This window comes from Oncorhynchus nerka, unplaced genomic scaffold (assembly GCF_034236695.1).
Source record: "Oncorhynchus nerka isolate Pitt River unplaced genomic scaffold, Oner_Uvic_2.0 unplaced_scaffold_83___fragment_2___debris, whole genome shotgun sequence".
Taxonomy (NCBI): Eukaryota; Metazoa; Chordata; class Actinopteri; order Salmoniformes; family Salmonidae; genus Oncorhynchus; species Oncorhynchus nerka.
Window position 1 is genome coordinate 46,061 of NW_027040339.1, and position 72,089 is coordinate 118,149.

The window sequence follows — 72,089 nt, forward strand, 5'->3', positions numbered from 1 at the left end:
TTGAATATAGGAAGAACAAAGCTCTTAGGCTTTAGTAAGCTCCCTGACTTTCCTCTCCTAGGAAGCTGTCTTCAGGGATGATAATGTTATGGCTGGGTGTCTCGTAGAAGTGTTAAAGCCACGGGAACAGGACCAGTAGAGGAATACATGAGGTGAAAAACACCATGGTGTTTTTAATAGTACCACACCTGCTCCATGTTACAGGGCTAATAACGGGCGCTGGGCCGACTTCATCATAGTCCGGGAGGGCACAGAATAAATGAAACAGAGGATTGAACTTAAACAATGGGCACATTGACATAGAAACCCTCTGAACTTGCATGACTTTTGCTTTTAAAATGGTTGTGCCAATCTACCATGTCTTGCTGAAACAATATACAATAGGCTACTAGTAGCAATAAATAACGTTAATAAACTACATGACATCCAGCAACAACATTAAGTCTCTACATGTTTGGTTACGAATGTAACAGTAAAGATGTAACAGCAGTATTATTCTCCCTGACGGTCTTTGCTCCATCTATTACCTTGAGCTCTAAGTCTCGAATAGAATCCGAACTCTGACATTCGAGAGAGTTCTAGAATCCAGTGGGAATTCCAGAGCTCCAAAGAGTGCCGTGACCTTTGCCTTCTCCATAATCTGTCTCATAATATTTAGACTTGTTAAATTGTTTCTTGGCATCCAGACCAGTCAGTGGCCTTCAGTTCCTGAGCAGGGCTCCTAGTCAGTGGTCTCTCTGCCCCCTGTAGCTCCAACAGCTTGGTAGTGTCTGCTCCAGAGTGTAAAACACTTTTGGAATGTTTCATTCATCGTTCCGGATCATTTGCCGGGAGACCTGCCAACTGGGAGCTAGCTATTGCATGCATATATCTGTCTCCCCCTCTCTCCCTTACAACACTCCTATACACGGCCCTTCCCAGGCACTCAACCAAGAAACTGGAACTCACAGTAGGGGTTCCTATGTTCTAAATTCTTTACAAAGAACAATTCTTCTTTTTCCCCCCTCCAGAGAGAATACAGAAACACACTTCAAAGAGTTTTTAAAACTTAACATTAAAGTCAATGTTAGTGAGTGGTGAGTTGAAGGTATCGGTCTTGGATTCAATTATTATTGATAATCACATGGATGAGATTAACTTTGAAAAATGTCCCAATTCAGTTTTCAGTTCCTGTACAGTGAGGTGTTGACGTTGTTCTACAGATGGACCTGTGTCGGTGGTTTTCAGCAGGAGTTTGTCTATTTCAAACGAAAGAAAGACATTGTTCTCAGACATTTTTGCCCATCTACCATTCCAGTGTTTAATTGCCATATTGTAATTACTTCGCCACCATGGCCTATTTATTGCCTTAACTCCCTTATTTGCACTCACTGTATATAGACTTTGTTTCTTTTTTTCTACTGTATTATTGACTGTATGTTTTGTTCATTCCATGTGTAACTCTGTGTTGTATATACATTTACATTTAAGTCATTTAGCAGACGCTCTTATCCAGAGCGACTTACAAATTGTATATGTCGAACTGCTATGCTTAATCTTGGCCAGGTAGCAGTTGTAAATGAGAACTTGTTCTCAACTAGCCTACCTGGTAAAAAAATACAAAATGATTGAGTATGGTACGTCCCAAAGGCACCCTATGTCCTATACAGTACACTACAGTTTGACCAGAGCCCCTATGGACCATGGTCAAAAGTAGGACTTTAAACAGGGAATAGGATGCCATTTTTGATGCAGATAATATAGACAAGTGCCGTGCCAATATCTTGAAACACTTAGGTGTCGTCATGGATAGAACTTGAATAAATCCCAACAAACTACAAAATGAACATTTAATTTTTTGGGATGTGCAGACATTGCTCTTTGGTTTCCACACATAAATATATTGCTACAGTGTGTTACAAATGGAAAGCATGTGACATAACTATGCTCTTTGGTTTCCACACATAAATATATTGCTACAGTGTGTTACAAATGGAAAGCATGAGACATAACTATGGGTGCATTATTGTTTTTAACAGGTTTAATGGAAGAAAAAAATAATATCAAATAGAAGCAGAACTTATTTGCCCGAATAGCTTTTCCGTTCCAGCCTAAATATGAAAACATACTACATCTGTCATATCAAAACAAAATACAGTATATATTTCTCAAGAAAATCCGCTCTGCGTTTACATTTAAAATCAGAAGTCACGTGTGAACATTCAAAACACTTTTCATGAAACTACAGTATATGTAGTCATAGCTAGTTGCTGTGCTTTGGTCGTCCATTTTTCACATCAAAGAAAATACACAAGTAATTCAATTCTTTGGTCTTTGGTATATGAAAGCAATTATGGAAGATATTCCACTAAAATATACCCCAACTCTGTCTTCATCTAGAGATTGGTTAATATTTACCATCTTTGACAAAATGTGATCCATTACACTTTCTTTTTTTCCCCCAGATAAGAATATATTCCATAAACAAACAGGAACAATCCACTGATTTGTGTTGATGTTGATGTTTCTCTCTTCATTTACTGGATGCGACTCATCGTTCTGCTGGAGAGACTTTTCCTGACCTTCTGGAAGAGGTCATCTGAAACAAAAGAAAGATCAAAACAACATTTAACACCAGTTCAACAGTAGTTGGTTTTGTGGAATGCACCACACGAGACTGTGAGAGATCCAAGAATATTTACCATTTTTGACTCCGATTCTTGAGTCCGTCTGTGATTAAAGGAATACAACAATATTTACAGTTGAAGTTGGAAGTTTACATACACCTTAGCCAAATACATTTAAACTCAGTTTTTCACAATTCCTGACGTTTAATCCTAGTAAATATTCCCTGTCTTAGGTCAGTTAGGATCACCACTTTATTTTAAAAATGTGAAATGTCAAAATAATAGTAGAGAAAATGATTTCTTTCATCACATTCCCAATGGGTCAGAAGTTTACATACAGTCAATTAGTATTTGGTAGCATTGCCTTTAAATGGTTTAACTTGGGGCCTCCCGGGTGGCGCAGTGGTTAAGGGCGCTGTACTGCAGCGCCAGCTGTGCCACCAGAGACTCTGGGTTCCGACACATTGGTGCGGCTGGCTTCCGGGTTGGATGGCACTGTGTTAAGAAGCAGTGCGGCTTGGTTGGGTTGTGTATTGGAGGACGCATGACTTTCAACCTTGGTCTCTCCCGAGCCAGTACGGGAGTTGTAGCGATGAGACAAAATAGTAGCTACTAAACAATTGGATACCACAAAATTGGGGAGAAAAAAGGAGTAAAATTCACACACACACAAAACATTTTTTTTTAACTTGGGTCAAAGATTTCAGGTAACCTTCCACAATAAGCTGGGTGAATTTTGGCCCATTCCTCCTGACAGAGCTGGTGCAACTGAGTCAGGTTTGTAGGCCTCCTTGCCCGCACACCCTTTTTCAGTTTTGCCCACATATTTTCTATAGGATTGAGGTCAGGGCTTTGTGATGGCCACTCCAATACCTTGACTTTGTTGTCCTTAAGCCATTTTACCACAACTTTGAAGTATGCTTGGGGTCATTGTCCATTTGGAAGACCCATTTCGACCAAGCTTTAATTTTCTGACTGATGTCTTGAGATGTTGTTTCAATATATCCAGGTAATTTTTCTTCCTCAAATATGCCATCTATTTTGTGAAGTGCTCCAGTCCCTGCTGCAGCAAAGCACCCCACAACATGATGCTGCCATCCCTGTGCTTCCTGGTTGGGGTGGTGTTCTTCGGCTTGCAAGCCTCCCCCTTGTTCCTCCATACATAACGATGGTCATTTTGGCCAAACAGTTCTATTTTTGTTTCATCAGACCAGAGGACATTTCTCCAAGGAAGCGGCCTTTCAGGTTACGATATGCAAACCATAGTCTGGCAAATTTTTTCCAGTGGAACGGCATCTTTGCAGGAGTGGATTACTTTATCCTTCTTCCTTGCTGATTGCGCGTCGTGAGGGAGTTTGTTCCACCTTTCAGGTTAGGGAGGCGAGCAGGCCAGAGGTGGATGAACAGTGCCCTTGTCGATATAGGACTTGTTTTACTGTGGATATAGATACCTTTGTACCTGTTTCCTCCAGCATCTTCACAAGGTCCTTTGCTGTTGTTCTGGGATTGATTTGCACTTTTTGAACCAAAGTACGTTCATCTCTAGGAGACAGAGTGTGTCTCCTTCCTGAGCGGTATGACGGCTGCATGGTTCCATGGTGTTTATACTTGCGTACTATTGTTTGTACAGATGAACGTGGTACCTTCAGGCGTTTGGAAATTGCTCTCAAGGATGAACCAGACTTGTGGAGGTCTACAATTTTTTTTCCGAAGTCTTGGCTGATTTCTTTAGATTTTCCTATAATGCCAAGCAAAGAGGCACTGAGTTTGAAAGTAGGCCTTGAAATACATCCACAAGTACACCTCCAATTGACTCAAATTATGTCTGAATCTTCTAAAGCCCTGACACAATTTTCGGGAATGTTCCAAGCTGTTAAAAGGCACAGTCAACTTATTGTATGTAAACGTCTGACCCACTGGAATTGTGATACAGTGAACTATAAGTGAAATAATCTGTCTGTAAACAATTGTTAGAAAAATTACTTGTGTCATGCACAAAGTAGATGTCCTAACCGACTTGCCAAAACTATAGTTTGTTAACAAGAAATGTGTGGAGTGGTTGAAAAACGAGTTTTAATGACTCCAACCTACGAGTCTATAAATGCCTTACTATCATGGAAGAGGCAGTCCTGATGGGGTCATCAGCCTGTTCCCTGTCAACCTTAGGAGCTGGAGGAGAGAAAACAAGACAGGGTTAGAATGACAATTGGAGGATAATACAGTATGCCATATACAGTAATGTGAGATGGTTTATTCAGTATTTATGGACAGTGAAGCGATTGCTCTTACACAGTGGCTTTATGATGGCTCCCACAGCATGGACAACTCCATTGGTGGCCATCAAGTCGGCTTCAACCACTGGGACCTTGTTGATGTACACGGTCTGGTTCCTCTGAAGAAGAAAAACATACAGGGTATATATAAGGTGATACTTAATATTTTCATAACAGGGGTTCACAAGAATCAAGTTATGTTGAAAGAATGTACAGTACCAGTCAAAAGTTTAGACAAACCTACTCATTCCAGGGGTTTTCTTTATTTTTTAAACTATTTTCTACATAGTAAAGAAAATTGGGTTTTTCTTTATTTTCTACATTGGCATACACTACAATGTGAGATGGTTTGGGATGACTCGGACCGCAGAGTGAAGGAAAATCAGCCAACAAGTGCTCAGCATATGTGGGAACTTTTCCAAGACTGTTGGAAAAGCATTCCAGGTGAAGCTGGTTGAGAGAACGCCAAGAGTGTGCAAAGCTGTCATCAAGACAAAGGGCGGCTACTTTTAAGAATCTCAAATATTAAATAGATTTTGATTTGTTTAACACTTTTATGTTTACTACTATATGTGTTATTTCATAGTTTGATGTCTTCACTATTATTCTACAATGTAGAAAATAGTAAAAAATAAAGAAAAACCCTGGAATGAGTAGGTGTGTCCAAACTTCTGACTGGTACTGTATATCAATACATTGTGCACAATGTAAATTATGTAAGTCATAGAAGTACATTAGCAGTAGCATTTTCTCCACTGAAAACAAAATCATAAATAGTAGACTGGTTTCATAAACTGGTAGTAAATTTTAATACTGGTAGTTCATATTAATACTGGTAGTTCATGTTAGTACTGGTAGTTCATGTTAATACTGGTAGTTAATGTTAATACATGTTAATACTGGTAGTTCATGTTAATACATGTTAGTACATGTTAATACATGTTAATACTGTTAGTACATGTTAGTACTGTTAGTACATGTTAATACTGGTAGTACATGTTAATACATGTTAGTACTGGTAGTACATGTTAATACTGGTAGTACATGTTAGTACTGGTAGTACATGTTATACTGGTAGTTCATGTTAATACTGGTAGTACATCTTAATACATTTTAGTACTGGTAGTACATGTTAATACTGGTAGTACATGTTAATACTGGTAGTACATGTTAATACATGTTAGTACTAGTAGTACATGTTAATACTGGTAGTACATGTTAATACTGGTAGTACATGTCAATACATGTTAGTACTGGTAGTACATGTTAATACTGGTAGTACTGGTAGTACATGTTAATACTGGTAGTACTGGTAGTACATGTTAATACTGGTAGTACATGTTAATACTGGTAGTATATGTTAATACTGGTAGTATATGTTAATACATGTTAATACTGGTAGTACATGTTAATACATGTTAATACTGGTAGTACTGTTAGTACTTGTTAATACATGTTAGTACTGTTAGTACATGTTAATACTGTTAGTACTGGTAGTACATGTTAGTACTGGTAGTACATGTTAATACTGTTAGTACTGGTAGTACATGTTCGTACTGGTGGTAAACATGTTAGTACTGGTAGTACATGTTAGTACTCTTATTACATGTTAGTACATGTTAATAGATGTTATAGCAGTACTAACATGTACTACCAGTATATGTTAGTAGCCTTTCAGTGCAGATCATGTTAGTACATGTTCATATTGTTATTACATGTTAGTACTGGTAGAACTGGTGGTACACATGTTAGTAGTATCAATATCAAACATTATGTGTTGCAGGATCAAATTGTTCCAGGATAGTGTGTTCTAGAATCGTGTGTTCCAGGATCGTGTGTTCCATGATTGTGTGTTCTAGGATTGTGTGTTCTATGATTGTGTGTTCCAGGATCGTGTGTTCTATGATTGTGTGTTCCAGGATTGTGTGTTCTAGGATCGTGTGTTCTAGGATTGTGTGTTCTATGATTGTGTGTTCCAGGATTGTGTGTTCTAGGATTGTGTGTTCCAGGATTGTGTGTTCTATGATTGTGTGTTCCAGGATCGTGTGTTCTATGATTGTGTGTTCCAGGATCGTGTGTTCTAGGATCGTGTGTTCCCGGGATCGTGTGTTCCAGGATCGTGTGTTCTAGGATCATGTGTTCCAGGATCGTGTGTTCCAGGATCAAACAGTCATGAGGGCCTACTGTACTGTACCATGTTCAGCTCCAGCTTGTCTCCCTGCAGAGGCTTCAGTCTGGTATGGGAGCCCACTCCTCCACTGACCAGAATCTCCTTAGCCATGTGGTACTTCAAAACACTGGCCAGCTCCTGGGGGTTGCCTAGACAACAAGCTGATATTAGAACACCTACCAGATCATGTTATATCTCTATGGTCTAGACGTTTACAAACAGAGGAAACTGAGGAACACTGCTGAGGAATGAATGCTTAAAAAGTGAAAAGGAATTGGTTGTGCAACATGGAACTGATGAGTTAAGGTACTTTGCATAACTTTAGCATTACAGCTACATTCTCAAGTCATTCAACATGAAGTCATTGAACATGAAGTCATTGAACATGAAGTCATTCAACATGAAGTCATTGAACATGAAGTCATTGAACATGAAGTCATTGAACATGAAGTCATTCAACAAGTCATTGAACATGAAGTCATTGAACATGAAGTCATTGAACATGAAGTCATTCAACATGAAGTCATTCAACATGATGCCATTCAACATGAAGTCATTCAACATGAAGTCATTGAACATGAAGTCATTTAACATGATGTCATTCAACATGAAGTCATTGAACATGAAGTCATTCAACATGAAGTCATTGAACATGAAGTCATTGAACATGATGTCATTCAACATGAAGTCATTAAACATGATGTCATTCAACATGAAGTCATTAAACATGATGTCATTCAACATGAAGTCATTGAACATGTCATTGAACATGATGTCATTGAACATGATGTCATTCACCATGATGTCATTCAACATGAAGTCATTGAACATGATGTCATTCAACATGAAGTCATTCAACATGATGCCATTCAACAAGTCATTGAACATGAAGTCATTCAACATGATGTCATTGAACATGATGTCATTCAACATGTCATTGAACATGAAGTCATTCAACGTGAAGTCATTGAACATGAAGTCATTGAACATGAAGTCATTGAACATGAAGTCATTCAACATGATGTCATTCAACATGAAGTCATTCAACATGAAGTCATTGAACATGAAGTCATTCAACATGATGCCATTCAACATGAAGTCATTCAACATGATGTCATTCAACATGAAGTCATTCAACATGAAGTCATTCAACATGAAGTCATTGAACATGAAGTCATTGAACATGATGTCATTGAACATGATGTCATTGAACATGATGTCATTCAACATGAAGTCATTCAACATGATGTCATTCAACATGAAGTCATTGAACATGATGTCATTCAACATGTCATTGAACATGATGTCATTGAACATGATGTCATTGAACATGATGTCATTGAACATGATGTCATTCACCATGATGTCATTCAACATGAAGTCATTGAACATGATGTCATTCAACATGAAGTCATTCAACATGATGCCATTCAACATGATGTCATTGAACATGAAGTCATTCAACATGATGTCATTCAACATGTCATTGAACATGAAGTCATTCAACATGATGTCATTGAACATGAAGTCATTGAACATGAAGTAATTCAACATGATGTCATTCAACATGAAGTCATTCAACATGATGTCATTGAACATGATGTCATTCAACATGAAGTCATTGAACATGATGTCATTCAACATGATTCTATTTGTCTAAACGTGTCCTGCTCATCTAAACAGTTGTTGTTGCAAAACAGTTGACAATCATTAACAAACAGCAGTGTTTATTCATTACACATTATTTTATATACCCAAAAACAGTAATTGTAGCTGGAGTATACTGTAGGTAGGTCATACTGTAACTGAACAACTGGCTCCTGTTAACCACAGCTGTTTGGCATTCATACGTGTGCTAGCATCCAAGATGCATTCTACCATGTCATCATTTCCTGCGTGTAGATAGGTTATTAGGTTCATGCAAACAGTTCTGTCTGTCTGCCGAACATATTTTCACTGTGGGACAAATCAGATTGTCCTTAGGTGCCATTGATTTTTCTTTGCTGGAAAAGTACAGTGTTTTGCAAAGCCAGTCATGTGAAACCTGTTCACAGTTTGGTTGTTTGTAAGGCAGGATGCCAGTCACCCAAATACACTACATAAATGATATACACTACACATGACATACACTACACACATGACATACACTACACACATGACATACACTACACACATGACATACACTACACACATGACATACACTACACACATGACATACACTACACACATGACATACACTACACACATGACATACACTACACATATGACATACACTACACATATGACATACACTACACACATGACATACACTACACACATGACATACACTACACATGACATACACTACACACATGACATACACTACACACATGACATACACTACACATGACATACACTACACACATGACATACACTACACATATGACATACACTACATAAATTATATACACTACACATGACATACACTACACACATGACATACACTACACATATGACATACACTACACATATGACATACACTAACATTGACATATACACATGACATAATTACATGACATACACTACACACATGACATACACTACACATATGACATACACTACACATATGACATACACTACACATATGACATACACTACACACATGACATACACTACACATATGACATACACTACACACATGACATACACTACACACATGACATACACTACACATATGACATACACTACACACATGACATACACTACACACATGACATACACTACACATATGACATACACTACACATATGACATACACTACACATATGACATACACTACACACATGACATACACTACACATATACACATATGACATACACTACACACATGACATACACTATATATGACATACATGAATTATATACATATGACATACACTAAATATGACATACACTACACATATGACATACACTACACATATGACATAGACTACATATATGACATAAATTATATACACTACATATATGACATAGACTACATATATGACATAAATTATATACACTACATATATGACATACACTACACATATGACATACACTACATACACAACATACATGTGATAGAGCACATATGGCGGAGAGGTATCTGTTATAATTATCCTAGTCTTACATTACCAGACCTCAACCCTCTATTCTCGTTTGAGACTGGCTTTGTTCTAGAAAAACTAGAATGTCTGGAGCCAGGGATGTCCTTACCCATGAGTTTGTTGAGGTCAGCCTTTGGCAAGGCGCTGAAGGCATCGTTGGTGAGAGCGAACACGGTATGGGGACCGGCCTGGTTCATCAGCTCTGTCAAGCCAGCCGTCTGGATGGCACCGACCAACAGACTGGAAAAAAGAAGGGAACACACACTTAGAAAGACCACCCTCAGAGCAACAAAGAAGACTTGACAACTGACTGATTTCCAACACACACAGTTTGCAAAAAAAAACCATCTTCAGAGGAAGAAAGAGGACTTCAGTTGACCATTGGGAAAGTTTTTACCACATCGAAGAGTTGTGGTTTCTGATGTGCCAAATATACCAAACATGTATCAGTTGAATCATGGCAGAACAGAACAGATCAATGGTAGTAAAAACACACAGAGTAAACGGAAAATAACCAGGACTTTGAACGTGGGTGGAAATGAAGCAGCATTTTGCCTTTTGAGCCTTTCAGTTCTGGAAAAACCATTAAGACGCTTGGAGGCCTATAGCTACAGAAGAAGAACACACGCTGTGCTACGTAGGCAGAAGCTACACTGTTAAAATGAAGTGTATTGTAACACCAAAACCAGTGGCAACTGAGCTGCCACCAACTTGAAGGAGACAAAAACCTTCACTTTGCTAGAATATTTGAAACACATCATCCTGAGATGTTCTGAAACATGACAAGGTGTGTCGTAACACAACTTCATCAAGTGTTGTGCAACACCTTGCCAGGGACTAGGAGGACTAACCGAAAAAAAGGTTGAAAACACTATGATGGTGTTTCGTGTCCTGTTCAGCACAGAATTAGATACCGTCTCTTTTGGTGTAGTTTCCTCTCTCTAAAGCTTCTAAACCCCATTATGATGTTTTGAATCCTGTCTAGTGCAGAATTAAATCCCTTTGTCTGGTGTCTTAATGGTAACATTGTTTTATGTATTTGATAATTTGCCATTTTATACCGGTTTGGCAGGCACTGTGTTTAAAACCACCGGCACAAACTGGACGTAGAACTGCAAGACATGAGGATTCTGTACTTGCCTCTTCCACTGACAATCGTGAATGTCGGAATGTATTTATTTTATATTTTACCTTTATTTTACTAGGCAAGTCAGTTAAGAACAAATTCTTATTTTCAATGACTGCCTAGGAACAGTGGGTTAACTGCCTGTTCAGGGGCAGAACGACAGATTTGTACCTTGTCAGCTCCGTGATTTGAACTTGCAACCTTCCGTTTACTAGTCCTACACTCTAACCACTAGGCTACCCTGCCGTCCCTACACTCTAACCACTAGGCTACCCTGCCGTCCCTACACTCTAACCACTAGGCTACCCTGCCGCCTCTACACTCTAACCACTAGGCTACCCTGCCGCCTCTACACTCTAACCACTAGGCTACCCTGCCGCCTCTACACTCTAACCACTAGGCTACCCTGCCGCCTCTACACTCTAACCACTAGGCTACCCTGCCGCCTCTACACTCTAACCACTAGGCTACCCTGCCGTCCCTACACTCTAACCACTAGGCTACCCTGCCGTCCCTACACTCTAACCACTAGGCTACCCTGCCGTCCCTACACTCTAACCACTAGGCTACCCTGCCGTCCCTACACTCTAACCACTAGGCTACCCTGGTCCCTACACTCTAACCACTAGGCTACCCTGCCGTCCCTACACTCTAACCACTAGGCTACCCTGCCGTCCCTACACTCTAACCACTAGGCTACCCTGCCGTCCCTACACTCTAACCACTAGGCTACCCTGCCGTCCCTACACTCTAACCACTAGGCTACCCTGCCGTCCCTACACTCTAACCACTAGGCTACCCTGCCGTCCCTACACTCTAACCACTAGGCTACCCTGCCGCCTCTACACTCTAACCACTAGGCTACCCTGCCGCCTCTACACTCTAACCACTAGGCTACCCTGCCGTCCCTACACTCTAACCACTAGGCTACCCTGCCGTCCCTACACTCTAACCACTAGGCTACCCTGCCGCCTCTACACTCTAACCACTAGGCTACCCTGCCGCCTCTACACTCTAACCACTAGGCTACCCTGCCGCCTCTACACTCTAACCACTAGGCTACCCTGCCGCCTCTACACTCTAACCACTAGGCTACCCTGCCGCCTCTACACTCTAACCACTAGGCTACCCTGCCGCCTCTACACTCTAACCACTAGGCTACCCTGCCGTCCCTACACTCTAACCACTAGGCTACCCTGCCGTCCCTACACTCTAACCACTAGGCTACCCTGCCGTCCCTACACTCTAACCACTAGGCTACCCTGCCGTCCCTACACTCTAACCACTAGGCTACCCTGCCGGAATGTGTGTCCCTACACTCTAACCACTAGGCTACCCTGCCGTCCCTACACTCTAACCACTAGGCTACCCTGCCGTCCCTACACTCTAACCACTAGGCTACCCTGCCGTCCCTACACTCTAACCACTAGGCTACCCTGCCGTCCCTACACTCTAACCACTAGGCTACCCTGCCGACTCTACACTCTAACCACTAGGCTACCTGCCACCTCTACACTCTAACCACTAGGCTACCCTGCCGCCTCTACACTCTAACCACTAGGCTACCCTGCCGGAATGTGTGCTGTGCTCATTGAACGTCAATTTGTCTTGACGGTTTCGATATGCGTTCATCACGATCCATTACACCTCGTGGCACAACAAGCTTAATACTAATTTAGAAATATACTTTTCTTTCTTCAAAACATTCATACCACATTGTGTGAAAGAATCAAAAAGTATTTTTTATTTTTATTTTTTAAATAAACCACAATCCTCTAAAAACAGAATCACGTGGCAAGATAAGGAAATGCGCAATGTGGTTTAAACAAAAGACTTCCAATGAGTTCAATCTTGTTGGTTATACTCATGAAAGATAATTATGTTTTTAACAACATATTCAGTTTGATTCATTTTTACATTATTTTTGGTAAATTGAAATGAATAAATCATTGAAACGACTAGCATACATTTTTTTTAAAGAAGACAGTTATGAAATGAAAAAAGGGACACGGATAAGATGGGAGAAATAGACTGAAGGGTTGGAACAGGTGATTACAGGTAGATGGGAGAAACAGACTGAAGGGTTGGAACAGGTGATTACAGATAGATGGGAGAAACAGACTGAAGGGTTGGAACAGGTGATTACAGGTAGATGGGAGAAACAGACTGAAGGATTGGAACAGGTGATTACAGGTAGATGGGAGACACAGACTGAAGGGTTGGAACAGGTGATTACAGGTAGATTGGTTGGAGACACAGACTGAAGGGTTGGAACAGGTGATTACAGGTAGATGGGAGAAACAGGCTGAAGGGTTGGAACAGGTGATTACAGATAGATGGGAGAAACAGACTGAAGGGTTGGAACAGGTGATTACAGGTAGATGGGAGAAACAGACTGAAGGATTGGAACAGGTGATTACAGGTAGATGGGAGACACAGACTGAAGGGTTGGAACAGGTGATTACAGGTAGATTGGTTGGAGACACAGACTGAAGGGTTGGAACAGGTGATTACAGGTAGATGGGAGAAACAGACTGAAGGGTTGGAACAGGTGATTACAGGTAGATGGGAGAAACAGACTGAAGGGTTGGAACAGGTGATTACAGGTAGATGGGAGAAACAGACTGAAGGATTGGAACAGGTGATTACAGGTAGATGGGAGAAACAGACTGAAGGATTGGAACAGGTGATTACAGGTAGATGGGAGAAACAGACTGAATGGTTGGAACAGGTGATTACAGGTAGATGGGAGAAACAGACTGAAGGGTTGGAACAGGTGATTACAGGTAGATGGGAGAAACAGACTGAAGGGTTGGAACAGGTGATTACAGGTAGATGGGAGAAACAGACTGAAGGGTTGGAACAGGTGATTACAGGTAGATGGGAGAAACAGACTGAAGGGTTGGAACAGGTGATTACAGGTAGATGGGAGAAACAGACTGAAGGGTTGGAACAGGTGATTACAGGTAGATGGGAGAAACAGACTGAAGGGTTGGAACAGGTGATTACAGATAGATGGGAGACACAGACTGAAGGGTTGGAACAGGTGATTACAGGTAGATGGGAGAAACAGACTGAAGGGTTGGAACAGGTGATTACAGGTAGATGGGAGAAACAGGCTGAAGGGTTGGAACAGGTGATTACAGGTAGATGGGAGAAACAGACTGAAGGGTTGGAACAGGTGATTACAGGTAGATGGGAGAAACAGGCTGAAGGGTTGGAACAGGTGATTACAGGTAGATGGGAGAAACAGACTGAAGGGTTGGAACAGGTGATTACAGGTAGATGGGAGAAACAGACTGAAGGGTTGGAACAGGTGATTACAGGTAGATGGGAGAAACAGGCTGAAGGGTTGGAACAGGTGATTACAGGTAGATGGGAGAAACAGACTGAAGGGTTGGAACAGGTGATTACAGGTAGATGGGAGAAACAGACTGAAGGGTTGGAACAGGTGATTACAGGTAGATGGGAGAAACAGACTGAAGGGTTGGAACAGGTGATTACAGGTAGATGGGAGAAACAGACTGAAGGGTTGGAACAGGTGATTACAGGTAGATGGGAGAAACAGGCTGAAGGGTTGGAACAGGTGATTACAGGTAGATGGGAGAAACAGGCTGAAGGGTTGGAACAGGTGATTACAGGTAGATGGGAGAAACAGACTGAAGGGTTGGAACAGGTGATTACAGGTAGATGGGAGAAACAGGCTGAAGGGTTGGAACAGGTGATTACAGGTAGATGGGAGAAACAGACTGAAGGGTTGGAACAGGTGATTACAGGTAGATGGGAGACACAGACTGAAGGGTTGGAACAGGTGATTACAGGTAGATGGGAGACACAGACTGAAGGGTTGGAACAGGTGATTACAGGTAGATGGGAGAAACAGACTGAAGGGTTGGAGAGGGGAATTTAACTTCGGTCTTCGGTTGGGAGAGGGATGATGTCTCTCATCCGGGGGTGTTACTGCTAGACAACGGGTTTAGCACAATTTGCATTCATTTTTTATTAAGTATATATTTTTTGTGTGTGTGTTAATTCCAATTAACCCAAAAATAATTTTTAATAGTGTGGCTGTGTGATTGAGTGGGTAAAAATCAGAGGAAATGTACCACTGTAATTCCCCTCCTGTTTCTAATCTGTATAAATAAAGCATTGAAAGAATAAAGGTGGAAAAAACTATTCTCCATAGGCCTCCTCCTTCAATCAATATTTAGACTTTTAAACCATTTGCATTTCTAAACTGATTGTATGAGAAGTTTACGTGTTTTGATGTTGCCTTTTACATTCACTGAAACCCCCAAAAGTGTTTCACAACACTTAAAATTAACTATATTCAGGTCGAGGAACCACTTTGGGTGTTTCAGAGTACTTCTGTTTTAAAATCTATGATGTGTATCATACCATTTACATTGGGTTTACATTCAAACACCCTCCAAACACCAGATTTCAGTTCAGGTTCTGGTACTTGTCACGTTTTCATTACACAACCATGGTGTTTTGGGACTTTTTATTTTTACACTGTACCCTCTTTTGTGCATATGCTACATGTCTGTTCTTGTTCTTCTGAAATGGAATCATATTGCCTCAAGATATTATTAAGGAAAACCTTGGTATTGAATCATTCACTGATTCATTCACTGATTCATTGACTCTCACCTGAATCGGTCATCAGCCTTCAGGACATCCATGATGGTGCCCATTGGGGGAGTCAGGACCTTGTCGACTGTGAACATGCTGCCAAAACGTCCGGTCTTGTCGTGGGCAGCGATACAGGAGTTCTCTATGCACAGGCTCTGTTATTGAGAGAGTGAGAGATAGAGAGAGTGTGAGTGAGTGAGTGAGTGAGTGAGTGAGTGAGTGAGTGAGTGAGTGAGTGAGTGAGTTTGAAGTAATGTTTGCTCTACCATCACCATGATTGCATCCCATTACCTCAATCAATCAAATATATTTATAAAGCCCTTTTTACATCAGCCGATGTCACAAAGTGCTGTACAGAAACCTAGTCTAAAACCCCAAACAGCAAGCAATGCAGGTGTAGAAGCACGGTGTCTAGGAAAAACTCCCTAGAAAGGCCAGAACCTAGGAAGGAACCTAGAGAGGAACCAGGCTATGAGGTGTGGCCAGTCCTCTTCTGGCTGTGCCGGGTGGAGATTATAACAGAACATGGCCACGATGTTCCTTTAGGAAGAGAGTAATCTACATAATGAGTTAACCTTTAACCTTTAGGAAGAGAGTCATCTACATAATGAGTTAACCTTTAGGAAGAGAGTCATCTACATAATGAGTTAACCTTTAGGAAGAGAGTCATCTACATAATGAGTTAACCTTTAACCTTTAGGAAGAGAGTCATCTACATAATGAGTTAACCTTTAGGAAGAGAGTCATCTACATAATGAGTTAACCTTTAACCTTTAGTCATCTACATAATGAGTTAACCTTTAGGAAGAGAGTCATCTACATAATGAGTAGGAAAAGGGTAACTACATAATGAGTTTTAACCTTTAGGAAGAGAGTCATCTACATAATGAGTTAACCTTTAACCTTTAGGAAGAGAGTCATCTACATATTGAGTTAACCTTTAACCTTTAGGAAGAGAGTCATCTACATAATGAGTTAACCTTTAGGAAGAGAGTCATCTACATAATGAGTTAACCTTTAACCTTTAGGAAGAGAGTCATCTACATAATGAGTTAACCTTTAGGAAGAGAGTCATCTACATAATGAGTTAACCTTTAACCTTTAGGAAGAGAGTCATCTACATAATGAGTTAACCTTTAACCTTTAGGAAGAGAGTCATCTACATAATGAGTTAACCTTTAACCTTTAGGAAGAGAGTCATCTACATAATGAGTTAACCTTTAGGAAGAGAGTCATCTACATATTGAGTTAACCTTTAACCTTTAGGAAGAGAGTCATCTACATAATGAGTTAACCTTTAACCTTTAGGAAGAGAGTCATCTACATAATGAGTTAACCTTTAACCTTTAGGAAGAGAGTCATCTACATAATGAGTTAACCTTTAACCTTTAGGAAGAGAGTCATCTACATAATGAGTTAACCTTTAGGAAGAGAGTCATCTACATAATGAGTTAACCTTTAACCTTTAGGAAGAGAGTCATCTACATAATGAGTTAACCTTTAACCTTTAGGAAGAGAGTCATCTACATAATGAGTTAACCTTTAGGAAAAGGGTAATCTACATAATGAGTTAACCTTTAACCTTTAGGAAAAGGGTAATCTACATAATGAGTTAACCTTTAACCTTTAGGAAGAGAGTAATCTACATAATGAGTTAACCTTTAACCTTTAGGAAGAGTATTGTCTTCTCTTAATTCAGCTCATGGGATGCCCGCTGTAGGTCCTCCAGAGGGATTTGATCTGTGGTACTTACGTTACGGTAGACCAACACTCGGAGTTTGATTCCTCCCAGAGTCTCTAGCTCTTGTCTGTGGTACAGTACACTGGAAGACAGCTGCTCCTTCAGGATGTGGTTCTTCAACAGCTTCTTCAGCTCACCAGTCATCGTCACACCCTCTGTTAACAATAGATACAGAAGTTATCAGATTTATGAAATGGCTCACGAATCATGGCTCAAGTCATTCCTGTTTGTTAGCATAGAGAGAAGGAGACAGAGAGGCAGACAGAGAGCGAGAGAGAGATGGAGATGGGGGGAGAAAAGGATGGAGGGAGCACCATCGATCAATGATACCTTTGAAAGCTTCATTCTGAGGGGTCAGGATGGTCAGAGCCTCTGAGCCAGAAAGGTGGGAGCCAAGACCAGCATCAACAAACAGCTTGGTCGCTGTGGTAATGACAGATCCCTGGGCCAGCTCCAACAAGGTTTTAGCTTAAAAAAGAGATCAGTACATAAATGAACATTTCTCATTTCTCATCCTATGGCAATCAGAGACCTTCCAGACTAGACTCTCAACTCCTATGGCAATCAGAGACCTTCTCAGACTCTCAACTCCTATGGCAGTCAGAGACCTTCCAGACTAGACTCTCAACTCCTATGACAATCAGAGACCTTCTCAGACTCTCAACTCCTATGGCAGTCAGATACCTTCCAGACTAGACTCTCAACTCCTACGGCAATCAGAGACCTTCTCAGACTAGACTCTCAACTCCTATGGCAATCAGAGACTTATCAGACTCAACTCCTATGGCAGTCCGAGACCTTCTCAGACTAAATCACCCTTACTAATAATCTCATAAAAGAAGGCAGAAGTCCAATAGTTTGAATTACAGCCTTATATTTTGACATTGACGCAACAACTCTCAACCTAAGGATCTGACTCTGATTTGAATACCCGAGTCTGGGATGAGGAGCTCGTTGATGTAGTGGACGACTCCGTTGGTCCCCAGCTGGTCTTTTTTCTGGATGATGGCCTTCCCGTTGAGGGTCATGTCACTCCCATCACAACCCACCTCTAGCACAGTCCCCTGTAGGGTCTCCAGGGGAGTACCAGATGTGATGGACTCTGCACACTGCATGTTCTTCAGGATGTGGTAGTTCAGCAGGTCTGGATGGAGAGTACAGACACAAGTAGAACTTAGTTCACGTTAATAAGTCATTGGGTTCCAGTCTTCGATATCTATCTCCCTGTTCTATATCCAATATCTATCTCCCTGTTCTATATCCAATATCTATCTTCCTGTTCTAAATCCAATATCTATCTCCCCATTCTATATCAAATATCTATCTCCCTGTTCTATATCCAATATCTATCTCCCTGTTCTATATCCAATATCTATCTCCCTGTTCTACATTACATTTACATTTAAGTCATTTAGCAGACGCTCTTATCCAGAGCGACTTACAAATTGGTGCATTCACCTTATGACATCCAGTGGAACAGTAGTGCATCTAAATCGTTTAAGGGGGAGGGGGGTGAGAGGGATTACTTTATCCTATCCTAGGTATTCCTTAAAGAGGTGGGGTTTCAGGTGTCTCCGGAAGGTGGTGATTGACTCCGCTGTCCTGGCGTCGTGAGGGAGTTTGTTCCACCATTGGGGGGCCAGAGCAGCGAACAGTTTTGACTGGGCTGAGCGGGAACTGTACTTCCTCAGTGGTAGGGAGGCGAGCAGGCCAGAGGTGGATGAACGCAGTGCCCTTGTTTGGGTGTAGGCCAATATCTATCTCCCTGTTCTATATCCAATATCTATCTCCCTGTTCTATATCCAATATCTATCTTCCTGTTCTATATCCAATATCTATCTCCCTGTTCTATATCCAATATCTATCTCCCCGTTCTATATCCAATATCTATCTCCCTGTTCTATATCCAATATCTATCTCCATGTTCTATATCCAATATCTATCTTCCTGTTCTATATCCAATATCTATCCCTTCCGTCTTCAAGAGAGCGAGAGTTGCACCCCTTCTGAAAAAACCTACACTCGATCCCTCCGATGTCAACAACTACAGACCAGTATCCCTTCTTTCTTTTCTCTCCAAAACTCTCAAATATCCCGCTATCTCCTCAGAATGACCTTCTTGATCCAAATCAGTCAGGTTTCAAGACTAGTCATTCAACTGAGACTATCTTCTCTGTTGCTAATAACTCTCTCTCCTCTGCTCTCATCCTTCTAGACCTATCGGCTCTTCCTGTGAACCATCAGATCCTCCTCTCCACCCTCTCCGAGTTGGTTCTATATTGGATTGCGTCCTACCTGACAGGTCGCTCCCAGGTGGCGTGGCGAGCGTCTCCACACCACGTGCTCTCACCACTGGTGTCCCCCAAGGGCTCTGTTCTAGGCCCTCTCCTATTCTCGCTATACACCAAGTCACTTGGCTCTGTCATAACCTCACATGGTCTCTCTATCATTGCTATGCAGACGACACACAATTAATCTTCTCCTTTCCCCCTTCTGATGACCAGGTATCGCTCTGCATGTCTGGCAGACATATCCGTGTGGATGACGGATCACCACCTCAAGCTGAACCTCGGCAAGACGGAGCTGCTCTTCCTCCCGGGAAGGACTGCCCGTTCCATGATCTTCACGGTTGACAACTCCATTGTGTCCTCCTCCCAGAGCGCTAAGAACCTTATCTGGACAACACCCCGTTCTCAACTAACATCAAGGCGGTGGCCCGTTCCAGGTTCATGCTCTACAACATCTCGACCCTGCCTGCAGGTCTAATCCAGGCACTTGTCATCTCCCGTCTGGATTACTGCAACTCGCTGTTGGCTGGGCTCCCTGCCTGTGCCATTAAACCCCTACAACTCATCCAGAACGCCGCAGCCCGTCTGGTGTTCAACCTTCCCAAGTTCTCTCACGTTCTATCCATCCAAGCTATCTACAAGACCATGGTGCCCTGCTGTGAGGGGAACGGCACCTCATATCCAATCAGGCCCTACACCCAAACAAGGGCATCATCCACCTCTGGCCTGCTCGCCTCCCTACCACTGAGGAATACAGTTCCCGCCAGCCCAGTCAAAACTGTTCGCTGCTCTGGCCCCCAATGGTGGAACAAACTTCACGGCGCCAGGACAGCGGAGTCAATCACCACCTTCCGGAGACACCTGAAACCCCACCTCTTTAAGGAATACCTAGGATAGGATAAAGTAATCCCTCTCATCCCCTGAAAAGATTTAGATGCACTACTGTTCCACTGGAGGTCATAAGGTGAATGCACCAATTTGTAAGTCGCTCTGGATAAGAGCGTCTGCTAAATGACTTAAATGTAAATGTAATCTATCTCCCCGTTCTATATCAAATATCTATCTCCCTGTTCTATATCAAATATCTATCTCCCTGTTCTATATCAAATATCTATCTCCCTGTTCTATATCAAATATCTATCTCCCCGTTCTATATCCAACTGTCCTTAGATTCACCTCTCAGAGCCACGGGGTCTCCTAGGATCCTCTTGAGCATTTCAGGGGGGATCTTCTCGAAGGCTTCGTTGGTTGGAGCGAACACCGTGTAGTGACCATCGCTCTCCAGCATTTGGGTCAGACCAGCAGCAACAACAGCAGTCTAAAAAACATAGAATCACACACTGAATCAACACTGAATCAACACTGAATCACAAACTGAATCAACACCGAATCAACACTGAATCATATCATATGTTCAACATGTATAAAATGGTAAGAGAGTTCTGTATGATATACTATTCTGTGAATGAATGAATGGATGAATGAATGGATGAATGAAATGAATGAATGGATGAATGGATGGATGAATGGATGGATGAATGAAGCGACAAACTGTTAAAGTTGTTTACTTACACGAAGAGTATCCAGATCATCGTCGGTGTCGATGAAAGTGTGCACGTTGTTGGTAACCGCGGTGATGACTCTGTCCACGACGTGCACGATCCCGTTGGTCGCATGCTGGTCTGTTTTCACCAGACGAGCACAGTTCACTGTTACAATCTGCAATGACAAGAGAACATTTTGTGATCTTTTGTTCAGCCGGCTTTTCGATCGATGGTCTACGTGACCATTTGAAAGATTAACAACCTATCTGTTCATGTTTTGTTGTTGAGCTGTCTCTCTAGAGGTTCCAACTTGCTTGGTCATATTGCACAAATAGATCTGGGACCAGGCCAAGTCACAACATCATATACCTTCCAATCACAGGAGGCTGGTGAGGGCATGGGTGGCTCATAATAATGACTGAAATGAAGTGAATGGAATGCTATCAAACAGATGGGAAACCCTGTGTTTGATCTGTCGATACCATTCTTCTACCATTCAATACCATGCAATTCCAGTCATTACTATGAATCCGTCCTCACCCAAATGAAGGTGCTACCAGCCACCGGTGCTTCCGACAAATTGCAACATTAACATTGGACAGATGCTACTCACTCCGTTGGGGTAGTGGTGGATGTGAACGTTGAAGTCTTGGTACATGGAGGGGAAGGCCGATCCGTGCTTCAGGTCCTCAGAGGTCAAACGGCGGTTCACCATGTGGTAGTGGAGCGCGTTGAGCAGCTCAATATTCACGTTGCTCACCAGAGCATCCAGGATTTCCTACATAAAAACCAGAGTCATATTTTCATCAGATGAACAATCAGTCACAAGCTAACAATATATACTGAACATAAAAAATAAACGCAACATGTAAAGTGTTGGTCCCATGTTTCATGAGCTGAAATAAAAGATCCCAGAAATGTACAAATTGTTTATTTCTCTCAAATGTGCACAAATTTGTTTATATCCATGTTAGTGAGTATTTCTTCTTTGCCAAGATAATACATTCACCTGACAGGTGTGGCATATCAAGAAGCTGATTAAACAGCATGATCATTACACAGGTGCACCTTGTGCTGGGGGACAATAACAGGCCACTCTAAAATGTGCAGTTTTGTCACAGAACACAATGCCACAGATGTCTCAAGTTTTGAGGGAGAGTGCAATTGGTATGCTGAATGCAGGAATGTCCTCCAGAGCTGTTGTCAGAGAATTGAATGTTAATTTCTCTACCATAAGCCTCCTCCAATGTTGTTTTAGAGAATTTGGCAGTACATCCAACCGACCTCTCAACAGCAGACCACGTGTATTGTGTTGTGTGGATGAGCGGTTTGCTGATGTCAACATTGTGAACAGAGTGCCCCATGGTGGCGGTGGGGTTATGGTATGGGCAGGCATAAGCTACGGACAACGAACACAATTGAAGTTTATCGATGGCAATTTGGACGCGCAGAGATACCGTGATGAGATTCTGAGGCCCATTGTTGTGCCATTCATCCTCTACCATCACCTCATGTTTCAGCATAATAATGCACGGCCCCATGTCGCAAGGATCTGTACACATTTCCTGGAAGCTGAAAATGTCCCAGTTCTTCCATGGCCTGCATACTCACGAGACATGGTCACCCACTGAGCATGTTTGGGATGCTCTGGATCGACGTGTATGACAGAATGTTCCAGTTCCTGCCAATATCCAGCAACTTCGCACAGCCATTGAAGAGGAGTGGGACAACATTCCACAGGCCACAATCAACAGCCTGATCAACTCTACACGAAGGAGACGTCGCACTGCATGAGATAAATGGTGGTCACACCAGGTACTGACTGGTTTCCTGACCCACGCCCCTACTTTTTTATTTTTTTTTAAGGTATCTATGACCAACAGATGCATTTCTGTATTCTCAGTCAAGTGAAATCCATAGTCTAGGGCCTAATGAATTTATTTCAATTGACACATTTCCTTATATGAACTTTTGTTGCATGTAGCATTTATATTTGGTTCAATATACACAGTGCATTTGGTTCAGTATACACAGTGCATTTGGTTCAGTATACACAGTGCATTTGGTTCAGTATACACAGTGCATTTGGTTCAGTATACACAGTGCATTTGGTTCAGTATACACAGTGCATTTGGTTCAGTATACACAGTGCATTTGGTAAGTATTCAGACACCTTGACTTTTTCCACATTTTGTTACATTACAGCTGTATTCCAAAATGGATTAAAACATTTTCCCCTCTCATCAATCTACACAATAATGACAAAGTAAAAACAGGTTTTAGATGTTTTTGCAAATGTATAAAAAGAAAACTGAAATATCACATTTACATCAGTATTCAGGCACTATCCTCAGTACTTTGTTGAAGCGCCTTTGGCAGCGATTACAGCCTCGAGTCTTCTTGGGTATGAATGACGCTACAGCTATTTTCAGGTCTTACCAGATATATTCGATCGGGTTCAATTCCGGGCTCTGGATGGGCCACTAAAGGACATTCAGAGATTTATCCCGAAGTCACTCCTGCGTTGTTTTGGCTGTGTGCTTAGGGTCGTTGTCCTGTTGGAAAGTGAACCTTCGCCACAGTCTAAAGCCCTAAGTGCTCTGGAGCAAGATTTCATCAAGGATCTCTGTATTATGCTCTGTTCGTCTTTCTCTTAATCCTGACTAAGTCTCCCAGTCCCTGCTGCTGAAAATTATCGACACAGCATGATGCTGCCACCACCATGCTTCACCGTAGGGATGGTGCCAGGTTCTCCAGACGTGACGCTTAGCATTCAGGCCAAAGAGTTCAATATTGGTTACATTAGACCAGAGAATCTTGTTTCTCATGGTATGAAAGTCATTTAGGTGCCTTTTGGCAAACTCCAAGCGAGTTGTCATGTGCCTTTTACTGAGGAGTGGCTTCTGTCTGGCCACTCTACCATAAAGGTCTGATTGGTGGAATGCTGCAGAGATGGTTGTCCTTCTGGAAAGTTCTTTCATCTCCACAGAGAAACTCTGGAGCTCTGTCAGAGTGACCATGGGTTCTTGGTCACCTCCCTGATCAAGGCCCTTCTCCCCCGATTGCTCAGTTTGGCCGGGCGGCCAACTCTAGGAAGAGTCTTGGTGGTTCCAAACTTCTTCCATTTAAGAATGATGGACTATGTTCTTGGGGACCTTCAATGCTGCAGAAACATTTTGGTACCCTTCCCCAGATCTGTGCTTCAACACAATCCTGTCTCCGGGCTCTACAGACAATTCCTTCGACCTCATGGCTTGTTTTTTGCTCTGACATGCACTGTCAAATGTGGGACCTTATATAGACAGGTGTGTGCCTTTCCAAATCATGTCCAATCAATTGAATTTACCACAGGTGGACTCCAATCAAGTTGTAGAAACATCTCAAGGATGATCAATGGAAACAGGATGCACCTGAGCTCCATTTTGAGTCTCATAGCAAAGGGTCTGATTACTTAATGTAAATAAGGTATTTCTATTTTATATTATTGATACATTAGCAAAACATTTTTTTTTTTACTTTTCGCTTTGTCATAATGGGGTATTGTGTGTTGATTGATTAGGAAAATGTAATTAAATGTAATCCATTTTGGAATAAGATTGTAACATAACAAAATGAGGAAAACATCAAGGGGTCTGAATACTTTCAGAATGCACCGTATATATTAAAAAAGACATGAACTTGGTTATAGCTACTGCTGCTAAAAAGGAACATTGAAATGCTAGTGTGGTTGGTTAGGCTGATAACACGTAGTCTGAGGTCAGAATAATACAAAATCTCTAGATGCAACAGGATTGGGGTGAATTATATTTCATTTTCTGGTTTCTCTCTCAGTGTATCCCTCTCCTGTGAAGATGAGACTCACAGTGGGTAGGGCCGCCCAGGCCTGGTTGCTGGGGGCGAAAAAGGTGAAGCTCCCTGGTCCCTCGATCTCCTCCCTCAGCTGAGCCCTCTCTGAGTACATCTTAGTGGTGGCGGCTCCAACCACACCCAGCGTGTTGTAGATGTTCACCAATGGCAGGGCTGGGAAAAAAAATACACTCTTAAACGTCATAATGGGGAATGTATGAAAATCAAAGTTGAATTGATGGATGTATATTTCACAACCGAAGTGAGATGCCATGTTTTGTTTGACAGGCCTCTTGTCAGGCCTCTTAATTATCCCAAATTGATAACTAGATGTTGCATCATACGGATAGTAAGTGACTGAGCTATAACTTGATTTGCATATTTCTTCTTACCAGCAGGACAACCCTTCTCTCCTGAAAGCTTCTCGTAACCGGGGCAACACTCATAGCTGATCACCCTGTCGACCAATAAGAACACAGGATGAAGATGACTGCAGCCAATCAGAGATGAAAACAACAGGTCAGTTTCTCATTACCCTTTCAAATCAAAAGACTCTAGCCTTGTCCCAGATATTGTTTGTGTTGTCTTGCCACAAACAGATCTGTGACCAGGCAAAAAAAGATTGAGCAATGTGTCTTAGGCTAAATGATTCAACCACATGCTATACACAAAGTTTTGCCATTTTGTGCATTTAAGATATTTCCACAATAAATCTAAACTGGGCTCAGCTGGAAGGTCATAAAAGCTCATTTCCTCAGAGAGAGACAAAGAGGGAGCAGAGGAATCCACTGACCCAGGGTTGGCCAAAGGAAACTCCAAAAAGGGGACTAAGGGACCGATACTGAGGCTCCGGTCCAGTAAAAACAAAAGGAGAACAGACAAGCAAAGGTGTACCACTAAGCTACCAGATAAAAATGTGAACCTTAACGTTACGTAAACAATAAGTGGTCTATCTCCACGAAAAGGAAGCTTTTAACTAGCTACAGTTGAAGTCGGAAGTTTACATACACTTAGGTTGGAGTCATTAAAACCTTTTTTTTTCAACCACTCCGCAAATTTCTTGTTGACAAACTATAGTTTTGGCAAGTCGGTTAGGACATCTACTTTGTGCATGACGCAAGGATTTTTTTTCAACAATTGTTTACAGATGTCACGCCCTGACCTTAGAGTTCCTTATTATGGCCTAGTGGTTAGAGCGTTGGACTAGTAATCGGAAGGTTGCAAGTTCAAATCCCCGAGCTGACATGGTACAAATCTGTCGTTCAGTTAACCCACTGTTCCTAGGCCGTCATTGAAAATAAAAATTTGTTCTTAACTGACTTGCCTAGTTAAATAAATAATACAAATAAAAACTATTCTCTATATTTGGTTAGGTTAGGGTGTGACTCGGGAGAGAAAGTCTATGTTTTCTGTTTCTTTGTGTTTGGGCAAGTGTGGTTCCCAATCAGAGGCAGTTGTCTCTGATTGGGGATCATATTTAAGTTGTAATTTTCCTTCTTTTTTTGGGGGGGGATCTTGTTTTCTGTTTAGTGTTTTTGCCTGACAGAACTGTGCGCTTTCGTTTTCGCTTTTTGTAATTTTGTTTGAGTGTTTTTTGAACATTAAAATCATGAACACTTCCCACGCTGCGCCTTGGTCCACTCTTCATTCAACAAACGAGAGCCGTTACAACAGACAGTTATAATCACTTATAATTCACTGTATCACAGTTCCAGTGGGTCAGAAGTTTACATACACTAAGATTACTGTGCCGTTAAACAGCTTGGAACATTCCAGACAATTATGTCATGGCTTTAGAAGCTTCTGATGGGCTAATTGACATAATTTTAGTCAATTGGAGGTGTACCTGTGGATGTATTTCAAGGCCAACCTTCAAACTCAGTGCCTCTTTGCTTGACGTCATGGGAAAATCAAAAGAAATCAGCCAAGACCTCAGAAAAAAAACATTGTAGACCTCCACAAGTCTGGTTCATCCTTGGGTGCAATTTCCAAACGCCTGAAGGTACCACGTTCATCTGTACAAACAATAGTACGCAAGTATAAACACTATGGGACCACACAGCCGTCATACCGCTCAGGAAGGAGACGTGTTCGGTCTCCTAGATATGAACGTACTTTGGTGTTAAAAATGCAAATCAATCCCAGAACAGCAGCAAAGGACCTTGTGAAGATGCTGGAGGAAACAGGTACAAAACTATCTATATCCACAGTTAAACAAGTCCTATATCGACATAACCTGAAAGGCCGCTCAGCAATGAAGAAGCCACTGATCCAAAACCTCCATATAAAAGCCAGACTATTGTTTGCAACTGCACATGGGTACAAAGATCATACTTTTTGGAGAGAACTGTTTGGCCATAATGACCATCGTTATGTTTGGATGAAAAATGGAGAGGCTAGCAAGCAGAAGAACACCATCCCAACCATGAAGCACGGGGGTTGCAGCATCATGTTGTGGGGGTGCTTTGCTGCAGGAGGGACTGGTGCATTTCACAAAATAGATGGCATATTGAGGGAGGAAAGTTGTAGATATATTGAAGCAACATCAAGACATCAGTCAGGAATGTAAAGCTTGGTTGCAAATGCGTCTTCCAAATGGACAATGACCCCAAGCATACTTCCAAAGTTGTGGCAAAATGGATTAAGGACAACAAAGTCAACGTATTGGAGTGGCCATCACAAAGCCCTGACTTCAACCCTGTAGAAAATTTGTGGGCAGAACTGAAAAAGTGTGTTCGAGCAAGGAGTCCTACAAACCTGACTCAGTTACACCAGCTCTGTCAGGAGGAATGGACCAAAATTCACCCAATTTATTGTGGGAAGCTTGTGGAAGATTTAAAGGCAATGCTACCAAATACTAATTGAGTGCATGTAAACTTCTGACCCACTGGGAATGTGATAAAAGAAACAAAAGCTGAAATAAATCATTCTCTCTGTCACGCCCTGGTCTAAGTATTTTGTGTTTTCTTCATGTATTGGGTCAGGCCAGGGTGTGGCATAGAGTTTTTGTATTGTGGTGTGTTTTGTCTTGGGATTTTGGAATGTGTGTATAGTGGGATTGTAGCTTAGTGGGGTGTTCTAGGAGAGTCTATGGCTGTCTGAAGTGGTTCTCAATCAGAGGCAGGTGTTTACCGTTGTCTCTGATTGGGAACCATATTTAGGCAGCCATATTCTTTGGTTGTATTGTGGGTGATTGTCCTGTGTGTCTTGATGTCCTGGTTAGAGGTTAGTAGACACTTGTATAGGCTGTTTTCGGTTTTCGTTTCGTTTCGTTTCGTTTTGTAGTGTTAGTGTTAGTGTTTTGTTGTGTGTTACGTTTTTTTATTAAAGATGAATCGCAATAGACACGCTGCAGTTTGGTCCGACTCTCCTTCACCATTAGAAAGCCGTTACACTCTCTACTATTATTATGACATTACACATTCTTAAAATAAAGTGGTGATCATAACTGACCTAAGACCGGGAATTTCTACTGGGATTGAATGTCAAGAGTTGTGAAAAACGGAGTTTAAATGTATTTGGCTGAGGTGTATGTAAACTTCTGACTTCAACAGTACATTCGGTGGCAAGTTCTTCATACAACCAGAAAACAAGCAAAATGATGACAAAGGATGCTAGTCCATTGTGTAAACATTAGTATTACTAATCCAACAGTGGGACACATAGGTTATAGTGTGGAACACACAGTGGCAATGTTAACCATACATAACACATAAAGAAAGACAAGGCAAAAGCTGTGGAAAACTACACAAAAATAATTTGGCATTTTGCAGCCCCTTGCAGGCCCTACACTCCAACCCAAGTACTCCGAAGGGAGGTCAGATCCCACTCAGATCAGTCTTCCATAGCTTCTTTACTGAGGAAAATGTAAAGGAAAGGGAGATACCAGTCGTACAACTGAATGCCTTCAACTGAAATGTGTCTTCCACATTTAACCCAACCCCTCTGGATCAGAGAGGAGCGGGGGGCTGCCTTAATCGACATCCACAGCGCACAGGGAACAGTGGGTTAACTGTCTTGCTCAGGGGGGCAGAACAGATTTTTTACCTTGTCAGCTTGGGGATTCAATCCAGCAATCTTTTGGTTACTGGCCCAATGCTCTAACCACTAGGCAATTTACAATGACTGAGATATGTGATTGTCACACTTAGCTATTTTAAGATGAATACACCTAGTGTAAGTCACTCTGGATAAATGACTAAAATGTCAAAGAAGACCAACTCTGAGTCCTAACATTGATGAAAGTCAATGGAAAACTACCTGAGCCAGATACAGTCTATACCCACATGTTACGTCAACCCTAGTTAACCACACCGTCCCCACAATCCCCTTCAAGCATAATGAATTATACTGTATAAGCTGTTTAAGACCAGACAATGATCTGAGCAATCAGCTACTGTTATACTCCTAGAGAGAGAGTAGTTGGTAGCTCAGAAACATGGTTAATCCTAACATTCAGCGGGGTTAGGGGGGGGGTTGGGGTTAGGGGGGGGGACGACCCCGGTAAAACACAGTAGCCAGGAAACTGATTATCAAAACAGATGATCACTCAACTTAGATGTTTTTTTCTCCGCAAGCATAAACAAAGATGGTAGCCATGGATGTCTGTCTAAATAAACAGCAAGGTTGTATAATTCCAACACTGTGTACATTGAGATGTCTGAGTGTTGAAGCAAGCTGTCCACCATGTAGAAGTACTAAAGAAGTACACTGAAGGTCCATTTGACTTTACGGGGTCCATGTTGAAATCAGCATGCTAGATAGATTTGGATTTTCCCACAGTCATCTCTCACTTTGGCTTTATATTCATAGGTACTGTATCAACAAACAAAAAAATATATGTGTTCTTGCTTTATTGATTAAGAATAGACAACAAAAACGTTTCTTTCCCAGACAATATAACAAGATGTAATTTGTTGTAAAAGTTAACGTGTATCCCAGACTAGTTAGCTCTGGGATTCACCTTTAGTCAAATGTTACTACTTCAAAACATAGTGTGATTGCAGAGAAAAACAGAAGAACCAATGCATTGGTGTTGAGAGTGAGGCTTTGGGAGGTAACTAAGGGGTGTTGTTAGGGTTATTGGTGACTCAGAGTTATGGGTTTCTCCCCTCAAGTGACCTGTAAGGTCTCTAGCACCAGCAGCACCACGTCCCCATGGCCTACATCTGAACCCATTACCTTTCGGCTGCTAGTCCAACATTCTAACCACTAGGGTAACCTAGTGGTTAGAGTGTAGAGGCGGCAGGGTAGCCTAGTGGTTAGAGTGTAGAGGTGGCAGGGTAGCCTAGTGGTTAGAGTGTAGAGGCGGCAGGGTAGCCTAGTGGTTAGAGTGTAGAGGCGGCAGGGTAGCCTAGTGGTTAGAGTGTAGAGGAGGCAGGGTAGCCTAGTGGTTAGAGTGTAGAGGCGGCAGGGTAGCCTAGTGGTTAGAGTGTAGAGGCGGCAGGGTAGCCTAGTGGTTAGAGTGTAGAGGCGGCAGGGTAGCCTAGTGGTTAGAGTGTAGAGGTGGCAGGGTAGCCTAGTGGTTAGAGTGTAGAGGCGGCAGGGTAGCCTAGTGGTTAGAGTGTAGAGGCGGCAGGGTAGCCTAGTGGTTAGAGTGTAGAGGCGGCAGGGTAGCCTAGTGGTTAGAGTGTAGAGGCGGCAGGGTAGCCTAGTGGTTAGAGTGTAGAGGCGGCAGGGTAGCCTAGTGGTTAGAGTGTAGAGGCGGCAGGGTAGCCTAGTGGTTAGAGTGTAGAGGCGGCAGGGTAGCCTAGTGGTTAGAGTGTAGAGGCGGCAGGGTAGCCTAGTGGTTAGAGTGTAGAGGCGGCAGGGTAGCCTAGTGGTTAGAGTGTAGAGGCGGCAGGGTAGCCTAGTGGTTAGAGTGTAGAGGCGGCAGGGTAGCCTAGTGGTTAGAGTGTAGAGGCGGCAGGGTAGCCTAGTGGTTAGAGTGTAGAGGCGGCAGGGTAGCCTAGTGGTTAGAGTGTAGAGCGGCAGGGTAGCCTAGTGGTTAGAGTGTAGAGGCGGCAGGGTAGCCTAGTGGTTAGAGTGTAGAGGCGGCAGGGTAGCCTAGTGGTTAGAGTGTAGAGGCGGCAGGGTAGCCTAGTGGTTAGAGTGTAGAGGCGGCAGGGTAGCCTAGTGGTTAGAGTGTGGAGGCGGCAGGGTAGCCTAGTGGTTAGAGTGTAGAGGTGGCAGGGTAGCCTAGTGGTTAGAGTGTAGAGGTGGCAGGGTAGCCTAGTGGTTAGAGTGTAGAGGCGGCAGGGTAGCCTAGTGGTTAGAGCGTTGGACTAGCAGCCGAAAGGTTGCAAGTTCAAATCCCGAGCTGATAGGGTACAAATCTGATGTTCTGCCCCTGAACAGGCAGTTAACCCACTGTTCCTAGGCCGCCATTGAAAATAAGAATTTGTTCTTAACGGACTTGCCTAGTTAAATAAAGTTAAAAAATAATCATTTTAAAAAAACTCAGTGGCCACTCACAGTCACACAGACAGGGTTCAGTTCAGGACGATGAAAGCTGCTACACACCACAGTGTTCAAAACTGCCCTCCATCCAGACCTGGTTTCAAATACTATTAGAGATGCACGATATATCGTGAGCATTTCGGAATCGGGCGATATTAGCTGAAAAGCTTACAACATCGGCATCGGCCCGATGTCTAGTTTAACGGCGATGTGCAAAACCGATGTCAAAGCTGACGTGCGTACCTATATAACGTAAGAAGATGGCGCCGAGGACAATACAACGCTACACAGAACATATACTAAGCGCACACTTCCAACAACTAAATAGGTTCAAGTCCAGCAGTCATTTGAAAGAGTAAGAACATTTTCAGCGAGGCGACTCAAAGGCGAAATCCATTAACGCCAAGATAATGGAATTCATTGCCCTTGACAATCAAACGTCCTCTGTCGTGGCTGATGTTGGCTTTCGCCGACTGGTCGAGCACCGTATTGTTGAAACGTACATCTTATAAGCTGCTATTAGCTTCACGACTGACATTTGGACCAGTGGTGTCAGCCCCACGAGCATGCAGAGTCTGACAGCACTGCGGGTCGACGAGGATCTCGTACTGAGGAAAGACGTATTGCTCAAGAATGTGCTGGTTCTCATACCGCTGTTGCCATTTCAATGGCATTTGAGAACATGTTTGAAACTTGGAAACATGAACACACTCCTGGCTCCATTCAAACAACTGACTGGAGAAATAAGCTCATCAACAACAGACGTGATAGCCTCTGTCGTGGCATTGAAACGCCTGCTCAACAAAACTGCCCACACAGACCGTGGCGTTAAAATTTAGGAAAGTACTCGAGCGCGTGAACAAGCGATCCGGTGGCGTTCTCTCTGAGCCTCTTTACTGTGTCGCCACCACGCTCCATGCTATTGTTAGATTACTTGTTAGATTTGTGTTTATTAGGTAGTTGTTGGGGAATTGTTAGATTACTTGTTAGATATTACTGCACTGTCGGAACAAGAAGCACAAGCATTTCGCCACACTCACATTAACATCTGCTAACCATGTGCATGTGACCAATAACATCAGCTAACCATGCGTATACGACCAATAACATCAGCTAACCATGTGTATGTGACCAATAACATCAGCTAACCATGTGTATACGACCAATAACATCAGCTAACCATGTGTATGTGACCAATAACATCAGCTAACCATGTGTATACGACCAATAACATCAGCTAACCATGTGTATGTGACCAATAACATCAGCTAACCATGTGTATGTGACTAATAACATTTGATTTGATTTGCTAGGTACAAGGACCGCTACTTCGATGCAGACAAGAAACAGGGTTTACGTGAAATGTTACAGACACAGCTGGACAAGATGGAAACGGACAGAGTGACCCTGGGCACTGAGGAAGAGGCATCGGACAGACAGACAGCTGGACAAGATGGAAACAGACACAGTGACCCTGGGCACTGAGGAAGAGGCATCGGACAGACAGACAGCTGGACAAGATGGAAACAGACACAGTGACCCTGGGCACTGAGGAAGAGGCATCGGACAGACAGACAGCTGGACAAGATGGAAACAGACACAGTGACCCTGGGCACTGAGGAAGAGGCATCGGACAGACAGACAGCTGGACAAGATGGAAACAGACACAGTGACCCTGGGCACTGAGGAAGAGGCATCGGACAGACAGACAGCTGGACAAGATGGAAACAGACACAGTGACCGTGGGCACCGAGGAAGAGAGGCATCAGACAGACAGCTGGACAAGATGGAAACAGACACGGTGACCCTGGGCACTGAGGAAGAGAGGCATCAGACAGACAGCTGGACAAGATGGAAACGGACAGAGTGACCCTGGGCACTGAGGAAGAGAGGCATCGGACAGACAGACAGCTGGACAAGATGGAAACAGACACAGTGACCCTGGGCACTGAGGAAGAGGCATCGGACAGACAGACAGCTGGACAAGATGGAAACAGACACAGTGACCCTGGGCACTGAGGAAGAGGCATCGGACAGACAGACAGCTGGACAAGATGGAAACAGACACAGTGACCCTGGGCACTGAGGAAGAGGCATCGGACAGACAGACAGCTGGACAAGATGGAAACAGACACAGTGACCCTGGGCACCGCGGAAGAGAGGCATCAGACAGACAGCTGGACAAGATGGAAACAGACACAGTGACAGTGGGCACTGAGGAAGAGGCATCGGACAGACAGACAGCTGGACAAGATGGAAACAGACACAGTGACCCTGGGCACCGAGGAAGAGGCATCGGACAGACAGACAGCTGGACAAGATGGAAACAGACACAGTGACCCTGGGCACTGAGGAAGAGGCATCGGACAGACAGACAGCTGGACAAGATGGAAACAGACACAGTGACCCTGGGCACTGAGGAAGAGGCATCGGACAGACAGACAGCTGGACAAGATGGAAACAGACACAGTGACCGTGGGCACCGAGGAAGAGAGGCATCAGACAGACAGCTGGACAAGATGGAAACAGACACGGTGACCCTGGGCACTGAGGAAGAGAGGCATCAGACAGACAGCTGGACAAGATGGAAACGGACAGAGTGACCCTGGGCACTGAGGAAGAGAGGCATCGGACAGACAGACAGCTGGACAAGATGGAAACAGACACAGTGACCCTGGGCACTGAGGAAGAGGCATCGGACAGACAGACAGCTGGACAAGATGGAAACAGACACAGTGACCCTGGGCACTGAGGAAGAGGCATCGGACAGACAGACAGCTGGACAAGATGGAAACAGACACAGTGACCCTGGGCACTGAGGAAGAGGCATCGGACAGACAGACAGCTGGACAAGATGGAAACAGACACAGTGACCCTGGGCACCGCGGAAGAGAGGCATCAGACAGACAGCTGGACAAGATGGAAACAGACACAGTGACAGTGGGCACTGAGGAAGAGGCATCGGACAGACAGACAGCTGGACAAGATGGAAACAGACACAGTGACAGTGGGCACCGAGGAAGAGGCATCGGACAGACAGACAGCTGGACAAGATGGAAACAGACACAGTGACCCTGGGCACTGAGGAAGAGGCATCGGACAGACAGACAGCTGGACAAGATGGAAACAGACACAGTGACAGTGGGCACCGCGGAAGAGAGGCATCAGACAGACAGACAGCTGGACAAGATGGAAACAGACACAGTGACCCTGGGCACTGAGGAAGAGGCATCGGACAGACAGACAGCTGGACAAGATGGAAACAGACACAGTGACCGTGGGCACCGAGGAAGAGAGGCATCGGACAGACAGACAGCTGGACAAGATGGAAACAGACACAGTGACCCTGGGCACTGAGGAAGAGGCATCGGACAGACAGACAGCTGGACAAGATGGAAACAGACACAGTGACCGTGGGCACCGAGGAAGAGAGGCATCAGACAGACAGCTGGACAAGATGGAAACAGTCACGGTGACCCTGGGCACCGAGGAAGAGAGGCATCAGACAGACAGCTGGACAAGATGGAAACGGACAGAGTGACCGTGGGCACCGAGGAAGAGAGGCATCAGACAGACAGCTGGACAAGATGGAAACAGACACAGTGACCGTGGGCACCGAGGAAGAGAGGCATCAGACAGACAGCTGGACAAGATGGAAACGGACAGAGTGACCGTGGGCACCGAGGAAGAGAGGCATCAGACAGACAGCTGGACAAGATGGAAACGGAAATCCTGGTTGAGAATGAAACAACTGAACAAATAGAAATAGATTTTGATGATGTTTTACTGGTAATGGGGACATACGTAAATGGCAACAAAATAACTATTTGGTCAGTGTGGTGTGTGTGTGTAACCTTTATTTAACTAGGCAAGTCAGTTAAGAACACATTTTTATTTACATTGACAGCCACCCCGGCCAAACCCGGACGACGCTGGGCCAATCGTGCGCCGCTCTATGGGACTCCCAATCACGGCCGGTTGTGATACAGCCTGGATTCGAACCAGGGACTGTAATGACGCCTCTTGCACTGAGATGCAGTGCCTTAGACCGCTGCATCCATGAGTGTGTGTTAACTATTTAACTGTACTAGAATGATTAAAAGGCAGCTAAAATTTTAAATATCGGTTATCGGTATCGGACAAAAATGTCATATCTGTGCATCCCTTTTTGAAATATATATTTTTTAAACGTTCTGTGATTTGTTTTTTGCTTGCCTGGCCTAACAGGCCAATCTAATAGTCCCGAAAGTGCAAACTCCTGCACATCCGGCACTACAGACAGGCTAAAGGATACAAGTATTAGAAATATTCTTACATAGTATTTTACCTCGACTCTCTCTTGTCTGTCTCTGTCTGGAAATGTAATTAAATCCAAACTGATAAAACCTTTTTGAAACCTTTGTTGACACAAGCCCAGGTTTGTCCTTTCGAGCGCAACTCTCAATCTCCCAGTCCCAGCCCTCTCAAATTGACAAAGTTAGGTCTCGCTTGCTATGGAAAAGTACATTTTTCATGGCTCCCTTATGAATGATTAGTGTGCGTTTAGGGACGGAAGTCCCTCAACAGTACCCTCTAAAGCCATCAGTTCCTCCAAACATCCAGCGCCCACAGCAAAGTTTCACTTCCTCTTCAACTTTCATGAGATTTCCAATGAAAGAAACACTGTTCTGAATCGCCAGCAAACGTCTCCCGTTACAAAGACATCAAGTTTGTGTCTGTGGTAAAAACAATTCTACAGGAAACATCATGATCATTTCACAATACTCATCAAGGGAGATCAAATAACAAGACAAATCCAGGAACAGAAGACTCTCTCACTCTCACAACTCTCTCTCTCACACTCACTCACACAACTCACACTCACTCTCACAACTCACACTCATACTCTCTCACAACTCACACTCACTCGCAATCAGACTCTCTCTCTCACAACTCACACACTCACAACTCACACAACTCACACTCACTCACACAACTCACACTAATACTCTCTCTCTCTCACAACTCACACACTCACACTCACTCATACTCTCTCTCAACTCACACACTCACTCACACAACTCACACTCAGACTCTCTCTCTCACAACTCACACACTCAGACTCTCTCTCTCACAACTCACACTCACTCACACAACTCACACTCAGACTCTCTCTCTCACAACTCACACAACTCACACTCACTCACACAACTCACACTCATACTCTCTCTCTCTCACAACTCACACACTCACACTCATACTCTCTCTCTCACAACTTACACTCATACTCTCTCTCACAACTCACACTCACTCACACAACTCACACTCACTCACACAACTCACACTCAGACTCTCTCTCTCACACAACTCACACTCACTCACACAACTCACACTCATACTCTCTCACTCACACAACTCACACTCAGACTCTCTCTCTCACAACTCACACAACTCACACTCAGACTCTCTCACAACTCACACACTCAGACTCTCTCTCTCTCACAACTCACACTCAGACTCTCTCTCTCTCACAACTCACACTCTCACAACTCACACTCAGACTCTCTCTCTCTCACAACTCACACTCAGACTCTCTCTCTCACAACTCACACTCAGACTCTCTCTCTCTCACAACTCACACTCAGACTCTCTCACAACTCACACTCTCTCTCTCAACTCACACTCAGACTCTCTCTCTCACAACTCACACACTCACACAACTCAGACTCTCTCTCTCACACAACTCACACTCACTCACACAACTCACACTCAAGACTCTCTCTCTCACACAACTCACACTCACTCACACAACTCACACTCAGACTCTCTCTCTCACACAACTCACACTCACACTCAGACTCTCACACAACTCACACTCAGACTCTCACACAACTCACACTCACACAACTCACACTCAGACTCTCACACAACTCACACTCAGACTCTCACACAACTCACACACCAAGACCCACTTATTTTAAATAGCAAATGCCTATTTTCTTAACACACCCATTCCCATGCACTGCAGGGCAAGGCAGTATAATGGTGCATTGGTCGACACATGACTTTCCCAAAACCTACAACACAATCTCAGAGGAATGTTAGACAGAGCAATAACCAATAGCATCTTTCCCCCTGCAGGGATGTTAACATTGACGTTGATCAAACAGCCGCTACTGTGGAAGGCTGTCAGTGCCTTTACTGCCCAGGGTCCAGGACAGGGCCTATCTGGAAGATTGATGTTGGTAACCTGAGTTGTCCTTTTATCCTCAGAGGTGGTCAAGCTATTTAACACTACCCGGACTGATTGAATAGAGAGACGCAAGGTATCCATTATCTACTGTGTAACTACCTAGCTAACCCAGTTATTTATCTCCCCAAAACTAACTACCTAGCTAACCCAGTTATTTAACACTACCCGGACTGATTGATTAGAGAGACACAAGGTATCCATTATCTACTGTGTAACTACCTAGCTAACCCAGTTATTTAACACTACCCGGACTGATTGAATAGAGAGACGCAAGGTATCCATTATCTACTGTGTAACTACCTAGCTAACCCAGTTATTTAACACTACCCGGACTGATTGATTAGAGAGACACAAGGTATCCATTATCTACTGTGTAACTACCTAGCTAACCCAGTTATTTAACACTACCCGGACTGATTGATTAGAGAGACACAAGGTATCCATTATCTACTGTGTAACTACCTAGCTAACCCAGTTATTTAACACTACCCGGACTGATTGATTAGAGAGACACAAGGTATCCATTATCTACTGTGTAACTACCTAGCTAACCCAGTTATTTAACACTACCCGGACTGATTGAATAGAGAACGCAAGGTATCCATTATCTACTGTGTAACTACCTAGCTAACCCAGTTATTTAACACTACCCGGACTGATTGAATAGAGAGACGCAAGGTATCCATTATCTACTGTGTAACTACCTAGCTAACCCAGTTATTTAACACTACCCGGACTGATTGATTAGAGAGACACAAGGTATCCATTATCTACTGTGTAACTACCTAGCTAACCCAGTTATTTAACACTACCCGGACTGATTGAATAGAGAGACGCAAGGTATCCATTATCTACTGTGTAACTACCTAGCTAACCCAGTTATTTAACACTACCCGGACTGATTGATTAGAGAGACGCAAGGTATCCATTATCTACTGTGTAACTACCTAGCTAACCCAGTTATTTAACACTACCCGGACTGATTGAATAGAGAGACGCAAGGTATCCATTATCTACTGTGTAACTACCTAGCTAACCCAGCTATTTAACACTACCCGGACTGATTGATTAGAGAGACACAAGGTATCCATTATCTACTGTGTAACTACCTAGCTAACCCAGTTATTTAACACTACCCGGACTGATTGAATAGAGAGACGCAAGGTATCCATTATCTACTGTGTAACTACCTAGCTAACCCAGCTATTTAACACTACCCGGACTGATTGATTAGAGAGACACAAGGTATCCATTATCTACTGTGTAACTACCTAGCTAACCCAGCTATTTATCTCCCCAAAACTAACAACCTAGCTAACCCAGCTATTTATCTCCCCAAAACAAATTACCTAGCTAACCCAGCTATTTGTCTCCCCCAAACTAACTACCTAACTAAACCAGCTATTTATCTTGTCCAAACTAACTAACCCAGCTCTTTATCTCCCCCAAACTAACCCAGCTACTTATCTCATCCAAACTAACTACCTAGATAACCCAGCATTTCTCTCCTCCAAACTAACTATCTAACTAAGCCAGCTATTTATCTCCCCAAAAACTACCTAGATAACCCAGCTATGTATCTCCTCCAAACTAACTATCTAACTAAGCCAGCTATTTATCTCCCCAAAAACTACCTAGATAACCCAGCTATGTATCTCCTCCAAACTAACTATCTAACTAAACCAGCTATTTATCTCCCCATACAAACACTAAAACGTATGTACTTCCAGTCCATGTCAACGTCACAGAAAGAGAAGAGGACTCAGCAACAAAGCGGATGACTCAATGATTCACAGACGAGTCATTTCCTAAGTCATTTCGCAATTTTACATCAAATTAAGATTTTTGGTGCAGTATTTCTAAATGAAAAAAAATGTGATTGAAAACGAGTCGTCTCACGTTGAATGACAACAACGTCTTTATTGAAGAATCGCTACTGTTGACGATTCACCAACGGAGGGGTGTATACCTTGGCTACTGACTTCGGCTTGCTTCAAGAAGAAAATGTTGTGTGCTCGAAACAAACCCCCCCCCAAACAAATACCTTACCGAAGTCCAAAACGAACATAAACGTCATCATAATATATCACAAACTCTTTCGGCTGGGAGGCGCCTTTCTGCTGTCAAATTCACCATTTATTAATTTTTTATTTCATTTAACGAGGCAAGTCAGTTAAGATCAAATTCTTATTTACAATGACAGCCTAGGAACAGTGGGTTAACTGCCTTGTTTAGGGTCAGAACAACAGATTTTTACCTGGTCAGCTCTGGGATACAATCAAGCAACCTTTTGGTTACTGGCCCAACGCTCTAACCACTAGGCTACCTACCGCCCTTACACTCTAACCACTAGGCTACCTACCGCCCCTACACTCTAACCACTAGGCTACCTACCGCCCCTACACTCTAACCACTAGGCTACCTACCGCCCCTACACTCTAACCACTGGGCTACCTACCGCCCCTACACTCTAACCACTAGGCTACCTACCGCCCCTACACTCTAACCACTAGGCTACCTACCGCCCCTACACTCTAACCACTAGGCTACCTGCCGCCCCTACACTCTAACCACTAGGCTACCTACCGCCCCTACACTCCAACCACTAGGCTAACTACCGCCCCTACACGCTAACCACTAGGCTACCTACCGCCCCTACACTCTAACCACTGGGCTACCTACCGCCCCTACACTCTAACCACTGGGCTACCTACCGCCCCTACACTCTAACCACTAGGCTACCACCGCCCCTACACTCTAACCACTAGGCTACCTACCGCCCCTACACTCTAACCACTGGGCTACCTACCGCCCCTACACTCTAACCACTAGGCTACCTACCGCCCCTACACTCTAACCACTAGGCTACCTACCAACCCCTACACTCTAACCACTAGGCTACCTGCCGCCCCTACACTCTAACCACTAGGCTACCTACCGCCCTACACTCCAACCACTAGGCTAACTACCGCCCTACACGCTAACCACTAGGCTACCTACCGCCCTACACTCTAACCACTGGGCTACCTACCGCCCCTACACTCTAACCACTGGGCTACCTACCGCCCCTACACTCTAACCACTGGGCTACCTACCGCCCCTACACTCTAACCACTAGGCTACCTACCGCCCCTACACTCTAACCACTGGGCTACCTACCGCCCCTACCCTCTAACCACTAGGCTACCTACCGCCCCTACACTCTAACCACTAGGCTACCTGCCGCCCCTACACTCTAACCACTAGGCTAACTACCGCCCCTACACTCTAACCACTAGGCTACCTACCGCCCCTACACTCTAACCACTAGGCTACCTGCCGCCCCTACACTCGAACCACTAGGCTACCTACCGCCTCTACACTCTAACCACTAGGCTACCTACCGCCCCTACACTCTAACCACTAGGCTACCTACAGCCCCTACACTCTAACCACTAGGCTACCTACCGCCCCTACACTCTAACCACTAGGCTACCTACCGCCCCTACACTCTAACCACTAGGCTACCTACCGCCCCTACACTCTAACCACTAGGCTACCTACCGCCCCTACACTCTAACCACTAGGCTACCTGCCGCCCCTACACTCTAACCACTAGGCTACCTGCCGCCCCTACACTCTATCCACTAGGCTACCTGCCGCCCCTACACTCTAACCACTAGGCTACCTACCGCCCCTACACTCTAACCACTAGGCTACCTACCGCCCCTACACTCTAACCACTAGGCTACCTACCGCCCCTACACTCTAACCACTAGGCTACCTACCGCCCCTACACTCTAACCACTAGTATACCTGGACCATTAAGTCATTAACATTTTTAGAATATATTTTCTCTCCCAGGACTGTTGGGACATCTTGCATAATAGCAGACTATACATCCCAAATGGCACCCTAGGGTCCCTGGTCAAAATTAATAGGTTTCTGGTTAAAAGTAGTGCACTATATAAGGAATAGGGTGACAATTGGGACACACTCACTGTCTCATCTACACTGGCATCAGACTGTCCTGGCAGGACCCAACGACCGAAGAATAAGTTCTCTCCCATTTCTAACGCACTCACTGTCTCATCTACACTGGCATCAGACTGTCCTGGCAGGACCCAACGACCGAAGGATAAGTTCTCTCCCATTTCTAACGCACTCACTGTCTCATCTACACTGGCATCAGACTGTCCTGGCAGGACCCAACGACCGAAGGAGAAGTTCTCTCCCATTTCTAACGCACTCACTGTCTCATCTACTCTGGCATCAGACTGTCCTGGCAGGACCCAACGACCGAAGGATAAGTTCTCTCCCATTTCTAACGCACTCACTGTCTCATCTACACTGGCATCAGACTGTCCTGGCAGGACCCAACGACCGAAGGATAAGTTCTCTCCCATTTCTAACGCACTCACTGTCTCATCTACTCTGGCATCAGACTGTCCTGGCAGGACCCAACGACCGAAGGATAAGTTCTCTCCCATTTCTAACGCACTCACTGTCTCATCTACACTGGCATCAGACTGTCCTGGCAGGACCCAACGACCGAAGGATAAGTTCTCGCAAAATGATGAAGAAAAAGCATTTCCCACTTCAACATTCTGGTTACCAACTGAACCAATCTTAACAAGGTTTTGAAACCTCAATCCCAGCAGATGATTGAAAACAGACCTCACTGCATGTCACTTTTACAACAGGGAGTCATTATGGTTAGCGACTTAAATAGTTGGGCTACTGATCCAGGAAGGAATTTCACTAATGTGGCTCTTTAAAACTGTCACCTTCATCATACTTAACTCTTTGAATATGGAGATTTTATGCAAGCTGATGTTTGGGACTAATTTGAGCATAACTCAAAGTCAAATCAATTCCTTCTCACTGTATGCCATTTACTGCACCTCTATGCTATGGTTACATCCCAAATCTGTTGGTTTCTGTCCTTACCCCCTGCTGCTTCCAGCAGAATAGAGGTGAAGGTTCAATGTTTTCACTTGACAATCTTAGTTGGGAGTTCTCCTTCATGAAGCCCACACGAAAGAAAAATTCTGATGAAGGACATCCTATCCATCCACACTAGATTTATAGTCTACACCAGTAGGCTAAAATACAAAATAAATTGACGCAACATGTTATAATAAATCAACTCACTGTCAACCATTTAAAATGAACATGCATGTTAATAACATGTTTATATTACACTCACGTTGGTTTGCCGCAGATCTTGCGATGGTACCATTGCTTGCAGTTGGTGAAGTATTTCTTGTCGGTCCCTTGTATCTTTTGCATCGCGCACACGTTTGGTCTAAAAAGAGATGAGAGAATATTTCATTGCGTTTTATTTATTTTTAGCGGCACATTACAGTAGACAATTGTGAGTTTGCCCATCACATCGAATTACTTGTTCACTGTACTACAAAGCAGTTGTGAAGCACAACAAAGTATGCCATTAAAAATCAGTAGGCGTCGTAAGTCATATATTTTCTAACAGAAAACATTGATCATCCTTCGTAATTATACGAATAAAAGTCATGTTTGCTTGAAATTCCATAGCGCAAAACGTTCTAAGGGCACATCATCATTTGAATAAGTAAGCAGCCTTACCCATGCTGCCTGCCTCTTATCCTGCTGTGCTGAAGAACTGATTGATAGGGTGACTTTGCCAAACAAATCGTTGCAATCAAGGTGATCGCCAAAGTGAATAAAGTTAAGTGCTGCATTTTTTGACCTTTTCCCCTTATTCCGTCCGCCTCCGCACTCCAGACAAGACCGAGGACGACGCGACAATGAATATATAGTGAAGGAAACCGTTCTGGGGAGGGGCGTGGGGAGTGAGCCAAGATAGGCGTGGGGAATATAAACCTTTTGCACAAAAAAAGAAAATAAGAAAATAGGTATAACTAACGGAGGCAATCTTATTTTACCACAAATACAGTAATGATATGGAAAGAAAATTGATTAATTAATGTGAACAAATATATTTTTTGAGATACATTTTATTGGTCATCAAATTAGTGCTCGTCTGAGACATGAAGACTAGCATCAGCTCCTCAAGCTAATGCCTGACATTTCACCTTTTGAGGACATCCACTGTAGAGTATCATCACCAGGACATGTAGCTTTCTGAGGACATCCACTGTAGAGTATCATCACCAGGACATCTAGCTTTCTGAGGACATCCACTGTAGAGTATCATCACCAGGACATCTAGCTTTCTGAGGACATCCACTGTAGAGTATCATCACCACGTCATCTAGCCTTCTAAGGACATCCACTGTAGAGTATCATCACAAGGACATCTAGCTTTCTGAGGACATCCACTGTAGAGAGTATCATCACCAGGACATCTAGCTTTCTGAGGACATCCACTGTAGAGAGTATCATCACCAGGACATCTAGCTTTCTGATATCCACTGTAGAGTATCATCACCAGGACATCTAGCCTTCTGGGGACATCCACTGTAGAGAGTATCATCACAAGGACATCTAGCTTTCTGATATCCACTGTAGAGTATCATCACCAGGACATCTAGCTTTCTGAGGACATCCACTGTAGAGAGTATCATCACCAGGACATCTAGCTTTCTGAGGACATCCACTGTAGAGTATCATCACCAGGACATCTAGCTTTCTGAGGACATCCACTGTAGAGTATCATCACCAGGACATCTAGCCTTCTGAGGACATCCACTGTAGAGAGTATCATCACCACGTCATCTAGCCTTCTGAGGACATCCACTGTAGAGTATCATCACAAGGACATCTAGCTTTCTGAGGACATCCACTGTAGAGAGTATCATCACCAGGACATCTAGCCTTCTGAGGACATCCACTGTAGAGTATCATCACCAGGACATCTAGCCTTCTGGGGACATCCACTGTAGAGAGTATCATCACCAGGACATCTAGCCTTCTGAGGACATCCACTGTAGAGTATCATCACCAGGACATCTAGCCTTCTGAGGACATCCACTGTAGAGTATCATCACCAGGACATCTAGCTTTCTGAGGACATCCACTGTAGAGAGTATCATCACCAGGACATCTAGCTTTCTGAGGACATCCACTGTAGAGTATCATCACCAGGACATCTAGCTTTCTGAGGACATCCACTGTAGAGAGTATCATCACCAGGACATCTAGCTTTCTGATATCCACTGTAGAGTATCATCACCAGGACATCTAGCCTTCTGAGGATATCCACTGTAGAGAGTATCATCACAAGGACATCTAGCCTTCTGAGGACATCCACTGTAGAGAGTATCATCACCAGGACATCTAGCTTTCTAAGGACATCCAGTGTAGAAAGTATCATCGCCACGTCATCTAGTCTTCTGAGGACATCCAGTGTAGAAAGTATCATCGCCACGTCATCTAGCCTTCTAAGGACATCCACTGTAGAGTATCATCACAAGGACATCTAGCCTTCTGAGGACATCCACTGTAGAGAGTATCATCACCAGGACATCTAGCTTTCTAAGGACATCCAGTGTAGAAAGTATCATCGCCACGTCATCTAGCCTTCTGAGGACATCCACTGTAGAGAGTATCAAAGCCAGGACATCTATTTTACCACAGAAATTCTCAGTTTGACCTGAACAAAGTTTCTCAGCCAATAGTTTCAGTCATTGGCTTGGACTGGGAACCCTGGACTGGGAACTCTGACAAAACTGCTTTTTGTTAATACATCTGTCTCTCCCACACCCAGAGTGTTTCAGCAGGGATGAGTTCATTGCTAACTTGTATTGTCTTCCTCTGACCCTATTGCGTGGGATGAGTCACTGGCTTACTGGTGCTCTTCCATGCCGTCCCTAGGAGGGGGTGCGTCACGTCGTGCCAGGTTTTTTTCACTATACACGACTTTGAGTGGGTTGAGTCACTGACGTGATCTTCCTGTCCGGTTTTGCGCCCCCCCAGGGCTCGTGCGGTGGGGGAGATCTTCGTGGTCTATACTCAGCCTTGTCTCGGGGTAGTACGTTGGTGGTCTGTTGATATCCCTCTAGTGGTGTGGGGGCTGTGCTTTGGCAAAGTGGGTGGGGTTATATCCTGCCTGGTTGGCCCAGTCCAGGGGTGTCGTCAGACAGGGCTACAGTGTTCCCCGACCCCTCCCGTCTCAGACTCCAGTATCTATGCTGCAGTAGTCTATGTGCCGGGGGGATAGGGTCAGTCTGTTATATATGGTGAAATTCTACACTTGAAGACAATAAAATTACAGATGAATGATTTCTAGTAATATTATGCACATTTACGAAAAATGCATCAAACTATTCAAGAGTGAATCCAATATGTTTTAGTAAAAGGATAATGATGACACAAGCTAACAGTGATAGGGAACATACTAGATTACACTGCCAGGGTTAGTTACACTGCCAGGGTTAGTTACACTGACAGGGTTAGAGTTAGTTACACTGCCAGGGTTAGAGTTAGTTACACTGACAGGGTTAGAGTTAGTTACACTGCCAGGGTTAGAGTTAGTTACACTGACAGGGTTAGAGTTAGTTACACTGCCAGGGTTAGTTACACTGCCAGGGTTAGAGTTAGTTACACTGCCAGGGTTAGAGTTAGTTACACTGACAGGGTTAGTTACACTGACAGGGTTAGAGTTAGTTACACTGCCAGGGTTAGTTACACTGCCAGGGTTAGAGTTAGTTACACTGCCAGGGTTAGTTACACTGACAGGGTTAGTTACACTGACAGGGTTAGAGTTAGTTACACTGACAGGGTTAGTTACACTGACAGGGTTAGAGTTAGTTACACTGCCAGAGTTAGTTACACTGACAGGGTTAGTTACACTGTCAGGGTTAGTTACACTGTCAGGGTTAGTTACACTGTCAGGGTTAGTTACACTGCCAGGGTTAGTTGTACTGCCAGGGTTAGAGTTAGTTACACTGCCAGGGTTAGTTAGACTGCCAGGGTTAGGGTTAGTTACACTGCCAGGGTTAGTTACACTGCCAGGGTTAGAGTTAGTTACACTGTCAGGGTTAGTTACACTGTCAGGGTTAGTTACACTGTCAGGGTTAGTTAGACTGCCAGGGTTAGTTACACTGTCAGGGTTAGTTACACTGTCAGGGTTAGTTACACTGCCAGGGTTAGTTACACTGCCAGGGTTAGTTACACTGTCAGGGTTAGTTACACTGCCAGGGTTAGTTACACTGCCAGGGTTAGTTAGACTGCCAGGGTTAGAGTTAGTTACACTGCCAGGGTTAGTTACACTGCCAGGGTTAGTTGTACTGCCAGGGTTAGAGTTAGTTACACTGCCAGGGTTAGTTAGACTGCCAGGGTTAGTTGTACTGACAGGGTTAGGGTTAGTTACACTGCCAGGGTTAGTTACACTGTCAGGGTTAGTTACACTGACAGGGTTAGGGTTAGTTACACTGCCAGAGTTAGGGTTAGTTACACTGCCAGGGTTAGTTACACTGCCAGGGTTAGTTACACTGCCAGAGTTAGTTACACTGCCAGAGTTAGGGTTAGTTACACTGCCAGGGTTAGAGTTAGTTACACTGACAGGGTTAGTTACACTGCCAGGGTTAGTTACACTGCCAGGGTTAGAGTTAGTTACACTGACAGGGTTAGTTACACTGTCAGGGTTAGTTACACTGCCAGGGTTAGTTACACTGCCAGGGTTAGTTAGACTGCCAGGGTTAGTTACACTGTCAGGGTTAGAGTTAGTTACACTGTCAGGGTTAGTTACACTGCCAGGGTTAGTTACACTGTCAGGGTTAGTTACACTGCCAGGGTTAGTTACACTGCCAGGGTTAGTTACACTGCCAGGGTTAGTTACACTGCCAGAGTTAGGGTTAGTTACACTGTCAGGGTTAGTTACACTGCCAGGGTTAGTTACACTGCCAGGGTTAGTTACACTGCCAGGGTTAGTTACAATGCCAATGTTAGTTACACTGTCAGGGTTAGTTACACTGACAGGGTTAGAGTTAGTTACACTGCCAGGGTTAGTTACACTGACAGGGTTAGAGTTAGTTACACTGCCAGGGTTAGTTACACTGTCAGGGTTAGTTACACTGCCAGGATTAGAGTTAGTTACACTGCCAGGGTTAGTTACACTGTCAGGGTTAGTTACACTGTCAGGATTAGTTATACTGCCAAGGTTAGAGTTAGTTACACTGCCAGGGTTAGTTACACTGTCAGGGTTAGTTACACTGCCAAGGTTAGAGTTAGTTACACTGCCAGGGTTAGTTACACTGTCAGGGTTAGTTACACTGCCAGGATTAGTTACACTGCCAGGGTTAGTTACACTGTCAGGGTTAGTTACACTGCCAGGGTTAGTTACACTGCCAGGGTTAGTTACACTGTCAGGGTTAGTTACACTGACAGGGTTAGTTACACTGCCAGGGTTAGTTACACTGTCAGGGTTAGTTACACTGCCAGGGTTACTTACACTGCCAGGGTTAGTTACACTGTCAGGGTTAGTTACACTGACAGGGTTAGTTACACTGCCAGGGTTAGTTACACTGTCAGGGTTAGTTACACTGCCAGGTTAGTTACACTGCCAGGGTTAGTTACACTGCCAGGGTTAGTTACACTGACAGTTAGTTAGTTACACTGCTCAGGGTTAGTTACACTGCCAGGGTTAGTTACACTGCCAGGGTTAGTTACACTGTCAGGGTTAGTTACACACAGGGTTAGTTACACTGTCAGGGTTAGTTACACTGACAGGGTTAGTTACACTGCCAGGGTTAGTTACACTGCCAGGGTTAGTTACACTGCCAGGGTTAGTTACACTGACAGAGTTACTGCCAGGGTTAGTTACACTGTCAGGGTTAGTTACACTGCCAGGGTTAGTTACACTGTCAGGGTTAGTTACACTGCCAGGGTTACTTACACTGCCAGGGTTAGTTACACTGTCAGGGTTAGTTACACTGACAGGGTTAGTTACACTGCCAGGGTTAGTTACACTGTCAGGGTTAGTTACACTGCCAGGGTTAGTTACACTGCCAGGGTTAGTTACACTGCCAGGGTTAGTTACACTGACAGAGTTAGGGTTAGTTACACTGTCAGGGTTAGTTACACTGCCAGGGTTAGTTACACTGTCAGGGTTAGTTACACTGCCAGGGTTACTTACACTGCCAGGGTTAGTTACACTGTCAGGGTTAGTTACACTGACAGGGTTAGTTACACTGCCAGGGTTAGTTACACTGTCAGGGTTAGTTACACTGCCAGGGTTAGTTACACTGCCAGGGTTAGTTACACTGCCAGGGTTAGTTACACTGCCAGGGTTAGTTACACTGACAGAGTTAGGGTTAGTTACACTGTCAGGGTTAGTTACACTGCCAGGGTTAGTTACACTGCCAGGGTTAGTTACACTGCCAGGGTTAGTTACAATGCCAAGGTTAGTTACACTGTCAGGGTTAGTTACACTGCCAGGGTTAGAGTTAGTTACACTGTCAGGGTTAGTTACACTGCCAGGGTTAGTTACACTGTCAGGGTTAGTTACACTGCCAGGGTTAGTTACACTGCCAGGGTTAGTTACACTGCCAGAGTTAGGGTTAGTTACACTGTCAGGGTTAGTTACACTGCCAGGGTTAGTTACACTGCCAGGGTTAGTTACACTGCCAGGGTTAGTTACAATGCCAAGGTTAGTTACACTGTCAGGGTTAGTTACACTGACAGGGTTAGAGTTAGTTACACTGCCAGGGTTAGTTACACTGTCAGGGTTAGTTACACTGCCAGGATTAGAGTTAGTTACACTGCCAGGGTTAGTTACACTGTCAGGGTTAGTTACACTGCCAGGATTAGTTACACTGCCAAGGTTAGAGTTAGTTACACTGCCAGGGTTAGTTACACTGTCAGGGTTAGTTACACTGCCAAGGTTAGAGTTAGTTACACTGCCAGGGTTAGTTACACTGTCAGGGTTAGTTACACTGCCAGGATTAGTTACACTGCCAGGGTTAGTTACACTGTCAGGGTTAGTTACACTGCCAGGGTTAGTTACACTGTCAGGGTTAGTTACACTGACAGGGTTAGTTACACTGCCAGGGTTAGGGTTAGTTACACTGACAGGGTTAGTTACACTGCCAGGGTTAGTTACACTGTCAGGGTTAGTTACACTGCCAGGGTTAGGGTTAGTTACACTGCCAGGGTTAGTTAGACTGCCAGGGTTAGTTACACTGCCAGGGTTAGTTACACTGTCAGGGTTAGTTACACTGCCAGGGTTAGGGTTAGTTACACTGTCAGGGATAGTTACACTGCCAGGGTTAGTTACACTGTCAGGGTTAGTTACACTGCCAGGGTTAGTTAGACTGCCAGGGTTAGTTACACTGCCAGGGTTAGTTACACTGCCAGGGTTAGTTAGACTGCCAGGATTAGTTACACTGCCAGGGTTAGGGTTAGTTACACTGCCAGGGTTAGTTACACTGCCAGGGTTAGTTACACTGCCAGGGTTAGTTAGACTGCCAGGATTAGTTACACTGTCAGGGTTAGTTACACTGACAGGGTTAGTTAGGCTGCCAAGGTTAGTTACACTGTCAGGGTTAGTTACACTGCCAAGGTTAGTTACACTGTCAGGGTTAGTTACACTGACAGGGTTAGTTAGACTGCCAAGGTTAGTTACACTGCCAGGGTTAGAGTTAGTTACACTGACAGGGTTAGTTACACTGCCAGGGTTAGTTAGACTGCCAGGGTTAGTTACACTGTCAGGGTTAGTTACACTGTCAGGGTTAGTTAGACTGCCAGGGTTAGTTAGACTGCCAGGGTTAGTTACACTGCCAGGATTAGTTACACTGACAGGGTTAGTTACACTGTCAGGGTTAGTTACACTGCCAAGGTTAGTTACACTGCCAGGGTTAGTTAGACTGCCAGGGTTAGTTACACTGCCAGGGTTAGTTACACTGCCAGGATTAGTTACACTGCCAGGGTTAGTTAGACTGCCAGGGTTAGTTACACTTCCAGGGTTAGTTACACTGTCAGGGTTAGTTACACTGCCAGGGTTAGTTACACTGCCAGGGTTAGTTAGACTGCCAAGGTTAGTTACACTGTCAGGGTTAGTTACACTGCCAAGGTTAGTTACACTGTCAGGGTTAGTTACACTGCCAGGGTTAGTTACACTGCCAGGGTTAGTTAGACTGCCAGGATTAGTTACACTGTCAGGGTTAGTTACACTGCCAGGGTTAGTTACACTGTCAGGGTTAGTTACACTGACAGGGTTAGTTAGACTGCCAAGGTTAGTTACACTGTCAGGGTTAGTTACACTGCCAAGGTTAGTTACACTGTCAGGGTTAGTTACACTGACAGGGTTAGTTAGACTGCCAAGGTTAGTTACACTGCCAGGGTTAGAGTTAGTTACACTGACAGGGTTAGTTACACTGCCAGGGTTAGTTAGACTGCCAGGGTTAGTTACACTGTCAGGGTTAGTTATACTGTCAGGGTTAGTTAGACTGCCAGGGTTAGTTACACTGTCAGGGTTAGTTACACTGCCAAGGTTAGTTACACTGCCAGGGTTAGTTAGACTGCCAGGGTTAGTTACACTGCCAGGGTTAGTTACACTGCCAGGATTAGTTACACTTCCAGGGTTAGTTACACTGCCAGGGTTAGTTAGACTGCCAGGGTTAGTTAGACTGCCAGGGTTAGTTACACTGCCAGGGTTAGTTACACTGCCAGGATTAGTTAGACTGCCAGGGTTAGTTAGACTGACAGGGTTAGAGTTAGTTACACTGCCAGGGTTAGTTACACTGTCAGGGTTAGTTAGACTGCCAGGGTTAGGGTTCGTTACACTGCCAGGGTTAGTTACACTGCCAGGGTTAGTTAGACTGACAGGGTTAGTTAGACTGCCAGGGTGCCAGCTACAGGATCTAGACCACATTTCAACTAACTGCACAGAGCTCTGCTGTCTGTCCGGTCTGCCCTTGATGGGTAGAATTTGGGCAAATGGAACAAGACACATTCCAAGGTGTTTCCCTCAGACACGGCTTCAGCTTTTATGCCAAACAGAAAACTTTTAAAGCCCTCAAGATCCAGCGAGGGAGACTGGGAGTGGCTGCAGCTTTGATGCCAACCCTGAAGTTGACTTGGGCTGCTGTAAAGTAATACCTCTCTACCGCTACAGCCTCGGTTCTTCCTCACACTGGAGCTAATAATTAAATTAATGTTGATTTAGGTCTACCACACAAATATTTGACTGAACACACAGGAGGTCTTGCCAAATCGACCAAGGCGACCATGAAGCATTTGGTTTCTAGAGGGTCCAGCAAACAAGGTAGACTAAAGCTTAAAGTCCAGTCAGTCAGAGAAACTTTAGGAATCATTTCTACCCAGCTGTAGGATCCTGTAGATTCCAGTGTGTGTCAGGTATGAAGGACGACCAATAAATCTACAACACCAGTCTCTAAAAGACCTCTCTTGTTCCCCTCCATACCATTATAATGCTTCATTGAACAAATGGTATTTTATACTAGCTCACTTTCACACAGAGAGAGAGGGAGCAGGGAGGTGGGAGGGTCAGAGGTCAGGGGTTAGTTCCTCAGAGAGAGAGAGAGAGAGAGGGAGCAGGGAGGTTGAAGGGTCAGAGGTCAGGGGTTAGTTCCTCAGAGAGAGAGAGAGAGGGAGCAGGGAGGTTGGAGGTTCAGAGGTCAGGGGTTAGTTCCTCAGAGAGAGAGAGAGGGGGAGCAGGGAGGTTGAAGGGTCAGAGGTCAGGGGTTAGTTCCTCAGAGAGAGAGAGAGAGGGAGCAGGGAGGTTGGAGGTTCAGAGGTCAGGGGTTAGTTCCTCAGAGAGAGAGAGAGGGGGAGCAGGGAGGTTGGAGGTTCAGGGGTTAGTTCCTCAGAGAGAGAGAGAGCGCAGGGAGGTTGAAGGGTCAGAGGTCAGGGGTTAGTTCCTCAGAGATAGAGAGGGAGCAGGGAGGTTGGAGGGTCAGAGGTCAGGGGTTAGTTCCTCAGAGAGAGAGAGAGAGAGAGCAGGGAGGTTGAAGGGTCAGAGGTCAGGGGTTAGTTCCTCAGAGAGAGAGAGAGAGGGAGCAGGGAGGTTGAAGGGTCAGAGGTCAGGGGTTAGTTCCTCAGAGAGAGAGAGAGGGAGCAGGGAGGTTGAAGGGTCAGAGGTTAGTTCCTCAGAGAGAGAGAAAGGGGGAGCAGGGAGGTTGGAGGGTCAGAGGTCAGGGGTTAGTTCCTCAGAGAGAGAGAGAGAGGGAGCAGGGAGGTTGGAGGTTCAGGGGTGAGTTCCTCACAGAGAGAGAGAGGGAGCAGGGAGGTTGAAGGGTCAGAGGTCAGGGGTTAGTTCCTCAGAGAGAGAGAGAGAGGGAGCAGGGAGGTTGAAGGGTCAGAGGTCAGGGGTTAGTTCCTCAGAGAGAGAGAGAGAGGGAGCAGGGAGGTTGGAGGGTCAGGGGTCAGGGGTTAGTTCCTCAGAGAGAGAGAGAGGGAGCAGGGAGATTGGAGGTTCAGGGGTGAGTTCCTCAGAGAGAGAGAGAGAGGGAGAAGGGAGATTGGAGGGTCAGAGGTCAGGGGTTAGTTCCTCAGAGAGAGAGAGAGAGGGAGCAGGGAGGTTGGAGGTTCAGGGGTGAGTTCCTCACAGAGAGAGAGAGGGAGCAGGGAGGTTGAAGGGTCAGAGGTCAGGGGTTAGTTCCTCAGAGAGAGAGAGAGAGGGAGGAGGGAGGTTGAAGGGTCAGAGGTCAGGGGTTAGTTCCTCAGAGAGAGAGAGAGAGGGAGCAGGGAGGTTGGAGGGTCAGAGGTCAGGGGTTAGTTCCTCAGAGAGAGAGAGAGGGGGAGCAGGGAGGTTGGAGGTTCAGGGGTTAGTTATTCGGAGATAGAGGGAGGTTGGAGGGTCAAGAGTTAGTTAGGGGAGGTTAGAGGTTCGGGGGTTAGATCAGGATGGTTGGAGGGTCAGAGGTTAGTTCAGGGAGGTTTGAGGGTCAGGGGTTAGGGGTTCTGATCAATATTAGTAGACTACAGTGCATTCTGAAAGTATTCAGACCTCTTGACTTTTTCCACATTTTGTTACATTACAGCCTTATTCTAAAATTGATTAAACAGTTTTTTTTCCATCATCAATCTACACACAATTTCCCCATAATGGCAAACCAAAAACAGGTTTATAATTTTTTTCTCTCACATTTATACAAATTTTAAAATGGAAATATCACATAAGTATTCAGACCCTTTACTCAGTACTTTATTGAAGCACCTTTGGCAGCGATTACAGCCTCGAGTCTTATTGGGTATGACGCTACAAGCTTGGCACACCTATATTTGGGGAGTTTCTCCCATTCTTCTCTGCAGATCCTCTCAAGCTCTGTCAGGTTGGATGGGGAGCATCTCTGCACAGTTATTTTCAGGTCTCTCCAGAGATGTTCGATTGAGTTCAAGTCCGGGCTCTGGCTGGGCCACTCAAGGCATTCAGAGTCTTAGCGTGCATTGTCTTGGCTGTGTGCTTAGCGTAATTGCCCTGTTGGAAGGTGAACCGTCGCCCCTAGTCTGAGGTGTTGTGTGCTTTCGATCAGATTTTCATCTCTCTGTACTTTTCTCTGTTCATCTTCCCTCGATCCTGACTAGTCTCCCAGTCCCCGCCACTGAAAAACATCCCCACAGCATGATGCTGCCACCACCATGCTTCACAGTAGAGATGGTGCCAGGTTTCCTCCAGGCGTGACGCTTGGCATTCAGGACAAATAGCTCAATCTTGGTTTCATAAGACCAGAGAATCTTGTTTCTCATGGTCTGAGAGTCCTTTAGGTGCCTTTTGGCAAACTCCAAGCGGGCTGTTATGTGCCTTTTACTGAGGAGTGGCTTCCGTCTGGCCACTTTACCATATTTGCCTGATTGTTGTGTCAGGACCCGGTTACGAACCCGGGTCTCCGGAGTGAGAAACAGTCACTTAACCAACTGAGCCACGAATAGTCGGCAGAACCCAGAAGATGAGGCAGACACAGCAGTACTTGAGACGGTGTATTTAATGTAGTAAAAAGTGAAGTCCTTCAGGAACACATGTAACTCCACAACCTCAAAAGGAATTCCACAAGAACAAAGGTAATCCTCCAAGACAAAAAAGGTAAATCCACAAGGTGGTAGGTATAGCACAAAAAGCCTCAAAAGATACTCAAAAATAAATAAACAAGAACAAAAAACAGAATTCCACAAGAGCGTCCACCGGGATCAACAAGAGTTAACAGAATACTAGGGCTGGGTGCTAACATACAAACACAGAGCAAAGGACTGAGGAAAACAAAGGGTTTAAATACAATCAGGGGAAACGAGGCACAGGTGCAAATAATAATGGGGATCAAGGGAAAACAAAAAGGTCAAAAGGCACAATGGGGGCATCTAGTGACCAAAAACCGGAACAACCCTGGCCAAATCCTGACAGAATCCCCCCCCTAGGAACGGCTCCTGACGTTCCTACCAGCTCTCTCAGGGTGGAGAGCCCTGAACTGACGAATGAGGTCAGGGTCCAGTATGTCTTTGGCAGGAACCCAGGAGCGCTCCTCGGGACCGTAGCCTTCCCAGTCCACCAGATACTGCCAGGACCGCTGCACCCGGCGGGAATCCAGTATCCGATGGACGGTATAAGCCGGCTGGCCTCCAATGACACGAGGCGGAGGGGAGGTCTGTCTGCCGGGACAAGGGGAGAAAAACAACAGGTTTTAATAAGGAAATGTGAAATGTGGGATTAATCTTAAGGGATCTGGGTAAGTGTAGGCGATAAGAAACTGGGTTAACTCTCCTGGCAACCTTAAAGGGACCGATGTATTTTGGGACAGCTTGAGACTCCACCCGTAGTGGTAAGTCTCTTGTGGAGAGCCAGACTCTCTGGCCGGGCGCAGGGTAGGCCCGGGACGGCGACGTCTGTTGGCTTGTTGTTGGTACCTCTGTGAGGAACGCATAAGATTAAGACGGGTCTTCCTCCACATAAGCCGACAGCGTCTGACGAACTTCAAGGCTGAGGGCACTCTGACTTCTGCCTCCTGGTCCGGGAACAATAGAGGGGCATAGCCAAACTGACACTCGTGCGGGGACATACCAGTGGAGGAGGAGCGCAAGGTGTTGTGCGCGTATTCGGCCCAAACAATGAAGGACGACCATGTGGACGGGTTGTTACGAGTCATACATCGGAGGGTGGCTTCCAGCTCTTGATTCATCCTCTCTGTTTGGCCGTTGGACTCCGGATGGTACCCTGAAGATAGACTGGCAGAAGCACCCATGAGTTGGCAGAAGGCCTTCCAAAACCTTGAGGCGAACTGGGGACCTCTGTCAGAAACCATATCTTGAGGAATGCCGAAGACTCGGAACACATGATTAATTACCAACTCAGCCGTCTCCTTGGCAGAAGGTAACTTAGTCAGAGGGACGAACCTGGCCGCCTTTGAAAACCTGTCGATTATGACTAGGATAGTAGTATTGCCATGGGATGGAGGAAGGCCAGTAATAAAGTCCAACGAGATATGGGACCAGGGTCTGTGGGGAATAGGTAAAGGGTGAAGGAGTCCTTGAGGGCGGAGGTGAGAAGATTTGCCCTGGCAGCACACGGGGCAGGCATTGATGAAAGAGGCAACGTCTTCTCTTATGGTAGGCCACCAGAACTTACGCTGGATGAACTCCAAGGTGCGACCTACGCCCGGGTGACAGGTGAGGCGAGAGGAGTGCCCCCACAGAAGGACCTGAGTCCTCACTGCCTTGGGGACAAACAACCGATTGGCAGGACCCCCTTTCGGGTCCGGTTCGATAGCTTGAGCTCGTCTCACGGTATCCTCAACTTGCCACGAAATCGGAGCCACGATCTTAGCAGCAAGAAGGACAGGCATGTCCGTGTCATCTCGAATGGCAGGAGCGTAGACTCGGGACAGGGCATCCGGTTTGAGATTCTTCGACCCGGGCCGATAGGTGAGGATAAACTGGAATCGATTGAAGAAAAGAGACCATCTAGCTTGTCTAGAGTTCAACCGCTTCGCCTGCTGGATATACTCCAGATTTTTGTGGTCCGTAAGCACTTGAAACGGGTGAGAAGCCCCTCGAGCCAGTGTCTCCATTCCTTCAATGCCATCTTAACCGCTAGGAGTTCACGATCCCCCACATCGTAGTTCCTCTCAGCCGGGGTAAGCCGGTGTGAGAAGAAAGCGCACGGATGAAGCTTCTTGTCTTCACCCCTCTGAGACAGGACAGCTCCAACACCAACCTCTGAGGCGTCTACCTCCACCACAAACGGTTCATCCGTAGTCGGTAGTATCAGGATGGGAGCAGAGAGGACGCGCTGCTTGAGTCCTTGGAAGGCCGTCTCAGCTTCTCTTCTCCACAAAAACCTTGCATTGCCACCCTTGGTTAAAGCTGAGAGAGGGGCTGCCACCAAGCTGAAGTTCTTGATGAACTTGCGGTAAAAGTTTGTGAAGCCCAGGAAACGCTGAACTTCCTTAACGGATTTGGGGGTGGGACAATCCGCTACCACCCCTACCTTCCTGGGGTCCATTTGGACTCGACCGGGTTCCACTACAAATCCCAGGAATTGTACTCGGGATGAATGGAATTCACATTTTTCCGGCTTAACATACAGATGGCTGTCTAGGAGCGTTTGAGTACTTGTCTGACATGCTTTGTGTGTTCTTGAAGAGAGCTCGAAAAAGATGAGGATGTCATCCAAGTAAACAAACACAAATATGTTAAGCATATCCCTAAGCACATCGTTTATGAGCGCTTGGAACACCGCTGGGGCGTTGGTCAGGCCGAAGGGCATCACCAAGTATTCATAGTGACCAGTAGGCGTGTTGAACGCGGTCTTCCACTCGTCACCAGGTCTGATCCGCACAAGATGGTATGCGTTCCGCAGGTCAAGCTTAGTGAAAACAACTGCTTCCTGGAGCAGCTCGAAGGCTGTGGCCATAAGGGGTAGCGGGTAACGGTTACGGACGGTTATGGCATTGAGTCCCCGGTAGTCGATGCAGGACGTAATCCACCGTCTTTCTTGGCCACAAAGAAAAACCCTGCTCCCGCCGGGAGGTGGATGGACGCATGAGGCCTGCTTCCAGAGCGTCCTTGATGTAGGTATCCATAGCAGCTCGTTCGGGTGGAGATAGGGAAAGATTCGACCCCTGGGGGGGCAAGTGCCCGAAACAGTTCGATGGGGCAATCATAAGGTCTATGGGGTGGTAGCATGGTGGCCCTCTGTTTGCTAAATACCAGTTTGAGGTCATGGTAACACTCGGGAACTCGGGTCAGGTCGATGGATTCTAAAGACTCGGGAGTAGAACTCGGGAATTCGGGAAAATACATGTAGCTTGGCACAGGACCCCACTGCTTGATAGTGCCCACAGACCAGTCGATGTGAGGGTTATGGCTGTGAAGCCAGGGGTATCCAAGGACGAGAGGGAACTCGGAACAGGAGATCAAATGAAAGTTCATCAATTCCTTGGGTTGTGAAACTGAAAGTCGCAAGGAGGTAGTGACATGAGTGACAAGTCCAGATCCCAAAGGGCTTCCATCCAATGTAGTAACCCTCATGGGGTCACTTAGAGGTTCAAAGGGAACGCCGTTCTCCTTCGCCCAGACACCATCCATGAAGTTACCTGCGGCTCCAGAGTCTACCAAGGCTTGAAGGTGAAGCTTGTGGTTGTCCCAGGAAAGGGTGACTGGAATGAGCAGACGGGAGTTGGACGGATGGGAGGAGGTTATGTTTCCGTTACAGTTCCCCCGGTCTGTACGGGACAGAGCGTTTCCCTGGAGCCCGGGACACGTGGAACGGAAATGGCCCGGTTTGCCGCAATATAGACAGCGTCGCTCCCTCATCCGGCGGTCTCTCTCAGCCTGGGAGATGCGTCCAATCTGCATGGGTTCCGGTGGAGCCAGCGAGGATAAAGGTGGGGACTCGGAGCTGGGACTGATAGGGGCTAGAGGTCTACGGTTGAGTTCTCTCTCTCTCAGACGCTGGTCAATGCGTGAGGCCAACTTGATCAGGGACTCGAGATTGTCCGGTGGTTCCCGAGTGGCCAGTTCATCTTGGATAGTGTCGGAAAGGCCTTTCAGAAAGCACACAGTGAGCGCCTCGTTGTTCCAACCACTCGCTGCTGCCACCGTGCGGAACTGGATGGCATAGTCCGTCACGCTGCGCCGACCTTGGTGGAGAGTCAGGAGCTGTTTGGCTGAGTCAGGACCACTGCTTGGGCCTTGAAACACTCGTTTGAATTCCTCAGCAAAGGCAGAGTAGCTGGCACAGCAGGAACTATGGGCATCCCACACAGCAGTAGCCCAGGCCAGGGCTTTTTCCGACAGCAGGGTGATGATATATGCGATCTTAGACCGGTCGGTGGGGAACAACGAGGGTTGCAGCTCGAAGGAGAGAGAACATTGGGTGAGAAACCCTTTACAAGCACTTGGATCACCTGAGAACCGTTGGGGAGGTGGAAGGCGAGGTTCAGCCAGAGGGTTAACTGCCATGGGTACGTGAATCTGAGGTACTGGGACGGGAACTGTTGCCGAGGTAAGTCGATCAGATATCTGCTTTATGGAAGTCAGCATCTCCGACAGAAGATGAGAATGTCTAGCCATTAAGGCCTCTTGCTGAACCAGGGCGGCTTCGTGGCGTTGGACAGTCTCCTGGTGGTGGGACAGCATGGCAACAAGGTCCTGGGAACTGGCTGCCTCTGGGTTCATTTTTGGCTCTGTGTTTCTGTCAGGACCCGGTTACGAACCCGGGTCTCCGGAGTGAGAAACAGTCACTTAACCAACTGAGCCACGAATAGTCGGCAGAACCCAGAAGATGAGGCAGACACAGCAGTACTTGAGACGGTGTATTTAATGTAGTAAAAAGTGCTTCAGGAACACATGTAACTCCACAACCTCAAAAGGAATTCCACAAGAACAAAGGTAATCCTCCAAGACAAAAAAAAGGTAAATCCACAAGGTGGTAGGTATAGCACAAAAAGCCTCAAAAGATACTCAAAAATAAATAAACAAGAACAAAAAACAGAATTCCACAAGAGCGTCCACCGGGATCAACAAGAGTTGATACTCTTGTTGAATACTAGGGCTGGGTGCTAACATACAAACACAGAGCAAAGGACTGAGGAAAACAAAGGGTTTAAATACAATCAGGGGAAACGAGGCACAGGTGCAAATAATAATGGGGATCAAGGGAAAACAAAAAGGTCAAAAGGCACAATGGGGGCATCTAGTGACCAAAAACCGGAACAACCCTGGCCAAATCCTGACATGTTGGAATGCTGCAGAGATGGTTGTCCTTCTGAAAGGTTCTCCCATCTCCACAGAGGAACTCTGGAGCTCTGTTAGAGTGACCATTGGGTTCTTGGTCACCTCCAAGGCCCTCCAAGGCCCTTCTCCTCCGATTGCTCAGTTTGGCCAGGCGGCCAACTCTAGGAAGAGTCTTGGTGGTTCCAAACTTCTTCCATTTAAGAATTATGGAGGCCACTGCATTCTTGGGGACCTTCAATGCTGCAAAAATGTTTTGGTCTCATAGCAAAGGAACTAGGATTTAAAAATAACTGTTTTTTCTTTGTCATTATGGGGTTTTGTGTGTAGATTAATGCATTTAATACATTCTAGAATAAGTCTGTAAGACCTCTACCTTCCTATGTGTTCTAGAGTGACCTTTACAAATAGGAGTCATTAGACAAAGAGGTCTTCTGTACTGGTAAGTTTAGTTAACTCCTTAAGGAGCCTTTAATGAGCCTACCATTAGTCCTTAAGATCCATGGATCTTCTGTGATATCTGGCAGCCAAAGCAGCCAAATACTCCATCTAAACGTGAATCAATTCTCAATTGCGGTACGGTTATAGAAACATAAATCCCTCTACTTTCATATTACATAAAAATTATTTCACAAATGCACAATCTACACTTACTGTTTTAACCTGTTCTAACCGGATTTAACCGGATATATCACAGTTGCAGATGACAGTATTTTTCAGTGCCAACATATTTCTGGAGGTCCTTCTTCCACTACACACAGGAGCATGCTAGATAGCTAAGTAGCACAAGTGGCCCCTCTGTCTTCTGCCTGTCTTCCACAAACAAGCCCTGTAACATGGAGATATGGCCGTGAGGGAACACTAACCCCTTAATTAAAAAGGTGTGTATCAATTTAACCTTTTGTTTTTTTTAAAATTATTTCTTACCGATATGAAGGGTAAGATCCTTGGGGCGGCAGGGTAGCCTAGTGGTTAGAGCGTTGGACTAGTAACCGGAAGGTTGCAAGTTCAAACCCCCGAGCTGACAAGGTACAAATCTGTCGTTCTGCCCCTGAACAGGCAGTTAACCCACTGTTCCTAGGCCGTCATTGAAAATAAGAATTTGTTCTTAACTGACTTGCCTAGTTAAATAAAGGTACAATTAAAAAAACATTTAAAAAAGAAAATGCTCTCAAAAGTTCAGACGGAGCGTCAGGGCTCTTAAAGTAGGATCCTTAAAGGCTCCTTAAGGAGTAATGGTAGGATCCTTAAGGGCTCCTTAAGGAGTAATGGTTGGCTCCTTAAGGGCTCCTTATTAAGGAGTAATGGTAGGCTCCTTAAGGAGTAATGGTAGGATCCTTAAGGAGTAAAGGTAGTATCCTTAAGGAGTAACGGTAGGATCCTTAAGGAGTAACGGTAGGATCCTTAAGGAGTAACGGTAGGCTCCTTAAGGAGTAACGGTAGGATCCTTAAGGAGTAACGATAGGATCCTTAAGGAGTAACGATAGGATCCTTAAGGAGTAACGGTAGGATCCTTAAGGAGTAACGGTAGGATCCTTAAGGAGTAATGATAGGATCCTTAAGGAGTAATGGTAGGATTCTTAACCGTACATCTTGGGTTAGTGTGCTATTGTTTGTGGGTCTCTTTACAGGCTGGAACATTCTAATTCTTTAATGGGCATTTCTCAGGGAGGCGTGGGTTAGCATAGAGCTGGACAGCTGAGGACCCCTCTACATCATCAAGGAAGACTGAAAGGTTGTGACGCCCCTGAGACCTGTTTAGGTACACTGTTACCCTCCTCAAACAAACAGAGAAACACTACATGTGCACTTGCGCGTGCGTGTGTCATATTATTTGCTGTGTGTACAGTTATTTACTTAATCATATTTTAAATAATGGTCAGGAAGGAAGGAAGGAATGAAAGTATTTGAGATGTAATTTGTCACATTTTCAAAGTAACACATACCAATGGATAGATATACCATTTTATCTGAGAGAGTGGTTGTTGGGGCTGCATCTCTTCTATTGTTATTGAAAGAAGACAGAGATGAAATATGACAGGTTAACTTGTGGACAGTCATCTGTTTCTTCAATCAGGGTTTTATGGCCATGTCCAACAGGAGTGAGTTACCATGGGGCCTAGAGCTGAACAGTTAACTATACTGCTGCCATGGGGCCTAGAGCTGAACAGTTAACTATACTGCTGCCATGGGGCCTAGAGCTGAACGGTTAACTATACTGCTGCCATGGGGCCTAGAGCTGAACGGTTAACTATACTGCTGCCATGGGGCCTAGAGCTGAACAGTTAACTATACTGCTGCCATGGGACCTAGAGCTGAATAGTTAACTATACTGCTGCCATGGGGCCTAGAGCTGAACAGTAAAACTATACCGCTGCCATGGGGCCTAGAGCTGAACAGTTAACTATACTGCTGCCATGGGGCCTAGAGCTGAACAGTTAACTATACTGCTGCCATGGGGCCTAGAGCTGAACAGTTAACTATACTGCTGCCATGGGGCCTAGAGCTGAACAGTTAACTATACTGCTGCCATGGGACCTAGAGCTGAACAGTTAACTATACTGCTGCCATGGGGCCTAGAGCTGAACAGTTAACTATACTGCTGCCATGGGGCCCTGAACAGAGCTGAACTGCTGCCATGGGACCTAGAGCTGAACAGTTAACTATACTGCTGCCATGGGACCTAGAGCTGAACAGTTAACTATACTGCTGCCATGGGGCCTAGAGCTGAACAGTTAACTATACTGCTGCCATGGGGCCTAGAGCTGAACAGTTAACTATACTGCTGCCATGGGACCTAGAGCTGAATAGTTAACTATACCGCTGTCATGGGGCCTAGAGCTGAACAGTTAACTATACCGCTGCCATGGGACCTAGAGCTGAATAGTTTACTATACCGCTGCCATGGGGCCTAGAGCTGAACAGTTAACTATACTGCTGCCATGGGGCCTAGAGCTGGGGCCATGGGGCCTAGAGCTGAACAGTTAACTATAGAGCTGAACAGTTAACTATACCGCTGCCATGGGGCCTAGAGCTGAACAGTTAACTATACTGCTGCCATGGGGCCTAGAGCTGAACAGTTAACTATACTGCTGCCATGGGGCCTAGAGCTGAACAGTTAACTATACTGCTGCCATGGGACCTAGAGCTGAACAGTTAACTATACTGCTGCCATGGGGCCTAGAGCTGAACAGTTAACTATACTGCTGCCATGGGGCCTAGAGCTGAACAGTTAACTATACTGCTGCCATGGGGCCTAGAGCTGAACAGTTAACTATACTGCTGCCATGGGGCCTAGAGCTGAACAGTTAACTATACTGCTGCCATGGGGCCTAGAGCTGAACAGTTAACTATACTGCTGCCATGGGGCCTAGAGCTGAACAGTTAACTATACCGCTGCCATGGGGCCTAGAGCTGCCATGGGGCCTAGAGCTGAACAGTTAACTATACTGCTGCCATGGGGCCTAGAGCTGAACAGTTAACTATACCGCTGCCATGGGGCCTAGAGCTGAACAGTTAACTATACTGCTGCCATGGGGCCTAGAGCTGAACAGTTAACTATACTGCTGCCATGGGGCCTAGAGCTGAACAGTTAACTATACTGCTGCCATGGGACCTAGAGCTGAATAGTTAACTATACTGAACAGTTATACTGCTGCCATGGGGCCTAGAGCTGAACAGTTAACTAAACCTAGAGCTGAACAGCTGCCATGGGGCCTAGAGCTGAACAGTTAACTATACTGCTGCCATGGGGCCTAGAGCTGAACAGTTAACTATACTGCTGCCATGGGACCTAGAGCTGAACAGTTAACTATACTGCTGCCATGGGACCTATAGCTGAACAGTTAACTATACTGCTGCCATGGGACCTAGAGCTGAACAGTTAACTATACCGCTGCCATGGGGCCTAGAGCTGAACAGTTAACTATACTGCTGCCATGGGGCCTAGAGCTGAACAGTTAACTATACTGCTGCCATGGGGCCTAGAGCTGAACAGTTAACTATACTGCTGCCATGGGGCCTAGAGCTGAACAGTTAACTATACTGCTGCCATGGGGCCTAGAGCTGAGAGCTGAACAGTTAACTATACTGCTGCCATGGGGCCTAGAGCTGAACAGTTAACTATACTGCTGCCATGGGGCCTAGAGCTGAACAGTTAACTGCCATACTGCTGCCATGGGGCTAGAGCTGAACAGTTAACTATACTGCTGCCATGGGGCTAGAGCTAGAGCTGGGGAACAGTTAACTATACTGCTGCCATGGGGCCTAGAGCTGAACAGTTAACTATACTGCTGCCATGGGGCCTAGAGCTGAACAGTTAACTATACTGCTGCCATGGGGCCTAGAGCTGAACAGTTAACTATACTGCTGCCATGGGGCCTAGAGCTGAACAGTTAACTATACTGCTGCCATGGGGCCTAGAGCTGAACAGTTAACTATACTGCTGCCATGGGGCCTAGAGCTGAACAGTTAACTATACTGCTGCCATGGGGCCTAGAGCTGAACAGTTAACTATACTGCTGCCATGGGGCCTAGAGCTGAACAGTTAACTATACTGCTGCCATGGGGCCTAGAGCTGAACAGTTAACTATACTGCTGCCATGCCATGGGTTAACTAGAGCTGAACAGTTAACTGAACAGTTAACTATGCTGCCATGGGGCCTAGAGCTGAACAGTTAACTATACTGCTGCCATGGGGCCTAGAGCTGAACAGTTAACTATACTGCTGCCATGGGGCCTAGAGCTGAACAGTTAACTATACTGCTGCCATGGGGCCTAGAGCTGAACAGTTAACTATACTGCTGCCATGGGCCTAGAGCTGAACAGTTAACTATACTGCTGCCATGGGGCCTAGAGCTGAACAGTTAACTATACTGCTGCCATGGGGCCTAGAGCTGAACAGTTAACTATACTGCTGCCATGGGGCCTAGAGCTGAACAGTTAACTATACTGCTGCCATGGGGCCTAGAGCTGAACAGTTAACTATACTGCTGCCATGGGGCCTAGAGCTGAACAGTTAACTATACCGCTGCCATGGGGCCTAGAGCTGAACAGTTAACTATACTGCTGCCATGGGGCCTAGAGCTGAACAGTTAACTATACTGCTGCCATGGGGCCTAGAGATGAACAGTTAACTATACTGCTGCCATGGGACCTAGAGCTGAATAGTTAACTATACCGCTGCCATGGGGCCTAGAGCTGAACAGTTAACTATACTGCTGCCATAGAGGGAACCTAGCCATGGGGCCTAGAGCTGAACAGTTAACTATACTGCTGCCATGGGGCCTAGAGCTGAACAGTTAACTATACTGCTGCCATGGGGCCTAGAGCTGAACAGTTAACTATACTGCTGCCATGGGGCCTAGAGCTGAACAGTTAACTATACTGCTGCCATGGGGCCTAGAGCTGAACAGTTAACTATACTGCTGCCATGGGGACCTAGAGCTGAATAGTTAACTATACTGCTGCCATGGGGCCTAGAGCTGAACAGTTAACTATACTGCTGCCATGGGACCTAGAGCTGAACAGTTAACTATACTGCTGCCATGGGGCCTAGAGCTGAACAGTTAACTATACTGCTGCCATGGGGCCTAGAGCTGAACAGTTAACTATACTGCTGCCATGGGGCCTAGAGCTGAACAGTTAACTATACTGCTGCCATGGGGCCTAGAGCTGAACAGTTAACTATACTGCTGCCATGGGGCCTAGAGCTGAACAGTTAACTATACCGCTGCCATGGGGCCTAGAGCTGAACAGTTAACTATACTGCTGCCATGGGGCCTAGAGCTGAACAGTTAACTATACTGCTGCCATGGGACCTAGAGCTGAACAGTTAACTATACTGCTGCCATGGGGCCTAGAGCTGAACAGTTAACTATACTGCTGCCATGGGGCCTAGAGCTGAACAGTTAACTATACTGCTGCCATGGGGCCTAGAGCTGAACAGTAAAACTATACCGCTGCCATGGGGCCTAGAGCTGAACAGTTAACTATACTGCTGCCATGGGGCCTAGAGCTGAACAGTTAACTATACCGCTGTCATGGGGCCTAGAGCTGAACAGTTAACTATACTGCTGCCATGGGGCCTAGAGCTGAACAGTTAACTATACTGCTGCCATGGGGCCTAGAGATGAACAGTTAACTATACTGCTGCCATGGGACCTAGAGCTGAACAGTTAACTATACTGCTGCCATGGGGCCTAGAGCTGAACAGTTAACTATACTGCTGCCATGGGGCCTAGAGCTGAACAGTTAACTATACTGCTGCCATGGGACCTAGAGCTGAACAGTTAACTATACTGCTGCCATGGGGCCATGGCACCTGAACAGTTAACTATAGAGAGCTGAACAGTTAACTATACTGTTGCCATGGGGCCTAGAGCTGAACAGTTAACTCTACTGCTGCCATGGGGCCTAGAGCTGAACAGTTAACTATACTGCTGCCATGGGGCCTAGAGCTGAACAGTTAACTATACTGCTGCCATGGGACCTAGAGCTGAATAGTTAACTATACCGCTGTCATGGGGCCTAGAGCTGAACAGTTAACTATACCGCTGCCATGGGACCTAGAGCTGAATAGTTTACTATACCGCTGCCATGGGGCCTAGAGCTGAACAGTTAACTATACTGCTGCCATGGGGCCTAGAGCTGAACAGTTAACTATACTGCTGCCATGGGGCCTAGAGCTGAACAGTTAACTATACTGCTGCCATGGGGCCTAGAGCTGAACAGTTAACTATACTGCTGCCATGGGGCCTAGAGCTGAACGGTTAACTATACTGCTGCCATGGGGCCTAGAGCTGAACGGTTAACTATACTGCTGCCATGGGGCCTAGAGCTGAACGGTTAACTATACTGCTGCCATGGGGCCTAGAGCTGAAGAGTTAACTATACTGCTGCCATGGGACCTGCTGCCATGGGGCCTAGAGCTGAACAGTTAACTATACTGCTGCCATGGGGCCTAGAGCTGAACAGTTAACTATACTGCTGCCATGGGGCCTAGAGCTGAACAGTTAACTATACTGCTGCCATGGGGCCTACTGCTGCCATGGGGCCTGAACGGTTAACTATACTGCTGCCATGGGGCCTAGAGCTGAACGGTTAACTATACTGCTGCCATGGGACCTAGAGCTGAATAGTTAACTATACTGCTGTCATGGGGCCTAGAGCTGAACAGTTAACTATACCGCTGCCATGGGGCCTAGAGCTGAACAGTTAACTATACTGCTGCCATGGGACCTAGAGCTGAACAGTTAACTATACTGCTGCCATGGGGCCTAGAGCTGAACAGTTAACTATACTGCTGCCATGGGGCCTAGAGCTGAACAGTTAACTATACTGCTGCCATGGGGCTTAGAGCTGAACGGTTAACTATACTGCTGCCATGGGACCTAGAGCTGAATAGTTAACTATACTGCTGCCATGGGGCCTAGAGCTGAACAGTTAACTAAACCGCTGCCATGGGGCCTAGAGCTGAACAGTTAACTATACAGCTGCCATGGGGCATAGAGCTGAACAGTTAACTATACTGCTGCCATGGGACCTAGAGCTGAACAGTTAACTATACTGCTGCCATGGGACCTAGAGCTGAACAGTTAACTATACTGCTGCCATGGGACCTAGAGCTGAACAGTTAACTATACCGCTGCCATGGGGCCTAGAGCTGAACAGTTAACTATACTGCTGCCATGGGACCTAGAGCTGAATAGTTAACTATACCGCTGTCATGGGGCCTAGAGCTGAACAGTTAACTATACCGCTGCCATGGGACCTAGAGCTGAATAGTTTACTATACCGCTGCCATGGGGCCTAGAGCTGAACAGTTAACTATACTGCTGCCATGGGGCCTAGAGCTGAACAGTTAACTATACTGCTGCCATGGGGCCTAGAGCTGAACAGTTAACTATACCGCTGCCATGGGGCCTAGAGCTGAACAGTTAACTATACTGCTGCCATGGGGCCTAGAGCTGAACAGTTAACTATACTGCTGCCATGGGGCCTAGAGCTGAACAGTTAACTATACTGCTGCCATGGGGCCTAGAGCTGAACAGTTAACTATACTGCTGCCATGGGGCCTAGAGCTGAACAGTTAACTATACTGCTGCCATGGGGCCTAGAGCTGAACAGTTAACTATACTGCTGCCATGGGGCCTAGAGCTGAACAGTTAACTATACTGCTGCCATGGGGCCTAGAGCTGAACAGTTAACTATACTGCTGCCATGGGGCCTAGAGCTGAACAGTTAACTATACCGCTGCCATGGGGCCTAGAGCTGAACAGTTAACTATACTGCTATACTGCTCATGGGGCCTAGAGCTAGAGCTGAACAGTTAACTATACTGCTGCCATGGGGCCTAGAGCTGAACAGTTAACTATACTGCTGCCATGGGACCTAGAGCTGAACAGTTAACTATACTGCTGCCATGGGGCCTAGAGCTGAACAGTTAACTATACTGCTGCCATGGGGCTATACTGCTGCCAGCTGAACAGTTAACTATACTGCTGCCATGGGACCTAGAGCTGAACAGTTAACTATACTGCTGCCATGGGGCCTAGAGCTGAACAGTTAACTATACTGCTGCCATGGGGCCTAGAGCTGAACAGTTAACTATACTGCTGCCATGGGGCCTAGAGCTGAACAGTTAACTATACTGCTGCCATGGGACCTAGAGCTGAACAGTTAACTATACTGCTGCCATGGGGCCTAGAGCTGAACAGTTAACTATACTGCTGCCATGGGGCCTAGAGCTGAACAGTTAACTATACTGCTGCCATGGGGCCTAGAGCTGAACAGTTAACTATACTGCTGCCATGGGGCCTAGAGCTGAACAGTTAACTATACCGCTGCCATGGGGCCTAGAGCTGAACAGTTAACTATACTGCTGCCATGGGGCCTAGAGCTGAACAGTTAACTATACTGCTGCCATGGGACCTAGAGCTGAACAGTTAACTATACTGCTGCCATGGGGCCTAGAGCTGAACAGTTAACTATACTGCTGCCATGGGGCCTAGAGCTGAACAGTTAACTATACTGCTGCCATGGGGCCTAGAGCTGAACAGTTAACTATACCGCTGCCATGGGGCCTAGAGCTGAACAGTTAACTATACTGCTGCCATGGGGCCTAGAGCTGAACAGTTAACTATACTGCTGCCATGGGGCCTAGAGCTGAACAGTTAACTATACTGCTGCCATGGGGCCTAGGGAACAGTTAACTATACTGCTGCCATGGGGCTAGAGCTGAACAGTTAACTATACTGCTGCCATGGGGCCTAGAGCTGAACAGTTAACTATACTGCTGCCATGGGGCCTAGAGCTGAACAGTTAACTATACTGCTGCCATGGGGCCTAGAGCTGAACAGTTAACTATACTGCTGCCATGGGGCCTAGAGCTGAACAGTTAACTATACCGCTGCCATGGGGCCTAGAGCTGAACAGTTAACTATACTGCTGCCATGGGGCCTAGAGCTGAACAGTTAACTATACTGCTGCCATGGGGCCTAGAGCTGAACAGTTAACTATACTGCTGCCATGGGGCCTAGAGCTGAACAGTTAACTATACTGCTGCCATGGGGCCTAGAGCTGAACAGTTAACTATACTGCTGCCATGGGGCCTAGAGCTGAACAGTTAACTATACTGCTGCCATGGGGCCTAGAGCTGAACAGTTAACTATACTGCTGCCATGGGGCCTAGAGCTGAACAGTTAACTATACTGCTGCCATGGGGCCTAGAGCTGAACAGTTAACTATACTGCTGCCATGGGACCTAGAGCTGAACAGTTAACTATACCGCTGCCATGGGGCCTAGAGCTGAACAGTTAACTACTGCTGCCACCTAGAGCTGCCATGGGACCTAGAGCTGAATAGTTTACTATACCGCTGCCATGGGGCCTAGAGCTGAACAGTTTAACTATACTGCTGCCACTAGAGCTGAACAGTTAACTATACTGCTGCCATGGGGCCTAGAGCTGAACAGTTAAGCTGAACAGTTAACTATACTGCTGCCATGGGGCCTAGAGCTGAACAGTTAACTATACTGCTGCCATGGGGCCTAGAGCTGAACAGTTAACTATACTGCTGCCATGGGGCCTAGAGCTGAACAGTTAACTATACTGCTGCCATAGAGGAACCTAGAGCTGAACAGTTAACTATACTGCTGCCATGGGACCTAGAGCTGAACAGTTAACTATACTGCTGCCATGGGGCCTAGAGCTGAACAGTTAACTATACTGCTGCCATGGGGCCTAGAGCTGAACAGTTAACTATACTGCTGCCATGGGGCCTAGAGCTGAACAGTTAACTATACTGCTGCCATGGGGCCTAGAGCTGAACAGTTAACTATACTGCTGCCATGGGGCAGTTAACTAGAGCTGAGCTGAGCGGTTATGGGACCAGTTAACTAACTGCTGCCATGGGACCTAGAGCTGAACAGTTAACTATGCTGCCATGGGGCCTAACTAGTTAACTATACTGCTGCCATGGGGCCTAGAGCTGAACAGTTAACTATACTGCTGCCATGGGGCCTAGAGCTGAACAGTTAACTATACTGCTGCCATGGGGCCTAGAGCTGAACAGTTAACTATACTGCTGCCACTAGAGCTGAACAGTTAACTATACTGCTGCCATGGGGCCTAGAGCTGAACAGTTAACTATACTGCTGCCATGGGGCCTAGAGCTGAACAGTTAACTATACTGCTGCCATGGGGCCTAGAGCTGAACAGTTAACTATACTGCTGCCATGGGGCCTAGAGCTGAACAGTTAACTATACCGCTGCCATGGGGCCTAGAGCATGGGGCTGCCAGAGCTGAACAGTTAACTATACTGCTGCCATGGGACCTAGAGCTGAACAGTTAACTATACTGCTGCCATGGGACCTAGAGCTGAACAGTTAACTATACTGCTGCCATGGGACCTAGAGCTGAACAGTTAACTATACCGCTGCCATGGGGCCTAGAGCTGAACAGTTAACTATACTGCTGCCATGGGACCTAGAGCTGAACAGTTAACTATACCGCTGCCATGGGGCCTAGAGCTGAACAGTTAACTATACCGCTGCCATGGGACCTAGAGCTGAACAGTTAACTATACTGCTGCCATGGGGCCTAGAGCTGAACAGTTAACTATACTGCTGCCATGGGGCCTAGAGCTGAACAGTTAACTATACTGCTGCCATGGGGCCTAGAGCTGAACAGTTAACTATACTGCTGCCATGGGGCCTAGAGCTGAACAGTTAACTATACTGCTGCCATGGGGCCTAGAGCTGAACAGTTAACTATACTGCTGCCATGGGACCTAGAGCTGAACAGTTAACTATACTGCTGCCATGGGGCCTAGAGCTGAACAGTTAACTATACTGCTGCCATGGGGCCTAGAGCTGAACAGTTAACTATACTGCTGCCATGGGGCCTAGAGCTGAACAGTTAACTATACTGCTGCCATGGGGCCTAGAGCTGAACAGTTAACTATACTGAACAGCTGCCATGGGGCCTAGAGCTGAACAGTTAACTATACTGCTGCCATGGGGCCTAGAGCTGAACAGTTAACTATACTGCTGCCATGGGGCCTAGAGCTGAACAGTTAACTATACTGCTGCCATGGGGCCTAGAGCTGAACAGTTAACTATACTGCTGCCATGGGGCCTAGAGCTGAACAGTTAACTATACTGCTGCCATGGGACCTAGAGCTGAACAGTTAACTATACTGCTGCCATGGGGCCTAGAGCTGAACAGTTAACTATACTGCTGCCATGGGGCCTAGAGCTGAACAGTTAACTATACTGCTGCCATGGGGCCTAGAGCTGAACAGTTAACTATACTGCTGCCATGGGGCCTAGAGCTGAACAGTTAACTATACTGCTGCCATGGGGCCTAGAGCTGAACAGTTAACTATACCGCTGCCATGGGGCCTAGAGCTGAACAGTTAACTATACTGCTGCCATGGGGCCTAGAGCTGAACAGTTAA

At 45.5% G+C, this 72,089-nt stretch overlaps 1 protein-coding gene across 2 annotated transcripts; it reads right to left on the reverse strand.

The window, feature by feature from the left end:
- Nucleotides 1-2,002: 2,002 nt before the first annotated feature.
- Nucleotides 2,003-43,787, reverse strand: LOC115118233 (transforming growth factor-beta-induced protein ig-h3-like). Of its 2 annotated transcripts, XM_029646809.2 has the most exons (17): nucleotides 43,610-43,787; nucleotides 43,212-43,310; nucleotides 25,746-25,810; nucleotides 25,370-25,527; nucleotides 22,121-22,285; nucleotides 21,536-21,682; nucleotides 21,140-21,281; nucleotides 18,607-18,819; nucleotides 18,006-18,143; nucleotides 17,688-17,830; nucleotides 15,953-16,089; nucleotides 10,283-10,413; nucleotides 7,074-7,198; nucleotides 4,896-4,998; nucleotides 4,717-4,775; nucleotides 2,682-2,709; nucleotides 2,003-2,578 (listed from the first exon to the last, which is right to left on the reverse strand). In XM_029646809.2, exons 1-17 carry the CDS (start codon nucleotides 43,723-43,725, stop codon nucleotides 2,517-2,519), a joined length of 2,031 nt encoding a protein of 676 aa, XP_029502669.1. In that variant the 5' UTR covers nucleotides 43,726-43,787; the 3' UTR covers nucleotides 2,003-2,516. The 2 variants fall into 2 exon arrangements, with proteins under 2 accessions (XP_029502669.1, XP_064872615.1); XM_065016543.1 differs by lacking the exon at nucleotides 2,003-2,578 and having other exon boundaries at nucleotides 2,689-2,709; nucleotides 4,698-4,775.
- Between the last annotated feature and the right edge of the window lie 28,302 nt (nucleotides 43,788-72,089).

What these genes read in the sequence shown, in the direction of transcription:
- LOC115118233 (XM_029646809.2), bottom strand. Translation starts at nt 43,725, where the DNA reads ATGCAGCACTTAACTTTATTCACTTTGGCGATCACCTTGATTGCAACG. An exon ending in GAGTGTTGGTCTACCGTAAC is followed by an intron (nt 16,090 to 17,687) that starts GTAAGTACCACA and finishes TCTCAATAACAG; the next exon opens with AGCCTGTGCATAGAGAACTC. An exon ending in AAGGCTGATGACCGATTCAG is followed by an intron (nt 10,414 to 15,952) that starts GTGAGAGTCAAT and finishes TCTTTTTTCCAG; the next exon opens with TCTGTTGGTCGGTGCCATCC.